The sequence below is a fragment of the Protopterus annectens genome, chromosome 3.part1, assembly GCF_019279795.1.
Source record: "Protopterus annectens isolate FY-2018-M chromosome 3.part1, PAN1.0, whole genome shotgun sequence".
Lineage (NCBI taxonomy): Eukaryota > Metazoa > Chordata > Ceratodontiformes > Protopteridae > Protopterus > Protopterus annectens.
In genome coordinates, this window is record NC_056732.1 from 1,386,718,738 (window position 1) to 1,386,790,826 (window position 72,089).

Below are 72,089 nucleotides of genomic sequence, written 5' to 3' on the forward strand. Positions count from 1 at the left end.
GTGCGCGCAGTAGTACGGCAAAATTCAAAATCTCTGGTGTGTGAGATTTTGAATTTCGCAGTTTTGAGTTTTCTATGTTTTAAAGATTTGACTTTATAGCTTCCAAATATTGAATTTCAACATTTCAGTATTTCAAAGATATAAAGTGAATCCACTTGTCTCACATGCCATCTGGTAAGTCAACCAGAAAGCTTCCTTCCTGTCATCTGCCAGGCAGTTCTCATGATTACTACACCTGGTACACATGATACCTTTGCCTTTATGATACAGTTCATGCAGGGTATATTTAAATAGGGTCATTAATTAGTAGGACCATACATTGCCAGGTATAAAAGCCAGAATTTATTGTTCCAATTCAAGCAGGCAGCAATGCATTTATGATGGTATTGACTGCTATGTGTAACAGGTGATGCCTAATATGCCTTGGAACAGTGGAAAATGACCTCACTCTGAACCTGCCAGAGCTGCAGCAGCACATGAGCAGTCAGGTGCAAAGTCATCATAGTAGCACCCCATGCAAGGCATATGACATTACCTTAACCCACACAGGCCAGAGGGTGGACAGGACACAGTCATCATTACTGGCACAGATGAAGTAGGGCACAGTGATAGGTGACAGCAACTTTGTCATATGGGTAAAGGCCAAGGAAGGTGGATGTGGTAACCACAGTAACTGGCTGGTGGAGTCGGGTACTACATCCTCCAGTGGTGGAGTGGAGCAGCCATGTAGTGAACATTGGTCAAATATACCATATAGCCATGCAATTTTAGGCCTGGATTGATTCTGTAGAGGGACAGCATAGCACTTTGGGAGCATGAACAGGAACCCCAATGTGATATCTCATGTTGAGCATCAATATATGAACAGTATCAACAGCCATAACAATAGCCATATCTTGGTATGGCACTCCTTCAGCTAACAGGGGAAAGGAACAATGTGAAGTATCTCAGGGTGTGGCAGCTACAATGGCCAGTGATAACAGTCTCTGGGATGGTGTATGCTGTCTGCATAAGCCCACTGTGTGACTGCCTACCTCATATCTGTACCCTTGTAGGGCTATGGCTGGTATAGTGTACAAACACACAACAGATGGCAATCACCACCTGCCTCATGTCTGCACCAACAGAAGCCATGTTGGCTGCCAAAGACTTAAGCATACAAGTATGTTCCAGGTCTCTATATGCCATGTCACTGTGCATGTGCTACTTCATGCAGGCCGTACTACATGCTCACCATAGTGTCTGTAGTGGCTGTTTATGTCTGGATCACTGACCTTTATGTCTGTAGATTGATGCCAAATGTGGTATCCAGGTCAGGAAAAGACCTGAAGTCAAGGTAGTGATAGCAACCACATTCCCACTTCCCTACAGTAGCTGCACACACATCAGAAGCAGGGCTGCTGATAGATGCCACATGTGGCAGCGATTTCTGTATAGCCCAGATGGAGCTCACACTGACAGAACATCCAGTGCTAAACAGAGATGATGCCAAAAGTTCATCCTGCTCCTCCACCATCAACTTATATGTGAGGAATGTGTGTGTGTGTGTGTGTGTGTGTGTGTGTGTGTGTGTGTGTGTGTGTGTGTGTGTGTGTGTGTGTGTGTGTGTGTGTGTGTGTGTGTGTACATGTCCCTGTTGAAATGTCTGGATTTTCAATGCTGAGTCCTGAAACAGTAACAAAACAGAAGGAGGGATTGGGATTTCTTTAAGTAGAGCATGTCCAACAGCTCTGGGTTTGACATAGCTTTGTGTGTTAGGCGATATGCGATGGAGTAAAGCTGGAGTTTTTTGAGACGGTCTGCGTAGGGCATCTGTTTGAGGCTGGTAATCCTCTTTGTGAGGTATTTCTGTGGCCTTTCCAGCTGTTGTAGATGTCTTGTGAGGTACATGCCAAAAGGGGTGTTGTACTCTATAATGGGTCTAATGAGTGATGAGTAGAGGGGAACAATGACCTCTTTTTTTCTGGATGAGAAACCTTTTGTGATGAGGTGTGCCATGTAGAAGGATTTCCTGACTACTGAGGCAATGTGATTATCAAAAGAGAAACTACTGTCCACCTGTGTCCCAAGGTCTCTTATCACACTTTTGGTGTTAAGTAGACTACCACCTATGTGGTAGCTCATGGATACAGAGTTTTTACTAAAGGGGATGACAATGCACTTTTTGGCATTGAGCTTGAGGCCATGGCTTTGACACCAGGCATCTGTCTCAGTGAGGCCTTTTTGTAGGATGTCCACATTGTTAGGAGTTTCAGTTATGGCTCCTAGTTTGCAGTCATCTGCAAACTTTGTTGGACAAAGACCTTCAGAAAAGTAGATACCAAACAGGAGAGGACCCAGGACTGAACCCTGTGGTCCTCCACTTGTCACTGGTCTGAAGTCGGATTTGGAGTCTGCTACTTTCACAGTGTGGGCTCTGTCAGTGAGCCAGTTGACAACCCATCTTGTGACATAGGGATTTATACCTAGTTTAGTGAGTTTATCTATACTTCCAGAGTTGGGGATGGTGTCAAAAGACTTGGTGAGATCTAGATAGGCAGTGTGAACCACCTTACCCTTGTCTATGGCTTTGGTGACTGCTTCAAAGAAGTCTATCAGGTTTAGGAGACATGATCTGCCTTTTACAAACCTGAACTGGGTGGAGTCCAGAATTTGGAGATTACCAATGTCTTTGTTTATAAGTTCCATGATGATACGTTCCATGGACTTGCAGATGAGGCTCATTAGGCTAATGGGGTGGTGGTTCCTGGGGTCCGTGGTGGCTCCCCCTTTGTGGAGTCGGATAACTATCGCTGTGCACCATTCAGTGGGCACAAAGCCTGAGGTGAGGCTATGATTGAACATGGTGCTTAGGTGGGGTGCCAGTTCATTCTGTAGTTCATGTAGAATGCAGCCTGGGATGTTGTCAGGTCCCATGGATGCTGTGTTCTTGGCTTTGGAGAGTGTGTTTTTTTACCTGTGCAGCCATGATTACGGGAACTTTGCATTCTTCAGGTATAGAGATGGGTCCTTCAGGGGGTGAGAGAGGGGTAAAGTTAGCACTGAACATATTTGCCAGGATGTTGGCAATATCAGTTGGATTTGTATATTTAGTGCCATTGTGCTGTAACGCAGAGCAGATCTGAGTGTTGCCATTGAGATTCTTGACATAGCTATAAAATGCTTTGTGGTTGTCTTTAGAATCAGTGGCGATTTTGTTTTAGTAACTAGCTTTGGAGGATTTTATGAGGGGTCTCAGCTTCTTACTACGGCTGACCAGGGAGTTCCTCCAATCATAGGATTTTACTCTTTTTTTGCAACAGTTTCTTTCTTCTGTTGTAGCTGTTGCAGAGTTTGTTTATGGCAGGGGACCACCAGATTGGCTTCCTTTTTTGGAGGATATCATCTTGGTTCTGTTAGGGATAGAATGATCCATGCACTTGTGTAAGTGCGTATAAAGTGCATTTGTGTAAGATTCAACAGTTGTACCTCTATTGTCCATCTGCATGGGTGTCGTGAAGTTTGCCACTTCTGTCTTAAGAAGCGTGAAGTTGGCTATGGAGAAATATTTTTACGGTGGTTTCCCTAATGGGGGGTGGGGGCGGGATGTGGATGTTTGGGGTGATTAGCTTGTGGTCGGATCTGGCCAACGAGGAATTGACCTCTGGTGTGGAAAACTGGTTGCCCATGTTGGTAATGACCATGTCAAGGATATTGCTGCCTCTGGTGGGTGTGTGGATAAGTTGATCCAAGGCATTGGAATGTATGAATTCCAGAAAACGTTGAGCAAAAGAGTTGGTACATGAGTAGTTTTCCCAGTTAATGGTGGGGTAGTTGAAATCACCCATTATGAGGGTGTTGGATTGTACCCTAATATTTTCCAGTGTATCAAGAAATGAGGAGTGGGAATCCTGGGGCATGGTGGGGGATCTGTAGCAAGTTACAATTTGGATTGCGGTCTTACCCTGAATTAATTACACTTGGATAATCTCAGATGCATTATGCTGAGCAACTAGCCTGGAGTTGTGGATATCCTTAATGAATATGGGCACGCCTCTGCCTTTAGTGTTTCAGTCCAGGTTAGGTGGTCGAAAGGTGTAGTATGAATTATAGCCTGGTAATGCAGGGGTGCTCTCTAGCCTTGAACCAGTTCTCTATCACTGCACAGATGTTGATGTTCTGCATTTTAAGGAGTGCATCGAGTGAATGCATTTTGAGGTTTAGACATCTAGCATTGAGTAGCATTACCCTCAGATTTTGCTTGCTTGTACCTGTTACGGTTTGCTTGTACCTGTTACGGTAGTGAATTTGTCATTTGAACCTTGCCTAAAAAAGGCACTATAGGGGTGGCAAGAGCCTTAGCCAGTATCTGCAATCCCAAGGGCGACAGGTGCAGGCCATCTCTACCTTTCCTCCCCATTTATATGATGAACTGAGCTGGCACCACTTTACTTTGCTGGCCCTTTGTGACCTGCTCACAATGCCCATGTGTATTTCATTGTGCATGTGAATGCACATAGCCTCGGGCATGCCATCTTGCTTTTCTTGTCACATTGGTCATATGACTTCTCATTGTTCAGCAATATGAAAGCTCCAGGTAATGCAGCTGCTATGATTTCCTATTTACTTTTCTTATAATACTGTCACTATGCTAAAATAACTTCATATCTAAGCACCATTAGGTGCTAGAAGTACATATCAGATCACCAGCCCTTTAGCCTCACAGCCTTCAGATTTAGGCATACCAGGATGCTGGCTTTCTGGGTGGCAGGAAGATGAGAGATTCCTTGGGTGTTTACAGCACCATTAAGAACTAGTGTTACTTGTGCCAAAACAGAGCTATGAGGATCTTACTGGGCTGCTTCCTGTGCAGTTTCTTTACCACCCAAGGAATGAGTGGAGTTTGGGAAAAGCATATGGAAAACAGGGTGGATAGTGAAAGGACAAGGCAGCTAGCCTCTAGGCCCAGCTAAAGGGACAGTAATCCAGGAGCTGATGGTTCTGTGGGAAGACAAATAAATCCACATTGGGAAGATTCCATTTGTTAATCAACTGATGGAAAACTCTCTTAGCTCAAACTCCATTTGTAGTCCCTCTAGTGTTTTGTTTTGCTAAAGTTATTTGCTGCACTGTTTCAGTATGACAGAATATACACTGCCCTGCATTTCAGATTGGACTGGACTGCTAACATCCACTCCTGTATTGTCAGTCTGTATATTAGATATGATTTTCTGCCTTCGTGTTTTATATAGTATTTGTATGCAGTGTCATGGTGCTATTTTGAGTAGATAGATAGATAGATAGATAGATAGATAGATAGATAGATAGATAGATAGATAGATAGATAGACAAACAGATTGATATGTAGATAGACAGAAAGACAGCTAAACATATTACCATGGTGCTGTGTTAAACAGATGGGAACATGGTTTCCACTAACAGGTTGGCTAATGTCTCCTTCAGGTTGATGTGCAAACCTGTTTGCAAGAGGAACTAAGGTCCCTGAACAGAGAAGGCTTTCATGTAGATGGCCCATGCAAAATCTGAAGCACCTGTCATTAGAGTTGGTGGGGTCCACAGGGAAAATGGTCTCCCTTGATCCCTACATACCTGATCTGTTCAGCATGTGAACTCCCTCTCTATGCAGGCCAACATAAAGAGCTCCATGTCCAGGGGTTGCAAGAGCTGAATATATGAAGCCTTCAGGAACCACTGGATTTTTCACATGAGCGATATGGCTTGTAAATTCACAAAAATGTTTGAAGTCATGTAGCCCAAAGCCTTCAAGAAGTTTATGGTAATCATGCAGTTTCTGCTAAACTGCAAGTGGGAGTAGGACAATATAGCAGCATATTTCTTCTTTAGGACATAGATCTTGTACTCTTACATGTCAGGATTACTCCTAGTAATGCCACGATCCTGGGGTGAGACTTAATCTGAGAAGGTTGAATGAAACCTCTGACATTACAGGGGTCAGTGGCAATACTGGGATTGTCCTGGACTTGGTGTTGTGATTGAGCTAGCAACAAACACTTACCTAAATACAGGTAGATATGAACCAATTTTAGTCAGAGAAAGGCTACCACTGCGGCCAAGTACATTTTGAATACATCGAGCCTAGTACAGAGTCCAAAGGGCAAAGAAGTAAATTGGTTATATTGGGGTCCAACCCGGAACCTTAAAAATTCCTTGTGACACCTGTAACTGGGTATGTGAAAATAAGCATATTACAGATCAAATGGTATCAGGAAGTTCCAAAGGAGGACCAACAGGAACAGTGATATGTTTAATTTGGTACCCATAAGAAGAGCCTGAACCTGCAGACATCTACAGTTGGTCCCCATGTCTATCTCTTCCGGGGACTAAATGAAAGCAGACATGGACACCTAAACTTCTTCCCACTCTGGCATCAGTTCCATTACCTACTAAGCTAGCAACTGTTGAATGAAGACAACACCAAGTGCAGCTGTTCATCTGATACTGTGAAAAAGTAGAATAGATTCAAACTCTATCCTGTACTTTTCATTTAATGGAAAACTCCACAAAGAAACTCAAAGATAGCATTTGTTTATAGTGTATCATTTTCTGAGCTATTTTAATGCATTATATTAACATTGCTGTTTGCCATGTAAAGTTTGTGTAGTATATTGGTTTATTATTTATCATGTGGAGCTTTTCTTTCAACGCCTCCTCCTCCGAAAAGGGGTTCTCATGGCCAGTTGGACAATCCCAGTTAAAAAATGCAAAATAAAATGCAAAAAAATAACTGTAGGGGCTTTTTGTAAAATTGTAATGTTTTTCCTCAAAATGACTATATGTTTTGCTATATTAATGTGATCTTGTTTTAGTGCTTTCTTTTGCCCTTCCCAGAATCCATTTCAAGTCCCATTGATACGAGTCATGCATATTAATAATAATTAATTTTGTTGTCCTCCAAGTCCACTGAGATACAATGACGGTGGTCCAACTAACAGGAACCTTACAAACCCTCTGTAGAAGGAGTATTTACATTTTATTCCTGAATGACCATCATATCCAGTTCTCTTGGAGCCTGTTTCAACCAATTCAGATCATTTGTACAACTGCAACTAAAGAAAGCAGTTAAATTACTGGCTTTTCTAAGGATTCTAATGTTGTAGTCCTATACTATGAGTAGTCACAGACCCACCCCTGCACTGTTCCTGTGGTGTCAAAGCTGTCACTTTCATCCAAGAGAATCAGCACTCCAAAGAATTTGTTCTGCTCTTTACTAGTGTCTGCATCAGCAGGATTTTATGTTGTTGTTTCCTGAATGTTGGAAAATGAGCTAATGTACTTGCTATTTTTGCTCAAAGGTATTTTATAAGCACTGTACAAAAAAAATAAAAAAATGCAAATATCTGCTCTTTAATTTGTGTTACTCCTTTTTTAAACTGAGGCACAGATTCCGTCTTACATTACATTTCTCCCCTGATGTTGCATTGTTACCCTTTGACTTGTTTTATTCTAGCATGCTAACACTTATAGGTTCTTAGGTAAGTACTAGGCTAGCTGCCCTTATGGGTCATTTTAAGCCTATCCAGTTTCCCTTTTTGTGCTCAGATTAACCTATACCACTTGGTTAGAGATAGGCCTTACCCATCCCATGGTCAATAATAATATATTATCCCTAATGAGAATAACTAGGATCATACCACAGATAATTTGAGGGGACTCATGTATGGTTTAAAACATTTAGGAGCTACCTCTGTCCATTAGTAGTTCAGGGGACAGTCCTGAGGTAAATTTCCAAGTTGTGCTTGAATATGGGCAGGGGTGAACTTTGATTTATGTGGATGGGGAGTTTATTCCACAGCACCAGTATCCTCTGCAAGATATACTTGCCCCTCCAAACATTTCTGTTGATGTTGCAAAAGAAGTTTAGATCCCTAGACCAAGTATTTCACTTGCTGATGTGCAGTAAATTCATCAGTACTGAGTCAGAGGATGCCATGTATGCCAGACACAGGTGACCTCTTAAAACCCTATAAGATACCAGAGACAGTGAGAGGGCATTGAGATGATCCATGTAGGACATTTTGTTTAGGTCTTGTCCCTTTTTGCTAAGGTATCTCTGTGGGCATTCCAGTTGTTGCATGTGTCTGAAGAGATACATGCCAAAGGGGACATTAGACTCAAGGACTGGCCTAATGAGGGCCGAATAAAGGGGGACAATGACATTCCTAGATCTGAATACAATCCTTTTGTTTATAAGCTGTGCATTACAGATGAACTTTCTTAAAATAATGGGACAAATGTTGGACAAAAGTCAGATCACTGTCCACGTAAGTTCCCAAATACCGAACTGTGTCAAATCTTAGGGGAGGATTGTCAATGTGGTAGTTTCTTGGGGTAGATGACTTTCAAAAGGATACAATAATGTATTTTTGGGCATTTAGTTTCAGTCCATGATTTTGGCACCAGTTATTTATTTTGGGACAAAGCTCCTGCAGAATGTCAGTCATTTTGGGGATTCAATGACTGCTCCTAGTCTAAAGTCATCTGCAAACTTGGTCAGCCAAAAACCAAAACCAAAAATCATACTGACTTGTTAAAACTTATTAATACGATGAGTTTTAAGTATAGTAGTTTGGTTAGTTTTGCAAGTAAATACCCATTCTTTTTTCTTAGAATTATTTCTATTGTATCTGATGTTATTCTATTGTATTTTATTTTGGTTATTGATTCAGTACCTTAATGTGTATTACCTATTCGAAGGTGTTAACCTCGTGGTTAACACGTTGTGGGTGTTTGATACCACTACTACCATTATTATTATTGTTTTTATTTTCACTGCTATATTTAAAAAATATGTTTATTAGCAGTTCGTAATTCCAATTTTAAACTTTTTTATAGTAAAATGTACATATATTTTTTATATGCATTATGTTTAGTGTAAGGTATTTAAACAGGTGGATGTTTGGTGATGTTGTTTCCGTTTTTTGTTTCTGAAGAAGTTGGTGGTATATTACACCGACGAAAAGCTGTGAAGAAGCTTAAACCTTGCATTTATTGATTAAAGCGCATTTTTTCTACTTGGAGGTTGTTATTATTCTACCTTAGAAGAGGAGCGAAGGAGTGTTTGTGTCCTGGTCTTGTTGGTACGGAGTCAGTGCACGTATCTAGTTTGTTGGTTCTTTTTGTGTTTTCTAGTATGGACTCAACTCTGCTGCCTCCTCTTGAGACTTTATCGGATGATGAACATCCTACCCTCACTCAACTCGTGGAGTTGTTAACCCAGAAGGTTAACACTTTAACGAACCGTGTAAATGGTATCACTTTATCGCAAAGCAAACCGGAAGTCACATTCACAGATAAGGGTACTTAAAACTATATAAGGTACACCCTACACTGATCGATTACTTTACAGCAGTCATGAAACAGTGGCAAACCACTTTGCAGTTAAGCCATGATAAAGGGCAAATTATTATTCCAAGGATAAAAATTCAAAGGGGGATATTCCAAGGTGACTGTCACTGCCCTTTTGTCTTGCCCTTAACCCATTAAGCTGTCTGCTTAACAGATTCCATCACAGCTACAATTTGGTTCCCAGAAAACAACAAAGTGTAAATACTTCTCATCTTCTTTTTGTAGATTATTTAAAACTATATAGTTCATCAGATGAGGAAGTGAAAGCACAACTGCAAGTGGTCAAAACTTTTTCAGATGATATAAGAATGTCATTTGCTCTTGATAAATGTGCAAAAGCAACCTTTAAAGCAAGAAAGCTGCAGCACCAAAAAAAAACATCAGTTTGGGACAGGAATGTGATATAAAACAAGTTGAGCAAGAAGAAATGTATGAATATTTGGGAACTGATGAAGATCAATAGTAAAACACAAAAACTTAGTAAGGAATATTGTAGAAGACTTAAATTAATACTGAAAACAGCACTGACATCTAGGAACAAAGTCCAAACTCTAAACCATTTTGCTTTTCCTTTCCTAACTTATAGTTTTGGACTGGTTGACTGGCCCCAAAAGGTGTTGGATAGGTTGGACAGGGAAACAAGAAGGTTTTTTCATGCTCATCAAATGATTTATAAAAAATAGTGCATAACAAGATTCTGGGCAGCAACATTTTGAACTGGGTATGCACCTCCTCAAAACTGATTACATGACTAGATCTGCAATCATGGGACTGCATACATATCTGCTGACCCCACAAGACCCAAATGTAGTGAAAGTTTTAAAACATGAGGAGAATACGTCTAAGATGACTTCCCTACTTAGTTTAGAAGAATACAGCTTCAAGCTGAATGGTAATCAAACCAGAAGTAGATAAAAATCAGGCAACAACTGAAAGTGCCAAAAAACTAAAGAAAGAATATAAGGTGAAGGATTAGATGAGAAGGCAAGAAATGTGGAAAATGCATAAATATAGTTGCAAGTACAGAAAACAACCTCATGTTGACCAGGATCGAACACAGGAATGGTTAAAGAGAGGTGAATTTAAACCAAAAGACAAAAGGTTAATATTGGGGGCCCAAGATAGTGGACTATGTACATGTCGGTTTACAAAGTCCATTGAACATGTGGGAGAAACAGACAAGTGTAGGTTGTGTAAACAGAATGGGGAAACAATTGCTGGTTGTGATATACTAATAGCAGAAGGACTGTAGACTGAAAGGCATAATAATGTGGCAAGCATGTTGCATTGGGGATTATACAAACATTATAATATTGAAGTAGCTGAAAACCAGTGGCATCATTCACCACAAAGCATTATAGAAAATTATGAAAGTTATATCAGATGGGATCACCCAGGACCAACAGTTCAAAAAATAGATGCGAGAAAACCACATATAGTGGTCCATGAAAAGTAGACAAAAGTAACACTGATCATTGAAATCGCTACACACAGTGACTACTGTGTCTTATATAGAGAGAGACACACAGTCATAAAATACCAAGATTTACAGCCAGAAACGAGGGCAGTGCGGAAGAAGACCCAGATAGTTCCAATAATAGTAGGAGCAATGGGTCTTATAAAAAATAATTTACAATCATAGGTTCATAGGCTCATAGCTTGGTACTAGGCTATCGGCCCTAGGGCCTATACAAGCACAGCCATAACAATTCACTGGATATTTCTTCCCACAATATTTACTTCCCTGGACCCCTGTCTAGCAGGGTGACCGTGATCCCTGAGGTGAATTTCCTATCTCCCATCCAATTGTCAAGGTTGCTTTTGAAGAGGGCCAAGGAGGTGCTCTGCTTGACATGTATGGGCAGTCTATTCCAGAGTCTGGGGAGTCTCTGGGTCAGGAACCTATCCCTCCAGGTTGTTTTATTCATTGTGATGACAAGGTTTAGATCCCTGGAGCATGTGGCTCTGAGGGATTGGGATTTCTTTAAGTGGAGCATGTCCAACAGCTCAGGGTTTGACATGGCCTTGTATGTTAAGCAGAGATCACCTCTGAGTAGACGATATGCCACAGAGTATAACTGGAATTTTTTTAGATGGTCAGCATAGAACATCTGCTTTAGGCTTGTGATTCTTTTAGTGAGGTATTTCTGTGGCCTTTCCAGCTGCACCATACTTAGGTATTTTACAGATACATGTAACTCAATATGAATTGCAGAAGGAGTCATTACTGGGCACTTCTGTCTAACATCAAAGATTGAAACAATATTGATTTCATGAACTTTAATCATACTTTGACTTAGAAATGGGTTCCATTTGCATCATGGTATTATAGGTTCATAGGTTCATAGATTAGTACTAAGCTAACTGCCCTTGTGAGCCATTTTAAGCCTAGCCAATAATCCCTTGTGAGACTCAAACCCTGCACCTTGTGCTTGTAAGGCAAACACCTTAACCATTAGGCCACCCTCCCAACCCAAAAGAAACCCAAAAGACCGGAGAAATTAAAAAAGAATGTTTGGTCAGGTTGCCTGTCTTACAGGCTTAACACCTTTGACTTTTGGACTCCCTGTGCTATGTGAAGAGTGGATTTTTTTTAAGGTGCTTAACATCCATCTATGTAAAGTTATCTTTACCCATGTCCCTTCAAATTATATCTCTCTCTCTACTTCCCAATCAGGCCAGTTGCATGGGATGGGGGAAAGGAATCGGGTGGAGGGAGAACCTAAGTAATAACTACTTGGATGAAATGACTGAAACATTTCCAGCCCATCCCTCAAGTTTGGTCTTCCTCTTCCCTGCCATGCTTGCTTTCCCCCTGATTTTCTTGTACTTGTCTGCTGATCCTTAGGCTGTTATCTGATGATAGGGCCTGAGACGACCGTGCCCTGGCCCAGAATCAAGGAGCCTCAATCCTCACCCACTAACACCAGGGAGGTCGTCTCATAGAAGAGAAGGAAGGATAACTAATACACACAATAAAGTACAATTTCCCTTAAGTGCACACAGAGATCACAGTCAATCTGGGGCTGGTTGCCCCCTTGCTCACCAGGTCCCCAATAAGACTCCCCACTGGCACAGCTATAGGGTTCAGATCTCAGCCTAACTGGGCAAGCTAAAACCACCAGCACCTTCTCTGTCCAACCAGTGCTTTGTGTCCCTGCCAAGTAGCTCACACAACACACACACACACACACACACACACACACACACACACACACACACACACACACACACACACACACACACACTTTGAGATAAGTATTTATACAACTTCACAGACACTCCTGGGAAAGGCTTACACAGATTCTCCAACTGTGCCTCTTTACCCAGACTATACAGTAGTAATTACTGCCACCACCCAGTTAATAATATCAGCTACTAAAAGACCCTTAAAAGGGTGTCCAAGTATTACTGTGCAATATTAATATCCAATGGTAGTATGACTAACAGTCAAGGCTTACTTTAGAGTGGACTATTGCAATAACCTCTATAAATATGCAATGTACTTAGAGCTTATCTCTAAGCTCTAGAGTACATTGCATATTTATAGAGGTTATTGCAATAGACCTTGGCTGGAGTACAGGGAGTACCTTCTGTGTGGAGTCTGCATGTCCTCCCCATGGTTGGTTGGGCATTCGAAAGACATGCGTAAATGGGTGTGCCCTTCGTTGAAGGTTGAACGTCGAGCTGGCACCTCGGTGTTCGTGAAAATCTACTGCCAATCATTAGCAGACCGGAGTTCCGCTGTGGCGACCCCTAACCGGGAAAAGCCGAAAGACAAACAACAACAACAACAACTCTAGAGCTTATCTCTATGCAAAGCAGCCACAGGTAGAAGGTTTTAAAAATATTTAATAATAAATAATTAAAATTCAAGACAAAACTACTACACCGCAGAGATATCTAAGAGTTCACAGGTCATACAGAAACTTAAAATAATACAGTAGGACAGGTCTGATTTCAAAGAAAAATACCTAATTAATCTTTACTAGCTTTAACTATTCATACAAGGAATCACAGTGCTAAAACTTACATGTGAGCATAAGGCAGAGTGCTGATAAGTCGGTTATCCAAAGTCAAAATACTTTAAGTCTCTTGTGAGAAATAGTATTTGAACATTACTAACAAACATGTTTGCTGGGTCCGTCCCTAAATTACATCATTTTTGACACTTAGGTTTTCCCAGGCAAACAAATTGCATTATTTAGCAATCTAACACCTGCACAGAAACATACAATAGAAGACATTTCACATGTATATGCTAGCAGAAACCAAAGCAATAAAGCACCTTCCACATCTAAATTCTAGTCATAAACTTTAGCCTTAAAACAATGAGCATGAAATCTTCATCCAGCTGCACTGGAACCGACTTGTAAAACATTAAAGAGATTCATAAGATCTTTTCAATTTCAAAAGGCACATTTGAAATGCTTGGCTTGGTTTTCCTTACAGCAGATGGCAATGTTGCAACAATCTTGAAGTTCACATTTTACAGTGTTTTTTTTTTCATTTAAAAACACAAGCCTGTATTTTACATTTATTTATACAGTTGATAGAAATATGTATCAGATTCTATTTGACTAGGCTGGCAGCCTTCGCCCATCTCTCCCCAATCATCACAGGGCCATACTTGGAAAAGCATTTTTTCCTGTACTATGAAATCTGGTGGAGAACAATGTGTTTCATGGTCTGTATGATATATCTTTTTTCATGCAAAGAGATGCAGCTTATGACACTCTTTCTGAATTTCTGCTCATCTAAATGTTTTTGCTATTAGCAGCAGTTCAGGGGATATGAGTTCTGAGCAGTTGGGAATAATTGTACGTGATTATATTATGCAAAAAGGCAGACTAGCAGATTAGGCTATAGTGATGGAAGAAGACAGCAATCTACAGACTGATGGAAGGGAAACAAATAGTAGAAACAGAACTGAACCAGCTGTAGATTAAATGTCATTGATCATATTTTGATCAATGTTTTTCGATTCTGTAAACTAGTAAATGTGCTGAGGTGTATGAAATACAAATTCTTACACTAGATTATTCCTTAATTATAACTCTACTAGAGTTTACTTATTACTATTTTACTTATTATTTTAACTAAGCATTTAAGTGTAATAGCTTTGAACTGCTTCCAGACTCCCATTTGAATCTCCTTTAATACCTCTGGTAAGACGGTACTGCAAAGCCTTCTGGATAAATGTTTTGTTGTGACTGCACATATGTGACGTATGTGAGGTATGTTAGTATTGTTTCACTAATGATGACAATCTGAACATTTGAGGGGATATGTTTATTTGCTACAACTACATTAATGCTCATTACTCTTACAATATTATAGGAAGACTGGTCCAATTAGCCCATAGTGCTTACAGAAACACATAACTTCTGCAGTTGTCCATTGTACTAGACTTACAATGACCATGTGACATGTTTTGTTTGATAGGATTACAGGACTTTTGAACTATATTTTACATGCAATGTAATGTAATCAGGTTTCTTATTGCTACACTATCACCAGTAATCTGTGACCAAAATAAATCTGCAATACATTTTGCTTAGCAGTCTCCAATTCCCTATGCTGTAGGTATTTTACATTTCTTTTTACTGAACAGTTAAGACCATAAATAACTACAATTGCAAAGCAGCCTCATATGCTGTAAAACCTTAATTAATCAAGAAATACTGAAATGGCTTTGGTAACTATATTTTTGTAGAGTATGAGGGATTAAAGTTTTTTCAGCTGCATTTCACAAATCATCTCAAAGATTTTTTTCCCATTGGGTCAGTCACTAGTTACCTCATGCTTACAACCTACTAACCAGACCCTTTTCATGCAGTAAAGTGGAAGGCAGAGGTAACAGCACATTAAATGCAGACAAACACTTCTTTTGTTTTAAAGTAATTTATTTATCAAAAATACCACATTTGTAGTGGAAGAAAAAAACGAAACTTTGTTTCTCATAGTCCACAGGAACTGTACAAGCTACACTTATTACACATTTACAAAGCATATTACATTCTATGGATGAATTGTTCTTACAAGTATCCAATCCATCAGTGCAAATGTAAAAGTAGATTGATTTTTTTTTTTGGATGCAAAACCTCATCACAAACTGTAACAGCAGCCATGTCTGAAATATCATTTGCTTTATATGATTTTTAAATGTAAATACCACTATATTACAGAGGAACAGTTTTACAATTTACAAAAATTCAGGCTACCAGGTATTCCAAAACACACTTCTGTCATGCCAGATTTTGCTTGGTGGCAGTGGACTTCTTCTGTCATATGCTAAATAAACATAGTTCTCACATGAACAGATAACTGCCATTCATAAAAATGAACAAATAACCATCCTACTCTCAACTGTAAATCTACGTGGCATTTTGGCATTTCTGTCTTCTCATTAATATGAGTGTTATTTCACGCAGAGGTCTCCCACATAGACAAACATACAGCCACACTGACACATCCATAAGTGTGTATGTGTGTATGAACACAAATTAACGCACACACACTTGTGCACACTTATAATTTGGATACCACCAATTGTCAATAAGTTTTACATAAGATAATTTACTTATCCGCCTGTTTAATACACTCAATCAAAGGCAGAAGTTGTAAAACAAAATGAAAATGCCGATCATCTCCACCTGAGTGTTTCAAGTCCTTCAGTGGATTATTGTACTTGTATCAAGTTCTACTTCAAATAATTTTGAAAAAACTGCATTAGAACTGGCTGATAAACATGCATCAAGACTAATGAAGATCTCTCACAAAGACAATCAGCTTACACAATGAAACTTGTATAACAAGAATGCAGAATCAATGCCGTTTTAAAAGACAGATGCAATTAACCACCCTTTCCTCCTACAGAAAATAGTTTATCTTGTACATAAAGCAAGTTTGCCCTTCTACAGGGAAATAGATCACACACTATGCTTTGCACTAGACCAGAAGTACAAAAAAGCACCAGTTTTACACCTTAATATCATGAATTTTAAATAAGTATAGAAGACACAATTTGGAGAGGAAACTACCTTATATATCTGACCTATATGGAAAAGATAAAATGTTGACAAAAATATTTTTTAAGGGTATATGTCACTAACTCTAAACTAGTGTAGCAGCTGTTCTACATACACAAATGAACTCTGACCTGTCAAAGATTTAGCACTCCCTTTTTTATAAAAGTAACAGAGCATTGATCACATTTTCTCTTTACTATATTTATGTATTGTAATCAGAATTTATGTAACCAGACAAACTGACACTTTTTAAAACCTTTTAATAATGAAGAAAACACTGAATTTTTTATATGTGCATGCTAAAGATGCAGTAGATCCTTTGATACGAGACTAACCTAGATCTTATTCCTTGGCCAATAACACAAAGGGGTGTTAAAGAATAATAAACCACGAAGGAATGGTTTTGCACAGAATTTCTTACATTTCCAGCTTTATGTACACCCCAATTAATATAGTACATTTATTAATTCCAGGCTTAAGTTTTCTTTATATTAATGTTAAAAGCAGACTCTTAAGACATCAGCCAGAACTTGAGAGGTAATATACGCAAATGTATGTACTTCATAAAAATAATGAAACAATACTTTATGACCTGCAAAAAGTATTTGTTCTAAGATGATCTTCACACAGATTAAAACTACTAAAAGATGCATGTCATGGAGAAATAGAACAAGGCTGTATAACAGTTTTTAGTAGTGCCTTCACAAATTATTGCACAATAATTTCTCTTACCCCAAGAAATATAAAATAATAACAATAAAAATAAAATAACACATCAAAATCAAACTCTGGTAATAACATCAGTACAGTATGGGATATCAGTGCAGTAATTATTACAGGAAATGAAGAGTACAGGCAGCTGCACAGCATCCAAGAGTAACAGAAAATACAGTCTATCATACAGGAAGTGACATCAGTGCAGGTAACAGTGTAAAGTAAGAAAGGTGGAGGCTATCATATAGGAAGTGATATCAGTGCAGGCAGCAATATGAAGAAAGAGGAAGTCAAACTTAAAGTATTTTGGAAACCCATTTCTGGGCCACTCTTCAAAATCCATGAGTCTCTTTTAACTGCAGCATGCTTAGCGGTCCTTTTTCTGTCTCTCAGTTTCTGTCTTTCTCTCTCTCTCTCACACTCTCCTAAAGCCTCAGAGTCCCCGCAAGCTGCAGCCAACACATCCCTTTAGCACAGTATTCTCAGAATGGGTTGAAACTGGAGGCCAGGGCTCCACTTCTGGGCACAGCCTGCAGGGGCTTAGGTGTAGAATTGGACGAGTTACTTTGACAAGAAGCTAGGGCATCAAACACACTTTTATTGGGAGGTACAACCTGTAGCATGCTGTCCAGGTCCATGATCAGCTGTGGACGGTGACATGGTGGGAGAGGAGCAGAAGGACCTGGCAGGAACTGCCAGTAAGAAGGGCTGACAAAGGAAGGGGCCCTGTAGCTGTAGTATGGTAGACTGCTGAACTGGAAGAAAGGCCCACCAGGAAACCTGTGACTGGGAGGAGCTACAACATTGGGTGGAGTGTACTTTGTGTAGGAAGTGGGCAACTCCCAAGGTAGTGGTGCTTTCTTAGTATACTGTTCAGCACTGTGGTTGCTTTCAGCATCAGAGTCAGAGCTGGAACTGTCATCATCATCATCATCTTCAGGGCATGCTCTTTTTGTTCCCTGCCTGTATACTGGCTTTTGCCTGCTAATATCACCTGTATCAGATCCAGAAGAAGAGGTAGCTGGACTGGCTGATGAACTACTGGAAGCCACCTGGTAAGGCAGAGCATGGCTCCCTGCACTATTGCTTCCCATGTATGGATAGGGAATCACCAGATTAGGTTTGTAGAAAGGCTCCGACATTCCATGGTGATAAAATGGTCCTATGTTGCCATGATGCTCAAATTGCCTCATAGGAAGAGGCTCTGGATTTGGAGGTAAGGCATCTTGAGGTGCTGACTTTTTCTGAGCATCCTCTGTGCTCTGTAAGTTCTGTAGCAATGCATCAATGGCAAATGACGTCTCCAGTTTACCTCCACTGGTACCTATGTCTTTATCTTCATTGTCAGAAGTGGACCTTGAAGACACGGCACCAGACAGTTCTTGTGTGCCAGTTGCTGGAGGAGGCACCTCCTGTGGCGCTCTGACAGAGTTTCTGTCATTCAAGATGTAGGGAGTCAGGTCTTGAGCAAAGTCACACTTTTGCCTGGAAACAGCTGTATTCTGAAGTCTCAGTGCCTCCTGTGGAATGCGGCTTACATCTACTGTCCAGTAATTGCCTTTTGCTTGTGGCTTTCCTGGATCTTTCAGGACCTAGGATTAAAAAGATCTATGTTAGTATATGTAGAGCTAAAAAGATTCACAGTACTATTATAAAGGGATGCAGTCTAAGACAATGCACACAAATATAAAAGCTTTAATAAAGTAATGCTAACCATATTTTAAATAATAATCTTGAAGCCCAACAAGGTGGCTATCAGATATAAACTATACACAGTACTAGGCAATAAAGTTGCATACTCTAAGAACAGAAGCAGAAGAGGGGAAGGTGAAGGGGGTGGATTAATACAGTATCATGACACAGTTCTTGGAAGAAGGTTTACATTTGGCAGTGGTAAACAGCATAGCCATTTCTTGCTTATTAAGTCTGAAAAGGAGCTCAGCACAAAGTGTGCAGCTGCTTCATCAGTTTCATTGTGCAATATATTAATTTGTATGTTTTGAGACATTTATATCCATCCCCATGGCCCAGAGGAATGAACCGGCTCTCTCTACAGGCTCACCCAGGTTTGATTAGTGGCACAGGCACTGCAGCGGACAGGATGAGGAGGATGGGAGGGTGCAGGTGTTGCCAGGTCCCCATCCAGGAAAGGCGGGTAAGTGTGTGTGTGCATGCACACATGTAAGTTTGCATGTATATTTATATACTTACATAGCACATCACTGTTCCAGTTGACATTATTTGCTCTATCATCTATAAAGTTGTTCTAACACTTTATATGGCCCTACAAAACGTATGACCTGCCTGATTCATCCCTCTCATTCTATATTCCCCGTTTTCTCAGTTTCTGGGGAAGGGATGCATTCCTAGAGTGAGGCTTAAAATCATTTGACTCTGGATTTCTCTAATTTTTGTTAAGTTATTTTCCTCTTAAAATAACCCATGTTCCACCTGCAATGTGCATACCTGCCTTACCAGCCTACCTGGTGCATACAATGCTTCCTGTTACTCTTCATCATTTTTATGTTTAAGTTTTCCATGACAAAAACTCTATATTTTATTCTTACATCACTGGAATCATCAACATAATAGCTTATTTTACACAATAATAGCATGTCAAATGCTGTTTATATTTCCATTACAATTTCCACTGCAGCTAATATTTTGCAACACTCATACCATGCTTTCTTGTCTTCTTTATTCTCTTTTACGATGCTTATTTTGTTTATTCTTGTTTTTCTGTTTTGTGGACTAATTATTTTAGTTACATATTTTTTTGTTTGTAACTAGCTCTTTGATGCAACACTTTCATTGTTCTCTTTGGAATGGAAGGGATGGACTGCTGTCAAGTTTGAAGTTGTACAGTCTACACAGACCTTAACAGTTGCAACAAAAATTGGTCACACAAAATGCCAGAATGAAATAAAAGTGAAAATCATCATTTTTGTGACGTAAAACAAAATAAACCAAGCAAATAAAAAAAACACACACACACATTACAAGAAGTTAAAGATGCGGGAAGAAATTGTATTTCCATCAAGTGATTCTAGCCATTCATTTTCTAAACAACTTGCCCTAGTTAGGGTTGTGATTTTAACAAGTGAAACAGGAAAGGTGAGACTTCTCTATCCTGAGAAACACTTTGTTGCTCATCCTGTGGGATGCCATGGTATTCCCAGCAAGCTGAGAGATATGCCCCAGCTCTGACGGTTGTCCTTGATGGCAATGAGTGGTGCAACTTACATAGGTTCATAGGTTCATAGATTCATACTAGGCTATCTGCCCTAGGGCATTTATAAGCCTAGCCAGAGTATGTTTGGCTTTTGCCACCCATTTTAAATTAATTTTGCTATGCCCTTTTTCGAGGTTAGTATACTGTGCCTCTGTCTAACAGTGACACAGAAGTGATACCCGGGGTAAACCTATGATCTCCCATCCACTCATCAAGATTCCTCTTGAAGAGAGTCAATGAGGGACTCTGCCTAACCTGGACTGGGATTTTATTCCATAGTGAAGGGAGCCTCTGGGTTATGAATCTGTCCCTCCAGCATGTCCTATTTATTTCAGTGCTGAGGTTCAAGTCTCTCGAGCGTGTAGCTCGATGGGATTTGGATTTTTTGAGGTGCAGCATGTCCCTTAATTCCGGGTTGGACATGGCCTTATACGTCAGGCACAGGTCACCTCTGAGCAGGCGGTATGCCACTGAGTAGAGCTGGAGTTTCTTTAACCGGGCAGCATATGGCATCTGTTTGAGCCCTATGATCCTCTTGGTGAGGTACTTTTGGGGTCTTTCCAGTTGCTGCAGGTGTTTGGTAAGGTACATCCCAAAAGGGGCATTGTACTCGATTATGGGCCTGATAAGGGATGAGTAAAGAGGCACGATGACCTCCCCTAATCTAGATGTGAATCCCTTCATGATTAGGTGGGCTATATAAAATGTTTTTCTAACCACTTTGGCCACGTGGTTGTCAAATGAGAGATTGCTATCAACTTGGGTCCCCAGGTCCCTAATGACTTCTTCTGTACTTAATGGATTACCACCTATGTGGTAATTTGTGGGCACTTTGTTTTTGCCAAAGGGGATGACTATACACTTTTTGGCATTTAGCTTGAGGCCATGGCTCTGGCACCAGTTGTCTGTTTCTATGAGGCCCTTTTGGAGGATGCTTGTGTCAGCTGGAGAGTTGATTATGGCGCCCAGTTTGCAGTCATCTGCGAACTTGGTCAGCCACAGTCCTTCCGTGTTGGCTTGTACCTCCGAGAAATATATACCAAACAAGAGAGGTCCCAGGACTGAGCCTTGTGGGACGCCACTTGTAACTGATTTGGAGTCTGACATGGCTCCAGCAATTTGTGGGTTCTGTCCTTGAGCCAGTTTGCAACCCATCTAGTGACATAGGGGTTTATATTTAAGCTGGTGAGCTTATCTATAATGCCTGAGTGGGGTATTGTATCGAAGGCTTTTGCGAGGTCCAGATAGGCTGTGTGGACCACCTTCCCTTCGTCAATGGCCTTGGTGACTGTTTCAAAGAAGTCAACCAGGTTTAAGAGGCAGGATCTGCCCTTAACAAAGCCAAACTGGGTAGGATCCAGTGTCTGTAGGTTCCCAATATCTTTATTTATGAGGTCCATGATGATCCTTTCCATAGCTTTGCAGACCAAGCTAGTCAGGCTTATGGGGCGACAGTTTCCAGGGTCCGTTGAGGCACCACCTTTGTGGAGAGGGACCACTGTTGCTGTACGCCACTCTTTGGGTACATATCCTGTAGTAAGGCTGAGATTGAACAGTAGTTTTATGTTTGGGTTTAGCTCTTCTTGGAGTTCATGTAGGACGCAGCCTGGGACACCGTCTGGTCCCATTGATGCTGTGTTTTTCGCTTTGGAGAGGGCAGCTCCCACCTGAGCATCTGAGATGTCGGGGGGGCAGCACTCTGCTGGGATACATATTTGCCCTTTTGGTGGGGAGGGGGAGAGAAGTTTGCGCTGAACCTGTCAGCTAGGATGTTGGCAATGTCTGTGGGATCAGTGTATTTTTTGTCATTTTGGACTAATTCTGAGCATATCTGGGAATTCCCACCCAGGTTCCTAACATAACTAAAGAAAGCCTTGTGATTATCTTTAGTGTCCTGTGCAATTTTTCTCTCGAAGCTGGCCTTTGACGATTTTATGAGTGCCCTTAGTTTTTTGCTAATACTGATCAGAGATGCCTTCCCTTTTTGGGATTTTGCTCTATCATGTAGTAGCTTCCTCCTTCTATTGTATAGTTTGTTTATGGCTGGGGTCCACCAGACAGGTCGTCTGCCTTTGGAGGATTGGGTCTTGGTTTTATTTGGGATTGCATGATCCATGCATTCCTGAAGGTGTTCATAGAATGCATTTATAAAGGATTCTGTGGTCTGGGCCATATTTTCCACAGGCCCGGGGGTTTTGAAGGATTCCACCTCGGTTTTGAGGAGTGTGAAATTTGCTTTAGAGAAGTTTTTCACTGTGGTTTTCTGGGCAGGGGTTGGGGTCGGGATGTGAATATCCAGTGAGATCAGTTTATGGTCTGATCTTACCAGTGAGGGATACACTTCTGGTCTGGAGCATAGAGTCCCCATGTTGGTGATAATCAGGTCCAGTATGTTTTCCCCTCTTGTGGGAGTGGTAACAAGTTGTTCCATAGCATTTGAGTTTATGAATTCTAGGAACCTTTGGGCAAGGGTGTTGGAGCTAGAGTAATGCTCCCAATCTATGTTTGGGTAGTTGAAGTCGCCCAATATAATGGTGTTCAGAGAGACCTTCATATTTTCCAGTGTTCTCAGGAAGGCCGAGTGGGGTTCCTGGGTTTGGGAGGGTGGTCTGTAGCAGGCTATAAACTGGAAGGCAGTTTTACCCACTGTTAGTTGCACATGGATAGTCTCTGATGCTTCGTGCTTTGCCACCAACCTGGAGGTGTGGGTATCTTTGATGAATATCGATACTCCCCCTCCTTTTGTGGTTCGGTCCAAGTTTTGGGGCCAAAAAGCATGGTATGAGGTATAACCTGGTAGTGCTGGGGTGCTCTTGGGAGTCCTGAACCAGGTTTTTGTTACTGCACAGATATCGATGTTCTCCATGCTAAGGAGAGTTTCGAGTGCATGCATCTTGAGGTTTAGACTTCTAGCGTTGAGTAGCATTACTCTTAGTTTCTTATCCCTTGTGATACCTATGGAGGTGGGTTTGTCTTTTGAGCCTTGCCTAAAAAGGCACTATGGGGGTAGCAAGAGCCTTTGCCAATATCCGAAAGCCCAGGGTGACAGGTGCAAGCTGTCCCTAGCAAAGCATCGTGGCTTGTCGTGCATATCATCCCAAGCTGACAGGCATTGGATCCCCTTTGAATGACACCAATACTTAAGCCAATTGTTGAAATTGATCATCTTGTCTTCATATTGTGGCATCATTCTTGGTGAGGGTAAGATGCTACTCAAGGTCAGGGTCATACCAGCCTGGGCTACATGCTCAGAGAGCTCCTCTATGTCTCTTTTCATGTAGTCCAGGGAGGTACGTCTCAGGTCATTCACACCAGCATGGACAATGACTGAGTCATATTTGTACTTGCCTTGGAGTGACCTGAGTGCTTGTGTTATGTGGCGGATCCTAGCGCCAGACAGGCTGCTCACCGTGACCTTCTCCTTGTTCAGCCTGGTGAGCGGGACGTCAGTGTGCCTGACGATAGAGTCACCTATTACAAGTGTATCAGGTGTGTTGTTTAGCCTTAAGGGCTGTGACTGTTCGGCACACTGGCTTTGTGAGATATGTGTTGCACGTGTTTTGTTTTGGGGTAGCGGTTGCTTGGGTGTCTGCTTTGGAGGTCTCTGCTGCTTAGGCAGATCTTTATTTTAGAGCCTCCAAGTATGTTTTTGTGTGATTATGTGTTTGGTTTGCTGTCGTGGTAGGTCTATGTGAGACTGGAATTGTAGTGAGTGTGGTTTCCTTCTCCTCCTGGCTGGTTATGCCAGTACTGAGTTGAGAGAGCGTAGCCTCCAGTTTGGCTATATGGTTGCATCTCTCACATGTGTTGGAATTTGTTGGGAGGAGGAGAGGGTTGTCTGTGTACATGAGGCAGTTGTAACATTGCCTCAAGATTCCCATATTCATCAGCTGGACCGGAGAGGAGATTGACAACTGACCTTTGGACATGCTAGAATAATATTGGGAATTCCTTTATAATTGAAAACAAGGGCCAATGGGGAGCGAGGGTGTAGTGCTTTTAATTTTTAGTGCTGACTTATAATTGCTTTAGTGAGCAAGTGCCAGGTAACAAGTGCAATGTGTTACAGGTAACTTAAATGCAAAAACGACAAACAGTAACTTTCTTTCAAGCGAAGCAAGGAAATAAGTACAGTAAGCAATGCAGCTATCACTAGGGATCCACAGAAGCGCTGAGAAGCCGCGTTTAGGTGGAATTAGCGTTCCAGGGAAATAACAAGCATACAAACAAAGCTAGATTCAGCAGGCCTGGATCTAGTCTATGCTACAGCAAACAAGGTGTACCAATTTCAGTAAGATACAGTTCAAATATTCAGGCACTATAAACCTCTAACCAGAAATTCCCAGCTCAGAAGGGCAGAGTCCAGCCTCTCCTCCCACAAGAGTGCAGACCACGAACCTTCTTAACGTAAAATAACTGGCCTGAAGCCCAAGTGCTTAAACCAGAGCTAATACACTTTAAGAATAACAGACACTGATCTCTCAATCAGCAGTTCCCAACTTAGAAGGATGAACGCTACCTGTCCTGCCACCACAGTGCATGCCACAAACCTTCCTAATGTAGAACAACTGGTCTGAAGCCCAAGTGCTTAATCCAAAAGACTTAGAATGATAGCTACACTTTAACCAAGTTACTACCAAGCAGTAATAAATACAACTGAATACTTTAAATAATGCCTGGATTAGTGCTCAAGTTATACAAACAAAGCTAGATTCAGCAGGCCTGGATCTAGTCTATGCTACAGCAAACAAGGTGTACCAATTTCAGTAAGAAGAAATTCAGATATGCATGCACTATAAGCCTTCAACCAGAAATTCCCAGCTCATAAGGGCAGAGTCCAGCCTCTCCTCCCACAAGAGTGCAGACCACGAAACCCTCTTAATGTAAAATAACTGGCCTGAAAGCCCAAGTGCTTAAACCAGAATTAATATACTTTTAGAATAACAGACACTGAGCCCTCAATCAGCAGTTCCCAACTTAGAGGGATGTAAGCTACCTGTTCTGCCACTACAGTGCAGACCACAAACCCTCTCAATGTAAAACAACTGGTCTGAAGCCCAAGTGTTTAAACTAAAAGGCTTAGAATGAGTTACACCAAGCAGTAATAAATACAATTGAGAACGTTTAAGATGACGCAAAAGCAAAATAAAGTAGGAAGAAACACAAGTACAGTAAAAGCAGAAGATTTTTTTTTTTTTTTTTATCCAAACTGATTTCAGTTGTACTTCCTCATGGATTCCTAAGTTCTTAACTATCATGGAGAACAAACATGGCTGCTTTGTGAAAGGAGCAGAATTCCTGTCACTTAAATCTGCAAACTCATAATCTTAGTCACTACCCAATGCTCATGGTCAGGTATGGATGGGGGCATACAGACATACACTGACAGACAGACAGACTCATCCAGTGACTCTCCAAGTAAATGGGAAGGTCAGATCAATGCAACTGCAAGCTGCAGGAAGGTCTATTGTTTGCATGTTTGTACATGTAATGTACCTCTTATTCAGTGGATCATTTTGATTTTGGTACACATTTTAATGTTTTTTTCACTGCTCCAATTTACTCTTTGGTAACTCTGATCTGTGCTCTTTCATTGTCTCTGTTGTACAGCCAATGAGAGATGAGATTAATGTCAAAATGGAGTGAGCTGACTCACTTCAGGTCTGGTCCACTGAACAGACCGGTAGAACAGTGCAGTTATATAAGATCAGGCTTCTTTTAAATGTAGTTTGTTAGACAAACATACAGTACTCTCTTTGCATTTTACATAAGTCTTGAAATGCAGCCATAGGTTTTCATGTTTTGCATGTAGTTTCAATGAATGCACTTTCAAACAGTGAAAATAACCTTCAGTCAAGAATACTGATAAGAATAAAATGTGCTAACAGACTGTGAAGTACACTGAAACAAACAGATCGTGTTTAAACGGTACCAGGCTTTGGAACCAAGGTTAAAGATACATGTAGAAATTTACAGGGTTTTGGTATTAGTTAGTTAGTTAGTTACTTCATTTGGACTGATATGCAAAAAGTCTTTGCAGTGTAGTCCTCATAAGTTCGGTACAGACACCCGGGACTGATTACAGAAGTCAGATCAAACATCCAGCAGTCCAGAATATTATTTATATTACTCAGGAGGAAAGGGATATGAGTACAGAAGCTGCAGACATAATAATTCAGTCTACTTCTGTTTATCAGCACTGTTATTGCAGACCGTAAGATTTGATTTGGATACTATTGACACCTACTTCCACTGTACATGATAAAACATTCTTAACTGAACTACAGTGTATGCAGACTTTTATTCTGAAAGGTACAAAAAGATTTGGCACATAAAGGAGAGACTGGCAGCTATTCAGCACAGTTCTGGGTAATTAAAATATAAAGACATTCATTCCAGCCTCATCCCAGATTATTCCAGTTATTTCCAGTTCATTCCAGTATTCTACAAAAAAAAAAAAAAAACAATAGTATACTGGGCTTCTAGGTACCTGTGCTATTGCCCCATTTTTCTAGCTGCACAATTCTATTGGTCTGTTCAGTGCAGCTAGAAAAATGGGGCAATAGCACTGCAGATGTAAATTTGGTCCATTTCCTAGCTTCATTTCCCTGGCTGCGCTGTTATTGTTCCATTCAGCACACTGCAGCAAGAAGCCCTAAACTCTGGCACTGTAAGCCATTTGTGACTCATAGGACTATAGCTGCTTGCTACAAGTGCTATAGCCACAGTCCTATAGTCCTTTAAGTTCAGAAGACTTTGTTGTGTCTTGTATGAGAAGATGCTCCTCTTTTCAGTTATCTACTATAATTTTTTTAAGGCCAGTGCTAAATTTTTTAACATTCAGAAGATAAGAGGTATGTTTGTGCATATAAACCTAACAGCTGTTCAGAGAACTCAGCCTTACAGACTGAGTACAGCATTAGCAGGGTACCCCCTACAAATGCTGTAGTTTGACTGGGAGACATCATATATGCCTGAACAGAACAATGCTCACAAGTTTACTTTGTATCAGATCACATGTATATTTGATACTAGATCGCTTTGGGTCAAAAGTCAATAAACAGCTATTCAGTTTTGGCTGCAGAATTGAAATTGTGCCCTATAAGAGATATCTGCACCATTGTGCTCAAAACTCATCTAGAAGCTGATGATTTCCAGGAACTTATTACCAAGAAGGTGAATAGTTTATGAACAGTACAGTGAGCTAGTTATTGCATCCACTTGACTGTTTAGAGGTACAATATAGTCAGATATATTGCCTGCCTTAACCATAGCATTGTAGAGATATACAGGTAATTAAAATATTACAGATATATACAGAGTAAAAAGAAGTCTAGTGAGTGTTGAATATGTTATTTTATTTATTGTATTTGACTGGGTTGGTCCAACTGAGCTAGAAGCCTAGTTTCAGTGGAGACCTGAGGAGAAAAGATCCAGGAAATTACAGAGAATAAAAAATAACATAGCACACTTTATATCCTTTATAAACGCATTCTATGAACACCTTCAGGAATGCATGGATCATGCAATCCCAAATAAAACCAAGACCCAATCTTCCAAAGGCAGAAGTCCTGTCTGGTGGACCCCAGCCATAAACAAACTATACAATAGAAGGAGGAAGCTACTACATGAGAGAGCAAAATCCCAAAAAGGGAAGGCATCTCTGATCAGTATTAGCAAAAAACTACGGGCACTCATAAAATCGTCTAAGGCCAGCTTCGAGAGAAAAATTGCACAGGACACTAAGTATAATCACAAGGCTTTCTTTAGTTGTTAGGAACCTGGGTGGGAATTCCCAGATATGCTCAGAATTAGTCCAAAATGACAAAAAATACACCGAACCCACAGACATTGCCAACATCCTAGCTGACAGGTTCAGCGCAAACTTCTCACCCCCCTCCCCACCAAAAGGGCAAATATCTATCCCAGCAGAGTGCTGCCCCCTGACATCTCAGATGCTCAGGTAAGAGCCGCCCTCTCCAAAGCAAAAAAACACAGCATCAATGGGACCAGACGGTGTCCCGGGCTGCGTCCTACATGAACTCCAAGAAGAGCTAAACCCAAACATAAAACTACTGTTCAATCTCAGCCTTACCCAAAGAGTGGCGTACAGCAACAGTGGTCCCTCTCCACAAAGGTGGTGCCTCAACGGATCCTGGAAACTATCGCCCCATAAGCCTGACTAGCTTGGTCTGCAAAGCTATGGAAAGGATCATCATGAACCTCATAAATAAAGATATTGGGGACTTACAGACACTGGATCCTACCCAGTTCAGCTTTCTTAAGGGCAAATCCTGCCTCTTAAACCTGGTCGATTTCTTTGAAACAGTCACCAAGGCCATTGACGAGGGGAAGGTGGTCCACACAGCCTACCTGGACCTCGCAAAAGCCTTCGATACAACACCCCACTCGGGCATTATAGATAAGGTCACCAGCTTAAATATAAACCCCTATGTCACTAGATGGGTTGCAAACTGGCTCAAGGACAGAACCCACATGGTTAGAATTGCTTGAGCCATGTAGACTCCAAACCAGTTACAAATGGTGTCCTACAAGGCTCAGTCCTGGGACCTCTCTTGTTCGGTATATATTTCTCGGAGGTACAGGCCAACATGGAAGGACTGTGGCTGACCAAGTTCGCAGATGACTGCAAACTGGGCACCATAATCGACTCTCCAGCCGGCACAAGCATCCTCCAAAAGGGCCTCATAGAAACAGACAACTGGTGCCAGAGCCATGGTCTCAAGCTAAATGGCAAAAAGTGTATAGTCATCCCCTTTGGCAAAAACAAAGTGCCCACAAATTACCACATAGGTGGTAATCCATTAAGTACAGAAGATGTAATTAGGGACATGGGGACCCAAGTTGATAGCAATCTCTCATTTGACAACCACGTGGCCAAAGTGGTTAGAAAAACATTTTGTATAGCCCACCTAATCATGAAGGGATTCACATCTAGATCAGGGGAGGTCATCGTGCCTCTTTACTCATCCCTCATCAGGCCCATAATTGAGTACAATGCCCCTTTTGGGATGTACCTTACCAGACACCTGCAGCAACTGGAAAGACCCCAAAAGTACCTCACCAAGAGGATCATAGGGCTCAAACAGATGCCATATGCTGCCCGGTTAAAGAAACTCCAGCTCTACTCAGTGGCATACCGCCTGCTCAGAAGCGATCTGTGCCTGACGTATAAAGCCATGTCCAACCCAGAATTAATGGACATGTTGCACCTCAGAAAATCCAAATCCCATCGAGCTACGCACTTGAGAGACTTGAACCTCAGCACTGAAAGAAATAGGACATGCTGGAGGGACAGATTCATAACCCAGAGGCTCCCTTCATTCTGGAATAAAATCTCAGTCCAGGTTAGGCAGAGTCCCTCATTGACTCTCTTCAAGAGGAATCTTGATGAGTGGATGGGAGATTGTAGATTTACTCCTGGTATCACTTCTGTGTCACTGTTAGACAGAGGCACAGTATACTAACCTCGAAAAAGGGCATAGCAAAATTAATTTAAAATGGGTGGCGAAAGCCAAACATACTCTGGCTAGGCTTATAAATGCCCTAGGGCAGATAGCCTAGTATGAACCTATGAACACAGAAAAACACACTTTAAGTTATACAAAGTAGTTAAAAATATAATAACAATAACAAGTAAACCAAGGAATATGCACAAAAAGTTAAGCAAAAACAGTTACAATAAACAAATAGAATGAGATCAATTTGACAGAATCTGGCACTTTCAAACATGCACAATATGTATTTTTTAGTTGTAGTGGATACATAGTAGTCACAGTACTACATAAGTATATCCACTTAGCGTTGTGAGAAAGGCAGAGTCATAAGAAAGGTAGCCATAAAGTTATTAGAGAGGAAGAGAAATAAGTTAAAGGAAGAAAGAAATGGACAGAGAGATGGGACAGTTCATGCAGGCTGCTATTTTCATGAATTGGGAAGATAAAAATAACACTGAATAAATATGAGGTAAGAGAAGAGTAAATTGGGTGCAGTTTTAGGGAAATGTGAGTCTGAAGTATTACTGGAAAGGTAGGAATAGAAAGGAAATTATGAAATTAGAAGAATGTGGGCGAAAGCAGTTGGTAGAGACAGAAAAGGTATAAATGTCTGCATTCCATTTAAGTCTAGTCTCATGATTCTGTTTGTCTGATCTTTAAGTGCCAGACATATCCCCCCTACATTGCACCCATTTACCTTAGTATCTTATTTGCTAAAATTTGTAACAGAGACTGACCTTGCACATTTATTTTAAATGATTGATCTATTGGTTATAGTGTGGTGTGTGTGTGTGTGTGTGTGTGTGTGTGTGTGTGTGTGTGTGTGTGTGTGTGTGTGTGTGTGTGTGTGTGTGTGTGTGTGTGTGTGTGTGTGTGTGTGTGTGTGTGTGTGCGTGTGTGTGCGTGTGTGTGTGTCTGTGTGTGTGTATGTATGCACACATATATACAGGTCTACTTCTAAAATTTGAAGTTTCAAAACTTCAAATTTCTTATGGGCGAGACCATAAGATCGAAGTTTTCAAACTTTGAACACTTTAAATGGAGATCGATGTACAGCACATAATGCTATACTTACCATTTTCCTCGCTGTAGTGTGATCTAAGAGTTGGTATATTTAATTAGCAGTGGGTGTGAGGGCTGCAGGGGAGCAAGCCCCCTGCAAAAATGGAAAAAATGATTTCCTTGATTGTATTTTTTTATTTAAATTTCGCAGTTTCCAAACTGTGTGTGTTTATGTGTGTGTGTGTGTGTGTGTGTGTGTGTGTGTGTACAGATATATATATATATATATATATATATATATATATATATATATATATATATATGTGTGTGTGTGTCTTATGACTTTTTCCTGCTCTGTATCAATTTTTCAGAATGTTCTGGTTAGTACATATAGCAACATTTGGAAATTTGGCCATATACCTGGGAATATGTGCAACTGTTCTGGTAAGAGAGTTGTATAAACTTGATATCTACCCGAACTAGCACCAACCAGGCAGACCTGATGTCAACTGAGCAAAAAACAAAAAACACACTCCCAAAACGTCCCCCACAAAAAAGTACTGCAATTAAATCCTAAAAACCTATTAAGTACTGCTAAAAATGACAGAGAAGTTAGTGACTAATACATTCTGCACACTATCCTCATAACCAGCAACTTAAGTTGCTTAATTATTTGAATGACTTAAGAAAAACATGTAGTTTCCAGATTGGTTATTTGTCCCGTGACTAGTCAAAGCTCACAGTGGCACTGACATCTACAATTGTCATGGGATACAGATTGGGTTAGAGATTAGCAAAGGGACAATGCTATCAATTAGAGCAGAAAATGGTTCATTCACATTTAGACAGACATCCCGGAAACAAGTAAAATCTTCAGAATACAAAGTAGACAATTACTTTGACCCGCAGTGTTAGTAATTATTTAACAGTAAACCCTTTTATTGATGTATTCAGCTACAAGACAATATTAAAAACACTACAGTTTAAACAAAGTTGTTTTTTTCTTTTTGTTTTGTTTATTTTAGCTTCAAAAATGTGCCTTACCTTTATGAAGCAGTCATTTGATGAGAGATTGTGCCTCACGGAGTCCTTCCAACCCTGATAGTTTCCACTGAAGAATGGGAATAAGGTACTAATCTCTTTTAAGATCTGAAAAAAAGCAATTAAATACTGTTTAATTATTTAATAATAACCGTGTTATAGGCAGCATTATACAAATTGTTCAAATGAAAACTGACACCAAGACTTTCTGAAACACCAATAGAAAAAAAACAAATATGTGTACATGGAAGCCCAATGCATGTAATAATGGCATAATAGGTTCATAGGTTGGTACTAGGCTATCAGTCCTAAGTCCTAAACAAGCCTAGCCATAACAATTCCCTGGCTATTTCTTCCCACAGTATTTACTTCCCTATCTCCCATCCAATCATCAAGGTTCCTTTTGAAGAGGGCCAAATAGGCGCTCAGCTTGACATGTTTGGGCAGTCTATTCCAGAGTCTGGGGAGTCCCTGGGTCAGGAACCTATAACTCCACCATATTTTGTTCATTGTGATGACAAGGTTTAGATCCCTGGAGTGTGTGTCTGTGGGATTGGGATTTCTTTAAGTGTAGCATGTCCAACAACTCTTGGTTTGACATGGCCTTGTTATAATAATAATTCATGTTTAACATAGCACTTGGCCGCTTGTTTACTCATCTACTTCCTAATTTTCTTAATTGTACCAGTGCGATCATACTATTTGGCAGCTGGGTGGGTGGACTGACAACCAATGCTCATTAGCAGCAGTACAAAGAACTGCCTGCTCACACCCTTGTTCTCCCCTCCCCCTTCCCTGTTTATTACCTTAAGACAATCCCAAAGTTAATAAATATTACCTGTGGCAGGCACCATTTTTAAAACTACAACCACCCTTGTCACTATCATATGTTCATTTATCAGTTAACTCTGTTAACTGATAGTTTCCAGCCCCCTCATACGAGCAACTAACAGGGTCTCTACCCGCTTCGCTCCCCACCCTGCCCCCTATTCCCTCCTGCCCCCAGTGGTCCCACCTTTATTGCACTCAAAGCCCTCCCATCTTTCCAATAGCTAACCACAGCGCTAACCCAACACTACCTCCTCCATCTTCCCACTACTATCACACCTCCTCAACTAACATGTACAAGCATACCTTACCTATGCTGACTGCATGCACTCTCCTTGCATATCTTACATCCTACCAAAGCTCCATCATTCCCCCACTCAACCACTACCACTGTACTACTACTCGCACCACCACTCATGTCTCACCCACACTCAGCTCCCCTCCCACCAGCTCAAGAACCATCCCTATGCACCCTCCGCATATTCTACCAACTATATTACTCAAGCATAAAGCATCCCTACAACTTAACATAGTAACCCTCCCACCATACCTATTATCGAGCACAATCATAAAGTTTCCCTTATAAACAAACACATTCAAAAACTGAGAAAACTAATAATCTCATGCATATCAAAACTAGCCCTAAGTAGAGACATCCACCCCAAACCTGGCCCTACCATATCCAACCCCAATCCTCATCAGACTAGAAACCACATCTCCCATATTACAGCCAATAGAAAGCCAAGTGACTTCCTTCTACTAAGCCTAAATATTAGAAGTATATCCAACAAAGTCCATGAACTCCATGCCACCATAGACTTGTACTCCCCAGATATAGTCATCCTGACAGAAACCTGGCTAAAACCTCACATTACCAGTGAGCAAATACTCCCTACAGGTTACAGCATACTAAGAGTAGACTGGCTAAACAAAAAAGGAGGTGGTGTAGCTATAATATTTAAACAGGATCCAGATCTTAAAATCATCAGCTCCACAAATAGGCAATGAAGAAATAATATATACCAACCTCAAAATAAACCAAAATAAAACCATCAACATAATTGGATGCTACTTCCCACCTGGCCAAAATATCCCTCCACTAGAAAACCTCCTCAGCTGGTCTACCCACCATCTCCCCCAAGAAACTATCATTTTAGGTGATTTCAATATTGACTGGCAATCCTGTTCTGGCAACAATCCAACCCATCATGTACACCTTCATGGCTTCACCCAACTAGTCCAGTCGCCAACCAGGATAAATAAAAACTCCAGCAAGCGCACTACCCTAGATTGGATACTAGTCAGTAAGAGCACCCAGTCATATATAACAGGCTGCTTATCAGATAGCCTCAGTGATCACTCCCCAACATTCCTACTCAAAAAATACCTATACCAAGCTAAACCTGTCATCTACCGTCAAATACATAAAAAACTAAACTTTAACCCACTCACATTCATCTCATCCCTCAAAGAATGTAACTGGCATCCTCTAAAGTACCTTAGTCTAGATGACGCAGTTGAATTTTTTAATACTACTTTCCTAAACATCCTTAATTACCATGCCCCCATAAGATTTTCCAGAACCAAAGCACAACCCTCCCCATGGCTACAGAAAACCACTAAGTCAGAAATGAAAAACAGGGATAAAGCCTGGGAGCACTGGCGCAAAACCAAAACCCCCTCAACTAGACAGAAATTCCTAGAACTATGCAACAGAGTCAAAAAAACGAATAAAACAGGACAAATTCCAATACTACCAGTCTGCCCTAGACTCCTCACAACACAGCCCCAAACAATTCTGGTCCTCCATAAACTCCATCCTCCACCTAGGTAAAGTCAGTACCCCTCCTCTTAACATCCCTCACTCCTCAGAAAATATTGCTACCTCATTCAACACACACTTCACCCAAACCATACTATCACTAGCTAAACAACACAACCCCCCTTCCCCTCCAACCCACACCTTCAACTAGTAATCTCCCCACTGCCTTCTCTTTTTCTCCTGTACCTACCTCCAACATAAAAACACTCTTAACTAAACTTAAACCCACCAAATTAGCAGCAGACAACCTCCCAAGTGAATACCTACAAATCGCAGCTGATGCTCTGGCCTACCCAGTATCCATCTTGACTAACCGATCTCTGTCAGAAAGTTACATTCCCACACTGTGGAAGGTATCACATATAATTCCCCTCCACAACAGCGGACCCTCCGCAGAACTAACCAATTACCACCCCATACCTATTCTCTCTCCACTCTCCAAAATACTAGAAAGATGCATACACTCTCAGGTCTCAGACTACCTCCTTACTAACAACCTCCTTTCCAGCATGGTTTCCGACCAAACCATAGCACCACCACTGCCTTACTCTCCTTTACTAACACTATCCTTCAGCATAAAAACAATGAATATCTCTCCACTGCTACTTTCCTAGACATATCTAATGCATTTGACATGGTCCCACACAAACAACTTATCTCTGTCCTCAATAACCTATCCGTCTCACAATCAGTCACCAACTGGTTTCAGAGTTAGCTGTCTGACTGCCAACAATCCTTTGTATGGCAGAATGACATATCTCCCCAACTACCTGTCTCCATAGGGGTTCCCCCAAGGATCCATCCTTGGACCCCTACTCTTCTCTGTTTACACCAATAATCTAGCCTCTGTCACCAAACATGGCACACTCATACAATACGCAGATGACTCAACCATCATCTGCTCAGCCCAGTCCCTACCAAAACTTCAAAAATGTCACACAGGAAGCCTTTTCCTCTGTTGAAACATGGTTATCCGAAGCCCAATTAATACTCAACCCAAACAAAACTAAACTACTCATCTTCCAACCCACCAAACATACTCAAAACAACTCTCACTTTAACATCACAGCAAAAGACAACACCACTATATACCCAACTGAACACACCAAATTGCTAGGAGTGGAAATAGACAATAAACTAAAATTTGACATTCACATATCCATGACCATAAAAAAGTCTACAAAAAACTAGGAGCGTTATACAGAAATAAGCAATTTTTCACCAAGGCAGCAAAGATTTCAATAGCAAATTCCCACCTTATCTCCACCCTACTTTATGCCTCTAAAATATATACCAACCTAAGGCAATGCTATCTAAACAAGCTAGAGACCTGCTACAACAAAATCGCCAAATTCACCACAGGGGCATCCTACCATAGTCACCACTGTCTCTCACTTGCTGAACTGAGCTGGCTTGAACTCCCTCACATCATTCAGTGGTATCAATTCTCACTCGCACACAAATTAGTAAACCATCCACAAAATGTCCCATCCCCCCAGAATCTACACCAACCCTATCACACCATCAGACCACTAAGATCCAGCAACAAAAATCACTTGCAGATCACTAAAGCCAATAACTCTGCTGGTGAAGCACTATTCTCTTGCGCCATAGCCAAATTATGGAACTCACTCCCACCCACAATTACCTCTGTACCATCATGCATCCACTTCAAAACTTTACTAAAAGCGCACCTAAAAACATGCTGGCTATGCCCTTGCAACTCCCACTCTAATATCATCCACCCCATCCAACCACTACCTTTCTTTCCACTCCACTAACTGCCTTGATTATAGCAAGCTCAGATGCTCATAAGCCTAGTACCCATTATACAGCAAGAACTTCTCATTGTAACATTTGTTAATGTCTGTTATGTACTTCATAGATAATGATTCTAGTTATCTACTGATGTACTATGTTCTTCATCTGTAAATATGCTGTAAGTAATTGCTATGTTAAATTGTTAATCACTATGTAATCCAATGTAACTACTGTCTGTTTATTTTAACTGTGGAGCTTTTCTCCCCTGGGCGTCCGCTGAAAATGGACCTACATCCAGTCGGACACTCCCGGTCAACAAATTTAAATAAATAAATAAAAATAAATACATTTTATTTTTTCCCTCAGACATTGTTGAAGACTATACCTAAACGTTCACTTAAAGTGCCCCCACAGCTATATTCACCTTTTCTATAACTCTTTAAAACAATTCTGTGCTACATTCAGAATCAGCATTTATACTGTTGCAAAATGCCCACACTCAAAAGAGTTTAACCAGTACGAAACTGTAGTATTGTATTTGGCTCGCAGCTTTTTCTTGTGTATTAACATTATTACATGTGCTGATTGCCTGCAATCGGATTGATGCAGGAGACATCCACATACTAGGAAAATGTTTACAACAAAAATATGGAATTTTTCTTCCTGGAATGTACTGTTGCCTTCCACTGTCTGGATTTTCACTCCAAAGGCACACATATCCAGGAGTGGATTATGTGGTTTATAAGGATTACAAAACAGCTCCCACCAGATCTGAAGATGTGTGTGTGTGTGTGTGTGTGTGTGTGTGTGTGTGTGTGTGTGTGTGTGTGTGTGTGTGTGTGTGTGTGTGTGTGTGTGTGTGTGTGTGTGTGTGTCTCTGGTTCTGAGGTGAAGATACTATCTCCCATGGTTAATAAAACAACAAAATAAATAAATAACTTACAGGATATTGGGTAATCTACAAGTGTAGTACCTCGCAGGATGCGCTGTAGCAAATCCCACCCCAAACATGCCTCCAGCCATGCGGAGGCAGCATCAGTATGAATATTCATTCAGTCATTCCAGCACCAATGTAGCAATGTAATATAATATAAGAAATTACATTCAAGACAATACATTGTCAGACCCGCAAGTAAAAAATATTGAGTATTTGACAAAGTCGAAACTATGTTTATTTACTGAGAAGCAGCATTTCAGTTTATTGACACAATTGGTGACAACGATTCAGTTTATTCTTGCATGTTGATTGTGTGGTAGTAGTGCTCTTTACAGTTATTCAGATGAATGAATCTTAGCATCTTGCTCTCTGTTGTTTGTAACAGGTGAGTGCTACTGTAAGAAGATTGTGTAATTATAGGCAGAGCATATTCTAATCTAAGTATTAGTATGTTAAGAGTAATTGCTCTACTACCCTCTGCATTGAGTAAATGGAAGGTTTTGTATTTGGCTTTAATATGGGACAGTACCTCACATGCATGGATTCAGTAATAACCAAGAGTAAAGTTCAGACTGGAGTCTATGGTAAATCCCATACAATTCTGAGAAGTAGTAGTTGGCAGTGCAATACTACATGGGTCAGTAATGGTAACATTGGACGCATTTCTGAGACGCTGTAGTGTACCAAATACCTTCTTACATTTCGGGTGATTAGAAGAACACTCCTGGCAGACATCAAAGACGGAAGTAATACTAATTTCACAGTCTTTAAAAACAGTCTGACTTGAATGGAGCCCATTTCTGTCATGGTATTAGACATCCTAAACATCTAGTAAATTTAAAAAAGAGGTGCTCTCTACCCAACTTGACGGTTTCAGACAAAGTGTTTGAAATGCTACAGTAGTTACGTGACCTAGTGTTTGGACAACTATCTTGATATGAGAAGCAAAACACCCATTTCCTTTTGAAAGTAATTTTTACTTTTTTATTCCAGTAATTTTATTTTTTATTTATTTTACATTTGTTGACCGGGCTAGTCTGGCTGGATACATGTCCATTTTCAGCAGAGGCCCGAGGAGAAAAGCTCCACTAATAAACTAAGTGACTAACAAATAACAAGTAAATAGTAATACAAAGGCAATTTAAACAAGAAATAAACAGCAGTACGGAATCATTATAACTTAAAATATTTACTATAGAAAGACTGCTAAAAAAGAATGAAGAAGGGAGAAAAATAGGAACAGGTGGGGAGTTTGTAAAAATTTAGAGATATTAGCCAGTTAGTAGCAGACATATTGTGATGAGTACTACTTTTAGGATAGAGATTTGCACGCAGGAAGTCAGGAACTAGGTAAGATACAAGGAGAGAAGACAGGTTACAGAGATAGAGGAGCGTAACATAAAAAGAGGAAGATAGGAGTAATAAACAGGCTGGTGGGTTGCTAGGTCTACTTCTTGGAGGGATAGAAGTAGTTAAATAGGGTAGGTAGAAGAGCAATGTAGGGTGTGGGAGAGAGTGATTGTTTCTTAAGCTCATGGGGAATTGTGAGTAAACACGCATCCTGTACAACAGAGAATTTCTAATCACCGGTAAAGTATCCATGATGTGACATGGAAATTAGCATGCCTGTCACTCTTCCTCGATATCGCCTGTCAATCATTAAGGGGATGCCCAAAGCTGCGCACAACTAACTGCGGGTACTACACTGGTAGATTACTGAATACTGAAGGCCTGTACAAACCTTCAGACTGTACAGGTCATCATGGGAAAAAATGACATTGCAGAGTACGTTGTTCTTCTAAAAAGGCTTGATAAGGCAGACAGTACAAACAGAAGCTGTACATCTTATTTATTTACCACAAAGGGTTACTTTCTATTGAAAAAAGCTAACATACTGGAACAAAAAGTGAACACTGGTGGTCTAAAATAATACTCTGTCTACCCCAACATAATTCTTTGGGTTATTCACATGTTCACTGATATGTCAATAAAAAAATTATAAACAGAGCTGGTATCCTCACACAATTAAACACCAGCAGAACTGTTGCTGACACTTAACTGTTAAGGAATAATAGAAAAAGTAGAAAATTATAAGTAGCTATAATGGCACCACATAACTTCTACTGTAACATGTAACATGATATATCAGCTGCACTCACATACTTGTGAATTTTGATACATAGGTGCCATACCTTACACATGACAAACTGATACAACTGATAACCTTACTTACCAATTACTGGCACTTACCTGTTAAAAAATTAAATTGCAACTAGTAAAATAAATATGCAGCAAAGAACACCATTAATGTGTCCAGTTTATGACTATGGCTAAGTATACAGAGAAATAAGGAAGCAAAGTGCATTGCAATCACTTATGGGTCAACTAAATATGCTGGTACAATACTGCTGATTAATTTATCTCCATTTATACCTGTCTTATTGAATTCATCTGGCAACCAACTAAATTCCTGCTTTTATGTACATATTCTGTATATATTACTGTAATCAAACCAACTAGATTCCTGCCTTTATGTATATATTCTATATAAATTACTGTAATCAAACCACCTAGATTCATGCTTTTACACACACACACACACATATCTCTCTCTCTCTCTCTCTCTCTCTCTATATATATATATATATATATATATATACTGTACATATTACTGTGATCAAACCAACTAAGTTCCTGCTTTGATGTATATATTCTGTAGACATTACTGTAATCGCTATGTGTAACACTGTTTCTACTTCTGTACCAATTAATGACTAATTTTACTCTGTATCCACATTCTTGTCTGAGCTTTTCTCTCCGGGCTCCCACTGAAAATAAGTTCTTTTAGGCCGAGTGGACTTTCCCCGGTATAAACAAATGCAATAAAATAAAGTAAATAAATAATCAGTCCAGAACATAACTTTATGACATTTATAGAGCGGTAGAGAAATGGGGCCTCCATTTCACAAAAATTATGAACAAAACATTTATATTTCTCATTGTAGCAAAGTTAGTACTTTGTCCTACTAATTTTAGCATAGTCACCTGTGGCAAGAACATGATGTAACCAAATAAGAATCATCATAACTATAGCCAAAAGTTTAGAAAAAAAATCAGTGTGGAGATGAAGCAGTTATGCCTTACCAAACCATTTCTTGAGGAACAAAAGCAACATACCACTAATGAACTGAAGTCAAAGACTGATTAACACTGGCCTTTACTATAACTCACTGATACTGTGGCCACATATACTTGACATACAGTATCAATGTATTTACTCTATTCTCTGCTGCAGAGTCTGTTATAAAAAGATTGAAATCTTCAAAAAGGCATAAAAACGAAGATGCTTCATACCTTATTGTATAAAACATAAATGAAAGCAATAAAATGCTACTGAATATACTTTAATGAAGGAATAAACAAATGTCAGTAAGAACTTTGGTCCAAGGTGGACTTCAGACAGTATTTATTGATTTTAAAAAAAGTCCTATTTTTAAATGTGCAGTTGAAATGGAGCCCAAATATCCAATAAATCTTCATGGTCTTGCTACATTTGCAGCAAGATGACCCAGTAAGTCGCTCTTTAACAGCTGAACACCCCTTTGTCCAGGAGCAATTACAGTCAGAGGGTCATCCATGCCATGGGTAATCTAAATAAACAAACAGGCATGCTGTTACTTTAAGCTCTGTCAGTTGGGAAAATGATAGCCAGGTTGGAATTTACAGTACTAGTGTTTAATTACACTTTCTCAAGTGACTTACTTTACACCTCACATTTGTGTTTGTGTATGGGGGGGTCATAATTCCTTACACCTTAGTGCATGCATTAAATGCAACTTCTGTACTCTGACAATAAGCACTGTTCAACCAGTAAAAAGTTCTGTGTTTGCATCTAAAACCATTTAGTCACACGTCTCAGCTTTCTGTCTGACACTTTGGAGACAAGAGTTGGAAAATGCAGGGACAAATGACAGAAAGCAGGGACAAAGATTACAAAACAGATCAGCTCAGGGCTCCTGCTGTTTTTGGATTTTTAAGAAGTTACAGGAGTCAGCAGATGACAGTTCTTGAAGTTAACAGATCTTTGTTTATTTGCCTGACAGAATGTAAAGTATTAGGTCTCTCTCTCTCACACACACAGACACACTGTGTGTGTGTGTGTGTGTGTGTGTGTGTGTGTGTGTGTGTGTGTGTGTGTGTGTGTGTGTGTGTGTGTGTGTGTGTGTGTGTGTAAACCCAATCACCACACACACATAAAAAAACAAACATACAAATATGCAGACAAGCACAGTTCAGCTCATCCCCAGGTCTACCAATGAAAACAAATGATCAGACTGACACTCCTGTTTAAGAATAAATACAATAATTGCAACACAGACAAAGGGATGAAGAAGGCACTGCCCTGCTTGGCAAATGTTTCCAGATTTGTCATTAATAACCCAGTAAGGTTTTTCTAGAAACTAAATATTTATGTTGCATTTTTACCTATACTGTTCTGGTACAGAATCTTTCCTGAAACAGCCCAAGCTGACTATTGCCTGCACAGCTGAACTAGCCCAGCTGACTATTGCCTGCACAATTCCACTTTACCCTCTAAACAAGTTGATTCCATATCTGACAAAACAGTGGGGGAAAAAATCTTCCCACATAGACATATATTTTTCACACAAATAAATATGTCAGTAATTTCATGAATTAGTTTCAAAGACCACAAAGTAATTCAGATATGAGCATTTATCAAACAGGGGTCACAAGTTAAAGATAACCCTTCAAAATAAACTAACCTAAAAATGTATTTATTTTTATTTATTTATTTATTTGCAGTTTGTTTGCCAGGATGGTCCATTGGGCCACCAGCAGCCCGTTTTCAATGGAGTCCTGGGGAGAAAAGCTCCAAAAATTAAAATGTTACAAGTTACAAGATTAAAAAATATGTAAGAATCACAAAATATGAGAGAATTTAAAAATACAAAGTTGAAAAAGTTGGCATTTGGAGGAGCAAAAATTAATACAATATAGTAAAAAAATTATTTACACCAAAATTAGGCTTTTTTTAGTTCCTGCAGTTTCTTACTGAGACTATGGGGGGCTATAAAATAAGTTCCAGACTGAATAAGTATAAACATTTGTAATGATGACAATAAAAAATAATTCTTATTGCACAAAGGTTTGGAGAGTTGTGTATCATAGTTTAAGAAAAAATACAAATTAAATAACTGTGAACATTTTATTTACCATACTTCCAGGTAGATGGATAAATCCAAGGCAGTAGAGATAATCACTAGTAAATGGTTTACTAGGTACCTGAACCATGTGTCCTTAGTATAAAGAAGAGAAAGTTGTACAGCCAAATCCATTAAATATCCTACATAAAAAGCTACAATAATGTTAAAAAATAAAATCCATTTTAAATGCTACCACCACATTGTGACATTGCAGAACCAATAATCGTACAAGTGTTCTTACCTGGGACAGTTTGAGTTTCTTCTCTGCACTGTTCTGAATCACCATAGCTATCATGGCGAGGTAGGAGTATGGAGGTTTGGGGTGTCTCTTATAGTTCTTTTTCTTGCCTGGCTTTCCTTCCTTCCCAAGCTCCCTGTCCCATTTTGGAGACCCACCGTTTTCTAGGCCTGGATGGCTGCTCTGCATACTGGTTACTGTTGGTTCTAAGGAAGTCCTTGCTGCCCTTTCATCCATCTGGCTTGCAGGCTGTAACTGCTTTGGGCTCATTTTTCCTCCTCCTCCTCCTGCTGTGTAGTCCACTGAAGACCTGTCCTGGGCTGCAGCATGTAGGTGTCCTACCCTTGCTTCCTCTGTCCCTCTGCAATCCTTTGGCAAGCTTCCCAGATATGGTTTCTCAAGGTGAAGGTTGGTCATGTCCTGAAAGGCTGGGAGGTAGCCCTGGTGATCCCCCTGCCTACTGATGGCCCATGGCTTTATCATGGTGATAGGCACTTGTTGTGCAGTCTTCCCTAACACACAAGACTGAATTCTCCTGAGAACTGACAGACAGGAGGCACCAGCAACCTGGGGTGCTATTTGTATAGGCAACAATTAACAGTTTCATGTTAATCCCAGAGTGTAATCAGGTTAAGTACAGAAAGAGTTGATCTCTTCTAACTTTTCTGTGAATGGGGTGAGATTCACAAGCGGGGGAGGGGCTGTGAGAGCTAGAAATATCAAAAGGGAGGCACAGATGGACAAGTCAAGAGTTAACAGCAAAGAACAAATGCCATCCCCCACACTCATTGTCTTTAAGAAAGATTACAACAACACAAGTCAGATAATGAAGTGTAAATTGCAAAGATATCTACAGCCTGCCCAGTGCATGACTGGAACTACCATTGTGATGTGTAGTAGCCTGGTGACTTAAAATAAGTAAATAAATAAAAATAAAGCAGTTCTCTAGCATACATTGTGGGCTAGTTTCTATTTTTTTATTTATTTTTAGCATTACTGATATGAGGTCATACTGATTATTACAGTTAGACTAGGGAAATAAATTACAACTATTTTCTGATTATATATGTTCCAAGTAGTGGTTGAAAATAGTCTTTTGTGGCTCAGTCCATACTTTGGTCATCAAACATTAACTATATAATAAAGAACACATCTACTACACTGATGTATTTTTACAAAAAAAATAACCCATGTCTGGTTATGACAGGAATGCCACACATTATTTTAATGTTTTTAGTTATTATTTTTCTTATTGTGCACAGTATTTAAGCTGCACATACAATAACGATCCTAGCTTTCACCTGATGAATACAATTATACAAACCAGCTACAATCATGGCCTCAGTCTCTGCAGTTTTATAACAGAAAATGGAAAAATATGATCAATAAATAATGCCAGACATTACAGCGGTAGAAGTTTTTTTCTCCACAAATGCATGCTAATACAAAATACTTTAATCTGCAAGGATATTATCAATTTTCAAAAACGTGTTCCTGGGCCTTTGGCCAGTTTATCAAAGTATGATGCCGAACATTATAGTAAGTACTAAAGGCTTTTATACATGGCTTACCAACCATGATTTCCTTGTAACTATTGTGATGGGACGTAATACTCAGTACTTTCTGTCTTTCTGATCTTTTTCAGAAATGGACAGTCATGTGCTCATGTATTAATCCAGTTGCGTATTATTATTATTATTATTATTATTATTATTATTATTATTATTATTATTATTATTAATTATTACATACTTACAAATCATGCCATTTTAATCTGTAGCAGTGACATACAATAAAGTGCCACTGTTTCACCTGTTATGGGTATGTTGCAATGTGATGGTTCTGTAGAATTGTGTTCATTTCTTTCTTATGATGTGGGCAAGAGCTTCTAAAAACCTGTGCCTTGTTCTCACAGGCATGTAACAAACATTGTCTGGTGAAATAATTTGATCACGCAACATGTAAATATGAATCAAAACTAGGTCTGCAAAGAATAACTTATATGTAACTACATACCTTTCATATCAAGCTGCATGCAAACAACATATAAAGACAAGTTCTTGTCAACAAGTCACATACTAAATGTAACCGAGTAAAATGTGTAAACAGAGAAGAGATGCCCTTCCACCTCCATCTGTTTTATACCATACCATCTTACAGAGAACCGATCACCTCCTTTGTGAAATCAATAGCCATCTGTGACACACAGCTTGCTTCCTTCCAGATTTAAGTTTTGGAATGGGCTGAGCACAATTCTACAGCATTTCAGTCCCTATGTCTAATCTGCCAGTCATGGCAGAAATTAAAAGTTTCTGGCTGCAGTGGTCAGTTCATTTTCAGCAATCCCACTTACCTGGGTCAAGGCAATGCTACAATAACATAGCAAACTGTGCTGCTAAAACTCCATACAGAACACACCACTACTTTGCACTAAAACAACTTCTGTCGATTGAACTGCAACATACCCTAACCTTATTTCAGCTAGTCCTGACGCACAGCCTGATCTACATATCAGATAAATGTCTCAGCATCAGCAGCAATATAATTCATCACCACTCTGCCAATAGAGCACTCTGTTCCACAGACCAACACCTATTATTTGTCAAAAAAATCTAATAAACTGCAGGTGCCTCTCTTTATTCCTGTTATGTGTCCAAAATCTGGAATTCCATCCCACTAGCCCTAAAATAAACCCATAACCTCAAAACATTTAAGAAACATCTTAAACAACACCTGTTGGAAACATGTTCATGTCATTTACCAGGGCAATACCTCATCTCCTAAAAACCCACTAATCCTCATCTTCTGAATACCATAAATATCCAACCGCACTTACCAGTTCATACAGATATTCTCTAACTGAATACCATAAATATCCAACCGCGCTTACCAATTCATACAGACATTCTTTAATCCACCCTCTGCTGGCTACCTGATCATTTGCTGTGAATCCTCTCCAGACACCCTCCTCCCATACCTCTTCTCTTACCTCCTCTATTAAACTTTCTTTCTCACACACCTCATCAAACCTACTGCACTCTGTTCTTTTATCTTTCAGCACAGTATACCTATATCTGTTAACTGCCATTCTACCGTCCTTCACAATCTGCTCTTCTAAACTACAGTCCAGTAACCCACCATCTACTTCATGACATCCCTCTGCATCTTATAAACTACTCCTTGCCTCTCTCTAGCCCACCTATGGCAGCTAAGTCATTCATCTATAAATGCTTTATATAAGCCTGAATCTGGCAACTAATGCTAATAATGGCTACTGTACTGTAGTTGTTCTGTTTATTTGTTGTTGATTGCTCACATATATCTAACTCTCTTCTCTCTTGTTCCTCATTATGTAAGGCCTTTAGCCATGACCGTGTGACATGTGCAATGCAAATATATTTCTGTACTGCAATATCTCTACTAAGCTGTTCTTAATGTTGAGGACATTCTATTTCTTTTCTCGTAGCAGTTAAGACTACCTACTCATTGCTGTAACTTGCCCTTTTTGTCTTCTAACCGTAATTTACAGCTGTTTGTGATGTTTTTATAAGACTTACTTCAGTTTCTTACTGTAACCTGTTGCAACCTTAATGTATATACTTTGTGTGAAGTTTTTCCTCCCCAGGCCTCTGCTGAAAAGGAGCTTTGTGTCACATCACACTATTCCAGTCAATAAATCCTAATAAATAAGGATGCAAACAAACAGTGGCTATGGAGGATAGCCTGACAAACTGTGTTTGCTGCTTATGCCTTTGTGTTTTTTTTTTGCTTTTTTTTTTTTGAAAGTGTAAGTAGATTCTGTGCTGCAGGGGTGATTCAGTCAGTCCCTCTACAATTAAAAATGGTGGGGATATCCTTTGTATATTCATGTAATCTTCACTGCCCCCAGGCAAACTGTTAGTGACTCTTGTAGATTATTTGAAGTGCAGCTACACACACACACACACACACACACACACACACACACACACACACACACACACACACACACACACACACACCAAGCACTCTGAGACTACCAGTTTGTCTCTACGTAAGGCTGTTCCCTGCCTGAGGGTGTCTCTCTCATGCATGCAGGTTACATAATGTAAACCATGGCATACAAATTTATTTTTACAAGGCAGCACTTTGCTCTGCATGGTTGCATAGTGACACCAAATAGCCCAGCTTCAAAGAAATAATGTAAATTAAAAGAGTACAAGTGATCTGCTAAAAAGAGCAGTGCCAGTAAAACACATTTGTTATAATACTGTGTTTTTGTTAACTTGGTAAACCCACTGGGCACAAGTACCCCTTTTTAAGGGCTCTGTACCTTGACTACAATATGTATCTCATTAATAGCTCAAAGCCTTAATAATCAATGTTTTTAATTTAATGACTTTAGTATATATGCTATGTAATTAATTCTGCATTAGGATATATATCTAAATAGATACATAGATATTTAATGTAGTTGTACAAGAGTGGGGCAAGGTAGCAACAGAGGAGTTGGTGTACAAAATCAGAAATTTCTGTCTCCCCCTCACAGACATTCTTTGATCTACCCTCTACCCTCTACTGGCTCCCTGAAAAAAAATAAGCTTGCATATCAACAGTACCTTCATATACAGGACTTTTCTTCATTTTAAGCCTTAAAAATTTCATGTTCCACAGTGAAAAGGTCTGTCACACATTTGTTGTTGAGTTATTTAAAAAAATATCCATGATAACTATTAATGAATCATAATAATTCATTCATAGGTTAGTACTAGGCTAACTGCCCTTTTGGGCCATTTGAAGCCTAGCCAGTTACCCCATGTGAGAATCAAACCCTGCACCTTGTGTCTTTAAGGTAAATACCTTAACCATTATGCCATCCTCCCACCCATCAAATAACTTTTTGTAAATACAAAGAAACAGTTAATAACCATGCTGTGAGCTTCTTAGTTGAAGCTATTAGTAATGTTTCCACATTTTTCCCGTTTATTTCACATTCAGAGTGGTAGCATTCTGTATTTTGGAGATGGAAAGTTGAAATCGAAGGCCCTTTTCAAAACAGGTTACTAAGGAACCTCAGCCCTAGAGTGGTACAAAAGAACATATTCTAGCAATCCCTGTGCAGAGCCTTAGATACTATAACAGGCAGCAAGGTGAAAAAGTGCTGTCATCTCTGGGAGCTATAAAGAGAGGACATAAACCTTCTACTGCCATGTATATTGAATCTCAGCAAATCCTATCCTGACAGACATATTACTCATTCACAAGTCCAGTAACATGCAACATAAATAAAACATGTCAGAGAGACAGATATGTATCACAGAGAATACCTCTTCCATGGAACTGTCTTCCACTCCACACATAAAGGAAAGTATTTCTGTTATTTTAGTCAAGTATAGTTTGGATGAATGGGTAGGAAAATGCAAACTCTGTCTCAGTTTAGGGCTCCTGTCCTTTATGGATAGGGATAACAAGTAAATGTCACAACATATCCTTGCTTTGCCTGCTTCTGTCATTCATGCACAAAATATAAGGGCTAAAACTACCACTGAAATTTAAAGCTAGACTTCTTAAGATCCTCACAGATCAATAGCTAAGTAAATACTTATGAACATATGAACCTGTAAATAAGCTATCTCTGGAAAATATGATATTAAATAAGCTGAAGATGAATGACAAAGTTCCCATTGTTCTCAGATTAAAACTAATGTTTTTCAACACAAAGCAGTCCCCCCCTCATCAATAAGCAGCAAAGTTTAATTTGTAATAATCAGCCTACGTGGCCTACAGTTTTTTTTTTTTTGTCAGGAACAATGCACACACTGAACCAGAGTTTGGATCCAAGTATTTCTTACATGGAAAAAAAAACATAAAATGGCTTACAGTAAAGCAGCAGTAGCTGAGAGACCCCAAGTCATCATCATCATCATCATACCCTAAATACTGCCACACATCAGCTACCTGTTGCACAAGTAACCTCATAACCTAAAAGGGTCTGAGGTAAAAATCAGGTACAACTTCCAAACACATCTTTTCCACAAAAGAAGGATACAACTGCTCAAAATCATCAAAATTTAATAAATCATAAAGCTTTCAAGCAAAACTACTCTTCTTCATGGAAGAGCGGTTTTGCTTGAAAGCTTTGTGATTTATTAAATGTACACCTATTTATTTCTGATCAGTATCAGCAAGAAACTACGATCCCTGATAAAATCATCCAAGGCGAGTTTTAAAAGAAAAGTTGCTAAGGACTCCAAAGATAACCACAAGGCATTCTTTAGCTATGTCAAGAATCTAAGTGGCAATGCTCAGATCTGCTCGGAGTTAGTGCAGAATGGCACAAAATACACTGAACCGACCGATATCGCCAACATCCCGGCAGACAGGTTCAGTGCAAACTTCATCCCCCTCTCACACCAAAAGGGCCCATAACCATACCAGAAGACTGTAGAGTCCCTGAAATCACAGACACTCAGGTTAAAACAGCCCTCTCCAAAGCCAAAAACACAGCATCAATGGGACCGGATGGTGTCCCAAGCTGCATCCTACACGAGCTCAAAGATGAACTATCCCCTCACCTAAACACACTGTTCAAACTCAGCCTCTCCGCAGGCTACTATCACCCATAGAGTGGTGCACAGCAACAGTTATTCTGCTCCACAAAGATGGAGCCACAACAGACCCTGGGAACTATCGCCCTATAAGCCTGACTAGGTTGGTCTGCAAGGCTATGAAGCGCATCATCGTGGAACTTATTAACAGAGACATTGGGAACCTCCAAACACTGGACCCTTCCCAGTTCGGCTTTGTTAAGGGCAGATCATGCTTCCTAAACCTGGTGGACCTCTTTGAGACACTTACCAAGGCTATAGATGAGGGAAAGATGGTACACACAGCCTACCTAGACCTCGCTAAGGCCTTCAACACCATTCCCCATTCTAGTATTATAGACAAGCTCACCAGTCTGAACATAACCCCTACATCACAAGATGGGTTACCAGCTGGCTCATGGACAGAACTCACATGGTGAGAGTTGTGGGAGCTAGGTCCGATTCTAAACCGGTTACAAGTGGCATTCCCTAGGGCTCAGTCCTGGGACCCCTCCTGTTCGGCATATACTTCTCAGAGGTACAGGCAAACACAGAAGGACTATGGCTGACCAAGTTCACAGATGACTGCAAACTAGGGGCTATAATTGACTTTCTGGCTGACACAGACATCCTCCAAAAGGGTCTCGCTGAGATGGATACCTGGTGTCAAAATCATGGCCTCAAGCTAAATGACAAATAGTGCATAGTCATCCCCTTTGTAAAATACAAAGTACCCACAAACTACCACATAGGTGGTAGTCTCCTAAATACGGAAGACATAATAAGGGATCTGGGGACCCAAGTAGATAGTAATCTCACCTTTGATAATCACATTGCCAAAGTGGTTAGAAAATCCTTCTACGTGGCCCCCCTAATCACAAAAGGGTTCGCTTCCAGATCAAAAGAGGTCATTGTGCCCTTCTACTCATCACTCATCAGACCCATCATAGAGTACAACCCCCCATTTGGGATGTACCTTACAAGACACCTGCAACAGCTGGAAAGACCACAGAAGTACCTCACCAAGAAGATCACTGGCCTCAAACAGATGCCCTATGCAGCTCGACTGAAGAAACTCCAGCTGTACTTGGTTGCATACCGCCTACTCAGAGGTGATCTCTGCCTGACATACAAGGCCATGTCCAACCCAGAATTGATGGACATGCTCCAATTAAAGAAAACCTTATCCCCTCGAGCCACACACTCTAGGGTTCTAAACCTCACCACAACAATAAATAGGACGTGCTGGAGGGATAGATCCCTGTCCCAGAGACTTCCCATGCTTTGGAACAAGATTCCAATCAACATTAGGCAGAGCTCCTCACTAATACTCTTCAAAAGAAACCTTGACGAGTGGATGGCAAACAGAAAGTTTACCCCGGGCATCACTTCAGTGGCTCTGCCGAACAGAAGTGTAGGGAACTAATCTAAGGTGGTGGCGAAAGCCAACACATTCTGGCTAGGCTTATAAATGCCTTTGGGCAGATAGCCTAGTACCTACCTATGAACCTATGAACAAGTTTGAAAGGTCATGTCCTTCCTTTGATTTCCTTGAAACTCAAAATGGTCCATAGAATGTCGTCCACCTACCCAGTAAACAATAAATAAATAAATAAATAAATGTGTACTACTGTATGTGTGTGGGGGGGAATCAACTTACTATTTATTTATGTTTCCACTGATTATTAAAATCTGTTTAGTGTTGCCATGATAATTAAATTGCATAGTCTTACAATAACATTCTTTGATGTATACAGCAATGTATCAATGCATTAGTTTCTTGTTATAATGTGTTCACAATACTTTTGGAGATGTAACTCTGCAAATTACTTCTGTTGTTTTGCAACACTCACTGCATACTAATTTCTGTTCTAATGTAAATGTTCAAATGTAAATTCCTACTGCTATACATTAATTTAATTTCATTTAAACATTCTTGACCAGGAAAGATGCACCAATTTACTGGACCGCTGATCCATTTGGATACATCTGAACATTTTTGTGCACTGGCATCATGTCTCCCCTCATGTCTTGGGTTACCAAATAAGAAGAGATCTAGCTCATTTAGCCCCTGGTATTATTCCTTCACCAGATCTCATGAATCATTCTTGTAGCTTCCCTCTGAATTTCTTCCAGCAACCTGACATCTTTTTCCTTATATGGTCTCCAGAAATGACTACAGTAGTCAAGATGTGGTCTGACCAGAGTCCTGTAGAGGGCAAGCATTCCTTTTTGCTTCTGAAACCTATCCTACTAAAGATAAACTCCAGCATTCAGTTTGTTGCTACCACTGACCTCTCAGCGTGTTCCTGCTGGCCCATTTCAGATGTGCTCAGCTACCTCAGCTACCTCAGATCCTTTCCCTCTTCTCTTGACATCAGTTGCACCTCCCCACCTGATACGTTCCACCAAAATTGTTGTGTTTGCATTACTTATCAACTTTCACCTAATTTGTTGATCATATCCAAATCCTTTGCTAGACTTTTTCCCCATCTTCCTTTGCTGCACCTTTCTTTATGTCTTTAGGAAAGAGATAGGTCCCATTCTGCATTCCCCCAAATATGTCTGAAGTGAACACCCTGAGAGAATACTGGACCCAGGCCTGACCCATGTTATACTCGTCTCATCACTTCTCTAATTCCTAACATTGCCCCTCTCACCACAGCCTTCTCCATCCTACCATTGAACTATGCCAGTATCCAGTTCCTCGGTCCTGGTCCAGCTCCCAGTTCCTCCAGTTTGCTTATCATTCTGCTCTGTGGAACAGACATGTCCAACTATTACCAGGAAGAACTGACTGACAGCTCATTTTGGTCATCAGCCCATGTTGACTGCTGTTCTGAGAATTGCTTTCCTCTAGAAATAGTACTAGTCTTCACCTCAGGATTCTTTCCATGTCTTTCCTTGACACTGTTGTTATTTTAACAGGCCTGTGGTTTCTTGGACTTTTTCTGCTCTCCCCTCACCTTATGTAAGGATACCACAATGGCTGTCCTCTACTCCTCCTCTGGCACTTCCACACTGACCAGTGATCTGCTGAAGACCTCTTTTCAGAAGATCTGTCAATACATTAGTCAGATTTATGAGGATTCTGGGATTTAGTCCATCTTACACTTTGTTTATCCTCCCTAATAGCAGCCATATCCCTTTATTCAAGTGGCTGTACAACATTCTTTCCATTTTGCACTGCCTCCTCCTAACACTCCCCCAACTCACTTTCATCTGTAAAGACTGGAGCATTGTACTCCTTATAAGCTTTTTTCCCCCTCATTCTTCTGTAGTGTCCCTCTCTTATTTCCACAGCTGGATCAGTTATGTCCCTCCCTCCCTTCCTTCCTCCCTTCCTTCCTCCCTTCCTTCCTCCCTTCCTTCCTTCCTTCCTTCCTTCCTTCCTTCCTCCCTTCCTTCCTTCCTTCCTTCCTCCCTTCCTTCCTTCCTTCCTCCCTTCCTTCCTTCCTTCCTTCCTTCCTTCCTTCCTTCCTTCCTTCCTTCCTTCCTCCCTCCCTCCCTTCCTTCCTTCCTCCCTCCCTCCCTTCCTTCCTCCCTTCCTTCCTTCCTTCCTTCCTCCCTCCCTCCCTCCCTTCCTTCCTTCCTTCCTTCCTTCCTTCCTTCCTTCCTCCCTCCCTCCCTTCCTTCCTTCCTTCCTTCCTCCCTTCCTTCCTTCCTCCCTTCCTCCCTCCCTTCCTTCCTTCCTCCCTCCCTTCCTTCCTTCCTCCCTCCCTCCCTCCCTCCCTTCCTTCCTTCCTTCCTTCCTTCCTTCCTCCCTCCCTCCCTTCCTTCCTTCATTCCTTCCTTTCTTTCATATGTAGCTAAAAACAGTCCTTGCATCCCTTCTTGATCCTTTCTGCTGTCACCTGTTCAGCTTTGGCCATTGTTGCCTTTACCATCTTTATTGCCTTTTTGCTAGCCTCCTTGTACTATGGCTCCTCCATCTCCCCATCCCTTTTTTCCATGTCTTGTAGTCCATGAATTTTGCCCTAATTGCTAGCTTTATATTCCCAGGGCTGGCATTTGGTCAGTTGGTGCCATAGGCAAAAGAACTCCACAGCCACCCCCCACACACACATCACATCAACCGGTTCCCCCATCCATGCTTTTCTACAGCATCCAAATTACTTTTTTCTTCCTTTTTCTCACAGTTTGTATTACTCTTTAGTGTTTCCTATATTCATTCAACATATTGTAAAGAAATCATTGCTTTGCTACAAAAAAATAAACAAATAAATACTGGAATAACACCCCTGCTACAGCGGTGCACTAGGCGACCACCCAGTTGGCCTATGCCTAAGGCCAGCTATGCACATTCCCATATAGCCACATTGTCCTTCTTCAGTTGTGGAACTTGACCTGGACTCAGTTGTAGAATGTGATCCTCCACTTCCCTGCCAAGTCACTGACAACCAGAGCTAGTTCCCAAACCTACATTCCTTAGTGCACCACAGACTGTTTCTCTATCTCTGGTCCACTAGGCAAGCTTTTATAGCTATGTTTGTACTACAGACTGGTCACTCAGGTTACTGCACTGAGGATAGTTGACTGGATTTATAAAGAGTTACAGCATTCATTTTTTACCTCAGCTGAGTCCTATGTAATGAATGCAGATGCAAACTAAGACCTACTTTAGCACACTCTGCATTCACTGACATCTGGATGCCTGATGCCTCCTTCACTTAGTAAGATGCATTATTTCTAAAGGTGACACTGAGACTAAGCTATGATATGGGGCTAATACAGCAGTGGTCCCAGAAATGTGTCAGGGAATTTCAAAACACAGCTTATGTCACAAAAGAAGAAGAATTTGAAAGAGTAGTTATGCAATAACTAGAGGTTACTGGAAGAATAAATTTGTAATAACCAGGATTCATAAGAACAATTGTGTGTCTTCATTCTCCTCTTCCCCCATAAAGTAGCAGATCCCTGCTAATGACAGTCTGACTGTGATCACAAGCACGGTAGAAAATCCCCCTACTCTCAACAACACCATCCCTCATGTGCCAAAAGGTCAGCTGCACCTCCACAGGCTTGCAAATATACGGAAAAGGAGTGTGGTTTTGTGTAACACACTTTTGTTAAGATAAACTATAACTTAAATTATCAGAGTCCCTGGAATGGATGGGGATAAAACATGGAGACAGAATGTTAGTAACGCAGTGACATACTAAACAAAAAGGAAAACACTAAGCAGAGTGTCATATTATTTATTTAATTCTTGCTGGTTTGTTTGCCTTTGTTAACCAAATAAATCCACAAAGTCCATGTAATCTTTCAGTTGCTGCTTAGGTAAATGAAGAACAGTATGCAAACATATGCTTTTCAACTTTGCTTTTTGTGCTTATGCCTGAAGCATATCCAAATTAAAATAAGACAGAAATTGAAAACTTATGCTTTATGATAGGCCAAATTTTCCGAATGCCTAAATGACCCTGTAACTGATGGTTGTACTTAATTAACTGTTTAGCCAATGATTTTGGTATGTAGGTCAGAAAAGCCCCTTGCTCTGTTTTGTACATATGCAACTTTACTCCAAGAAATGGACTAGCAGCCTCACATTGTCCTAGTTCATCAGCATCTCCCTTGATTTCCTGGATCTTCACCAAATCTGCTTCTACTGTTGAGCTCCCTTGGCTCACCTCTGCGGTACCTCCTACTTTGTTCTCCTCCTACTGCTCTGGATATAGCTGAACTCCCTCTTTGGCAGCCATTTCTGCAGCTGTATCAGCTATGGAATTGCCAAAAAAATGAAGATTACTATCTTCTACTTGATTCCCTGGCTGCATCTTATATGAGCTACAAAACGAACTGTCACCACATCTGTGTGCCCTGCTCAATCACAGCCTTACCCCAGGCTATGTCCCTAACGAATGGCGCACTGCTACAGTCATCCCGCTTCATAAAGGGGGAACAGCTACAGACCCTGGGAACTATCATCCCATTAGCCTGATGAGTCTAGTGTGCAAAGCTATGGAGCGCATCATCGTGGACCTGCTTAACAAAGATATAGATATAGGCAATCTCCAAACTCATGATCTCACACAGTTTGGCTTTATCAAGGGGGGATCCTGCCTGCTGAACCTGGTTGACTTCTTCGAGGCAGTCACCAGGGCTGTGGATGAGGGTAAGGCAGTGCATACAGCCTACCTTGACCTGGCCAAGGCCTTTGATACATTTCCCCACTCAGATATCAATGATAAACTCACCAAACTAGGCATCAATCTTTACATCACTAGGTGAGTTGCAAATTGGCTCACAGACAGGACCCTCAGAGTGAAAGTTGCAGATTTCAAGTCAGACTGTCAATCAGTCATGAGTGGAGCTCCACAGGGCTCGGTCATGGGCCCTGTCCTGTTTGGCATCTACTTCTCAGAAGTCCATGCCAACACAGAAGGACTCTGGCTGACCAGGTTCGCTGACGACTGCAAGCTAGGAGTCATTATCAACTCCCCAAGTGATGCACACATCCTAGAAAAGGGCCTCTCTGAGACCAATGACTGGTGTCGAAACCATGGTCTGAAGCTTAACGCCAAAATATGCGTTATCATCCTCTTTGGAAAAAACTCAGTTCTGATGAATTACCACTGAACACTGAAGGAGCCATAACAGATCTGGGCACCCAGACTGACAGCCACCTCACCGCCGACCACCACATTGCCACTGTGGTCAGAAAGTCCTTCTACGTGGCACATCTTATAACCAAAGGTTTCTCATCCAGGAAGAAAGAGGTCATCATCCCTCCGTACTCATTCCTCATTAGACCAATCATTGAATATAATGCCCCATTTGGCATGTACCTGACCAGACACCTACAATAGCTGGAGAGGCAACAAAAGCACCTCACAAAAAGGATCCTAGGCCTTAAACACATCGTACATGGACAGACTCAAGAAACTTCCAGCTGTTCTCAGTCTCTTATCGTCTACTTAGAGGTGATCTCTGCTTGACTTACAAAGCCATGTCCAACCCAGCCCTACTTGAAATGCTACACCTAAAGAAATCCCAATCCCCACACGCCACATGCTCAAGAGATTACAACCTCATTACCACAATTAATAGAACATGGTGGAGGGACAGGTTCATCTCCCAAAGACTGCCCATACTCTGGAATAAGCTTCCCATTCATGTCAAGCAGAGCATCTCACTGGCCCTTTTCAAGAGATACCTTGACGAGTGGATGGGTAACAGAAAGTTCACCCCAGAGATCACTCCAGTTGCCCTACTGGATAGGGGCACTGTGAACTAACATCGGGTGGCACAGTACCTGGGCAATTTTTTGGGGCTAGGCTTGTAAAAGCTCCAGGGCTATTAGCCTAGTGCACACCTATGAACTTATGAACACCTATGTACCTTTACCTTGCAAATGCTCCATTTATTTCTGTTTTTCCATCCTAAATCATATAATTCCTTCAGAACTGCTGCATGGTGCACAGGTTTACCTTTACTGTCTACAAATCCCCTCCTGGCCAAATTTCCAAGTATATGGTGAGGGCTGTTACCACATAAGAACTGTCACTAATGATGTTTAACTGACTGTCTCCATACTGTGTTATAGCATATAAAACAGATTCCAGCTCTGCTCGTTGGTCATTGCACTTACTGGTATTATTGATATCTGAATAACATTGACACTGCTGTGTTAATTATTGGATCATTGATGCAACACAAAATTATATATGCCTAGTAAAGCTTTAGCAATAATCTGAAATTTAACAGTGTGTTTGGAGAATTGCTATGGATGAGGGCAAAACAGTGCACACTACCTATCTTGGCCTGGCTAAATATTTGACACTATTCCCCATTCAGGCATTGTTGGCAAACTTACAAAACTAAGAATAAGCCCTTATGTCAACCATTGGATAGCCAACTGTCTCACCGATAGGACGTAGGAAGTCAGGATAGGGGACTCTACCTCCACAAAAAGGTCAGTCACTTGCAGAGTCCTTCAGAGCCCAGTGTTTGGCCACTCTTTTTGGTATCTACTTTTCAGAAGTCAAAGCTAATGCAGAAGGCCTCTGGTTGATCATGGTTATGGATGACTACAAGCTTGGCACAATTATAGACTCCCTCAAGGACACTAACATCTTGTAAGAAAGCTTGTTGCAAACTAATAATTGGTGCCAAAGCCATGGTTTAAAACTGAATGTCAAAAAATATATATAATAGCATCCTTTGGAAAGTTAGCTACCCTGTGGAAGTACACACAGTCAATACACCTGTAAGAGTAGACCCAATGTTTAGGGACTTTGAAACATACGGAGACAGTGCTTTACCCTTTGACCATCATGTGTCTCCTACTGTAAGTTTTGTTTGTCTTTTCGGCTTTTCCCGGTTAGGGGTCACCACTGCAGAACTCTGGTCTGCTAATGATTGGCAGTCACTTTTTATGGTGCCGAGTTGCCAGCCCGACACCCAACCTTCAGCAAAGGCACGCCCATTCATGCATGTCTTTCGGAGGCCACTCAACTGCGGGGGTGACATGTAGACTCCACACAGAAGGCAATCCAGCTGAGAATCAAACAGGAGAACCTCTTGCTGTGATGCAACAATGCTACCCCTGTACCACCGCGACTACTCATGCTATATTGACCAACTTATGAGCAATGGTATGGCATCCACATCCAAGGATGTCATTATCCTGCTGTTCTCAGCCTTCATTAGGCCAATCATTGATTATAATGCTTCCTTATTTATGTACTCAAACAGGCATATACAAAAAATGGAATGTCCACCGAGGTTCCTCACAAAAAGAATACAAGGTGTTAACCACATGGAATACACAGACCACCTCAAAGGCTTATCTTTATACTTAGTCTTTTATAGATTACTGACAGATGATCTGTGCCTGGATTACAAGGGATCATCTGATCTAGTACTGATGGACTTGTTGCACATCTGCAAATCTAGCAGCATTAGAAATACCCAATCAATGGACCTAAACCTCATTTGCAGTATAAATAGACCATGCTGGAGGGACAGGTATGTGTCTCATTGACTAACCCTATTCTGGAACAGGCTTCCATTCATGTGAAGAAGAGTTCATTCCCTGACTAATCAAATGCAACTTGGACCAATGGACAGAGGCAGCTTGTAAATTCTCTGCCACCTAAACTCAACTAGATGCCTCCTGACATTTACAAATGGGAATTCATGGATAGGCTAAAAAAGCATCCCAGGGCCTTTAATCAGTAATCAGCTCTGAATTTTTACTTGTTTTATATCATGCTGAACCACGGGTCTATTCTTTTTGCCTTGTCACTTTTGCTGGAAGAATATTTCAGAAATGTCATAAAGAAATACTTTCTCATATCTCTGCCATAAAACTGCCCTACTGCAAACCTCTTTAACAGCCCTTTTCTCCCTTAGTATATTTTTATATACATGAAGATAATTCCTTTTCAGGTACTCATGTATGTATGTATATATGTATGTAGTTAGGTATGTATGTACATATGTATGCAGGTATGTACTGGTATGTATGTATGTAGGTATACATGCAGGTATGTAGGTATGTATGTATGTATGCATGTATTTATTTATTTTCAGTTTGCTAGACAGTCAGGTAGGATGGTCAGCAGACCCTTTTCAACCACAACCTAGGCATTTTGGCATAAAAGTATTCAGTCATACAGTGGTACCTACAAGTCAAATATGTAGCAAACATAGGGACAGAGGTACATTAACCAAAAACAACTTACAAAACAATGTATTAAATAACGATGTAAAAAAACTAAACATGCCACGCAGAATGCCACCAAGCTGTATTTTAATCAAGTTTAAGTGCTTTTGTTCTAAAACATACAGAACTTCTTCAGAAACAATTGTAAAGCTGGTTTACTCCATTTAAAAGGGACAGAGATACATATGAGAAAATTAGAGTAACAATACATTGAGCATAGCTAAAATGCAACATAGTCAAGATAGTTATTTACAATAAGTGAATTGCACTTATTCATGATAGTTGAAAAACTTTTTTTCATTTGAATATTGTAAATATTATTAATTTTATCATGTTACATATGTAGAGTCTATCTTTTGATTTTTTTTTTTTCATTTTTATTCACACCTTGTAAATCATATTAATTTTGTTATCATATTACACTTAGGTTCACAAGTGAATAGTAGTCCATTTTAAGCCAGCCCGATGTCAGAATCAAACTTTGTGTATTGTGTTTATGAGTTGAAGACCTTAACCATTATGGCATGCCCACACATGTAAATGGCTTCTATCTTTTGACTAATTTTGTATGGTTGTGCTATCTGTTTTTACTGTAGTAATGCTTCTGAGTTGTTGTTTTTCATCTTGATTCAGTTATACATTCATCTGTGTCATGCTTAACAAAGGGTCTATGGACCAGCCCACCTACCTGGTTAACAAATGTAATACAATAAATTAATAAAATAATGAAGTTTTAAAGGGCTTGGTTATATCTTCTAGCTTCTGCTCACCTAATTAAATGACATGTTATATAATTTTGGACCAGTTCCATTTTATCTGGTATATGGTCTTAAAAACATAACTCCATATTCTTGCTAAATTAGTACACATTAGAAAGGCATTCAGAAGCACCCTGCTGAGGTGTACAAAAATAAATCAAACCTTCCTTCCTGTTCACAGTCTGGTAAAAACAGTGATAAAACTGAAAATCTAAACAAGAAACATATCTTAATCACAGAGATAAATTACGAAGTCCTTGTTTCAGAGCTGTTCCTCATCCAGTGAGATGTTATTTTGTTAGGACCACCACCACATACTCGTCTGCTGACCCTCTCACCCAGCCTGTACAGCTGATCAAGTTGTTTCCTTTGCTTTGTTTTTCTAACTTCCATCTAGAATACCTTCTCTAGTGTTGTGCTAAATTTCTCACCTTTGCTGAATCAGTGTGCTTCAGATTAGCTTTTCTCAATTCCTGTACCTACAGCTGTTCTACCAGCAGTAGTATGTGGTGTGAATAACAAGCAAAACACATTTTTTTCTGCAATGACAGTAGTCATAAAGCATATTGATGTGCCTCGTACAAATTCCAGAAAACTCTTACTCCAGGAGGTGCAAAGAAGGAAAACAATAACCATTCACTATTATCTGCCTCTAAATGCTACTGTTCTTCCTCACAAATTAACTGCAACTCTCCAAGTGCATTGCATTCATATTTCCTGATTCCTTATTCACAGTGTACAGTAAATTTACAAATAACAAAGGCCAGTACTTCAGTGATAATGGCTAAGTTCATCTGTACTCAAACAGTTCAAGTATATGAACTATATAGCAGGCTTTCATTTTTATTAGTTGTCTGTTTATTTTATATGTAATTTACTAAACGATCTGTTATATTTGTTATTTTATAAAATTATGTTGCATTTGTTACCAAAAATTTTGGGTAGCTGCATATGGCATTCTTACATGTATGTTACCTCTGTCATATATGCTGTTGTAACAGCTTTATAAAATGCTACTCATTTCTACTTTGTATATTTGTTTGGGGTGGCCACGATGGTGCAGTGGTTAGCATTGTTGCCTCACAGCAAGAGGTTCTCTGGTTCTATCCTCAGTTTGGGTGCCTTCTGTGTGGAGTCTGCATGTCTTCCCTGTGGTCGTGTGGGTTTCCTCTAGGTGCTCCGGTTTCCTCCCACATCCCAAAGACATGCTGCAGGTGGATTGGACACTCTAATTTGGCCCTAGGTGTGAGTGCATGTGTGTGTGTGTCTTCTGTGGAAGGTTGGGTGCCAGGCTGGTAACTTGACATTGTAAAACTCCACTGCCAATCATGAGCGGACAGGTGATCTGCTGTGGCAACCCCTAACTGGGAAAAGCCAAAATATGAAGAAGATATTTGTTCAGTTGTGTCTGTTGTTTTTCTTAGGTCATGACCAAAAAAGGTCTCATGAGCAGGCAAGTTAAATAGTTAGTAATTAACAACAAATGAATGATAAATAAATAAAACTCTTAACATTTCCAAGGTGGAATAGTCAATGAACTGTCTAGCTCAGCTTCTGTGTGCACTTCTCAGACCTGCAGTACGTTAAGTTAACTGGAATGCCAGAAATATCTTACTGAAAGGATACAAGGACTAAACAACATGTCTTACATGGACTTACTCAAAGCCCTGTCACTGTACTCAGTATCCTACAGATTGCTAATTAGTGACCTGTATCTGGCATACAAGACATTCTCTGACCCAGTACTAATGGATTTAATGCACATCAGCAAGTCAAATGGCATCAGAAATACTAGGGATCTAAACGTCTTCTGCAATATCAACAGAATGGTTTGGAGGGACACGTATATCTTCCAGAGGATACCGCTGCCCAGGAACAGGCTCCCCATCCGCATAAAACAAAGTTCAGCCTTGGCCATATTCAGGCACAACTTAGATCTATGGATGGGAAACAGAATATTTACCCTAAGATTGCCCCCTGCACTACTAATAGACAGAGGCAGCTCCTAAATGCTTTATTCCTAGATCCCCTCAAACTATCGGTGGTATGATCCCACTTATTTTCATTGGGGTAATATATAATTATTGACAGTGGGATGGGTAAGGCCAATCTATAACAAAATGGGATAGGGTAATTCGAACACAAGAAGGGAAATTGGCCAGGCTTAAAATGGCCTGCAAGGGCAGCTAACCTAATACTTACCTATGAACCTATAAGTGTAAGTTGCAGCTTATTTACTTATTTATTTGTTGATTGATTGATTGCTTTTGTTTACCAGGAAATTCAGAATGGGCACAGGTCCCACCTTTTGCAGAGGTCCCAGGAAAATGTTTTATTTTAAAGAATGAATAGAAGGCAGGTACAGAAAATTTATATGATAAATGGACATATATATAGAATGATATAGCTATGACAGTTAATCAAAACAAGAATACAGTAAAATATTAGTTAATATCAAACTTATATGAGTATCCATCTTCCTGGTGTAGGGATAGAACCCGCAGTCTTCTGTATCAAAGGCAAACATGCTTCCTGTTGTGGCACTGCCATCTTGAGACCCCTCCTCCAAATAAGGGCACCAAAGTGACTGACATGATGCCATTTGACCTGTTTCAGCTAAAGACCAGCATCATGCCAATGGCTCTGCTAAAAACACGGTAGCCTGTTAATTACCCTGCTTATTACCCAGTCTAGTTCCTTTTTGTGCCTTGTTCTGCCCCAGTCTAGTTCCTTTTTGTGCCTTGTTCTGCCCCAGTCTGCATAACTCTAGTCTAGTCTACCATGCAGAATTTCTTACAGTGACTAGTCCAGAGTCTTTGATTGAATTTGGAAATGCACCATGTACTAGAAGCATGAATACATATTTTGTGTTTATGTTATTGTCTTATGTCTTGCCTTATAAGCACTAACATTTGTAATAATAAGACAAAATATAAACAAGAGTCAGGTTAAAAATGAACAATCTTATTGCTTTACACAATGATATGGTATGTTACATACAATTAGTGATTTTATATATATATATATATATATATATATATATATATATATATATATATATATATATATATGTAGATCCAGAAAAGAAATGACTTTACCACAAACATTATAAGTAAACAAAAGTAAATGTATGTAGATGTATATGTATTATGTCTACATAATGTATCTTTCTGCCTTGGTTTACATACCACGTGCAAGTGTTAAGCTATAGTATACTCTGTACCTTAATATTATAAGTCATTATTTATGTCATGAGGGTTTCACAAGAAGAAAATGTACATTTGCTCATTATGCCACAGTCTAATTACTGCTAGCTATTGTAACAAGCAGCTTTATTTTATCTAAACCCATAAATGCATTGAAATAATAAAAAAAAGGAAATAAACAAACATAAAATACATCAATCCATGAATGTATAAAACATACAGAGATATGCACAAATGAGTATGTTTTTAAACAAACATAAAATATATCAATCCATGAATGTATAAAACATACAGAGATATGCACAAATGAGTATGCTTTTAAACAAACATAAAATATATCAATCCATGAATGTATAAAACATGCATAGATATGCACAAATTAGTATGCTTTTAAGATGTTAAAAAGAAATCACACCTTCCTTCCCCCATTGACTTTTTAAGGGCAGGTTAAGTAGGTGAGACAAGAGTTAGTCCAAAGAAACCCATTCATATGCTGAAAGTGAAGGGATTATGTAAAACAATAAAAGAGTTGTTAATGGCCTTGTAAATGTTGTTGCCTTTTTACAGGTCTCAGCCTCGAAGTGGTTTGTGGGGGTGGGAGAAGTGTGAGGTACTCATGGTTTGATAATTCTCTCAACACTGATAGAAATGTTATTTAGAAAGCAAAATGTTTACTGGAGTAGTGCATATTTGAAAACTCAGTGTGTATTTCACTATTTCCAATTTGTTATTTGTGATAATAGAGTGAGTTCATTAGTTAAAATGTATATAATTCTATGTCATCACACCATTATCAGCAGCTACATTGAGTTCATTGCAGATTTACACTAAACAGAGTATTTGTAAACATACATTTAATTGGCTAGAAATACATATCTGCTAATTTTAACAAATAGGCATGGATTGTTCAGCCTGCTTGCAGCAAACAAAAAATAATAAATGAATGCACACTAACCAGTGCATGTTATCAACTGATTGAATAGGTAAGCCCACAAATGCATATGTGTATCAGTAGCAGTTCCTTTCCCTATATAAACAAAGAACTTCATCAACAATATTAATATAAACATACAATATTTAAAAGCTAGAATTAACAGCTAAGGATAGATATAATGTTATGCTGTAAAGAATTAGGGTATGCTTCCAATTTATGGCAAAACAAGGTAATACGGTGTGCCATGTATAGACAGAAACACCCACAAAGTGAATTTTATCTGTAAAGCTTCCCTTAAAATGAATATCTGTAACTTAGTGTGGCTAAAATAAAATCATTACTCAGAGACACAAAGAGAGCAGCTAGTTTGTACATTAAACAGTACTATTATCAAATCTTAGCACAGTCTAACCTAGTCTAGTGTCAAACCCCAGAGACCATCCAAGACATCTATATAAATCAGTCTACAACCTACAATAGCCCACCCAAATACAGGTATGGACAACATGGATATAAAAGGAATGACTTTCAGATTCTCCTGTTAGGGGTCACTACAGTGGATCACCAGTCCGCAGATTGATTAGCAGTGGAGTTTTTCTGGTGTTGAGTTGCCAGCCCGGTGCCCAACCTTCACAAAAGGCACACACACACGCACATACACACACACACACACACACACACACACACACACACACACACACACACACACACACACACACACACACACACACACCTATCTGCAAGTCTTTAAAACTCATTCGACCACATGGAGGACATGCAGACTTCACACAGAAGAAGCTGGGGCCGAGAATCAAACCAGAAAACCTCTTGCTGTGAGGTGACAATGCTAACTGCTGCACCACTGTAGCCATCTCTGAACAACATGGATATGCAATTTTCAAATGTCTTTGTAGCCAGGTTTGATGATATGGGCATCCTGGACCTACTTGACTCCATCACGGTACCCCCTAACACCCTGATCCTTGGTGACTTCAACTACCCCATCATAGACTGGGTGAACTATTCCTGCACTAATGCACTCACTCAACAATTCCTAGACTTCATCAATTCTAACACACTAGACCAGCTCATCTCATCCTCCACAAGGGGGGATAACATTCTATTTGGTTCTCACTAACATCGGAGACCGCTGCACCACTCCGATAGTATGTTCTTCCCTGGTGAGATCAGATCATCGGTCTGTCTCATTCAAAGTTTCTATCCCACCCAACCCCCCTCCCCCAGTCATAACCAGGCTAAAAAGCTTCTCAAAAGCTGACTACAACCTCCTAAGAGAGGGTATCAGTAGCTTCACACTATCACCCATCTCAGAGGATGCAGACAACTATGCTGAACAGTATGCCAATGCAGTATACAAGCACTTGTACAACTGCATGAATTCAGCCATACTCAACAGAACTAAAACCCGCTCCTCAAGGAAACCAAAACTTGTCTGGTGGACATCCTCTATCAGCAGGCTTTACAACAAAAAGGAAGAAACTGTTGTCCAAGGGTAAAAAAAAAACAAATTCCAAATTGGAAAAACTTCCTCCTCAGCCTTAGCAAGCAAATTAGATCACTAGTGAAAACCTCCATAGCCAATTATGAATTGAAACTAGCCTCCGAAACAAAGTAAAACCACAAAGCCTTCTTCAGTTATGTCAGGAACCTCCATGGTAAAACCCAGGTTTGGTCCAAATTAGTACTTAATGGTACCACTTACACTGATTCTCTTGACTTAGCCAACCTGCTAGCATTAAAGTTCAGTGCAAAATTCACTCCCCTATCCCCGATACATGCCCCACACCTCATATCTCCATAGAGCAAGTGTTAAAGGCCCTATCTAAGGCAAAGAACACAGCTTCCATGGAACCTGATAGTATCCCAGGCTGTATTCTGCACCATCTCCAGCAAGAACTAGCTTTGTCATTGAGTACCCAATTCAACCACAGCCTAAGTACAGGCTTCAGTCCAGCAGAGTGGAGAACTGCCATTGTCACCCCCTTGCACAAAGGTAGTGCTACTACTGACTCTGGAAACTATCATCCCATTAGTTTGACAAGTCTGATCTGTAAAGCCATGAAGCGTATTACTATGGATCTCATAAACAAGGACACAGGCAATCTCCAAGCACTTGACCCCACCCAGTTCGGATTCGTCAACGGCAAGTCTTGCCTGTTGAACCTGGTTGACTTCTTTGAGACTGTCACCAAGGCCCTGGATGAGGGAAAGTCAGTACATACAGCTTAAGTTGACTTGGCCAAGGCCTTTGATGCAATCTTCCATTCATTGAAAAGCGAATACAACTTGGCATAAATCCCTATCTCATCAGGTGGGTAGCCAACTGGCTCACCAATAGGACCCACAAGGTCAAAATAGGTGCATCCACCTCCAACAGCAGACCTGTCACTAGTGGTGTTCCCCAGGGATCTGTTCTGGGACCTCGGCTGTTTGGCATCTACTTCTCAGAGGTCCAGGCAAAGACAAAAGGACTGTGGCTGAGCAAGTTTGTGGATGACTGCAAGTTAGGTGCTGTTATTGACTCCCCAAATGATGTTAACATACTGCAAGAGGGTCTCACAGCAACAAATGACTGGTGCCAAAGTCATGGCTTAAGTTAAATGCAAACAAAGGTATTATCATACCATTCAGAAAAAACATGGCTCCTACTGGTTACCACATCAACAGCAACCCCCTAAGCACACAACCTGTGGTCAGAGACCTGGGTACTCAGGTTGACAACAATCTCATATTCGACCATAATGTAGCGGCAGTGGTCAGAAAAGCCTTTTACTTGATTCATCTCATAAGTAAAGGGATTGCATTCAGAAAAAAGGGCATTATTACCTCTCTGTACTCCTCCCTCATTAGGCCAATAATTGCGTATAACATCCCATTTGGTATGTACCTCTCCAAACACCTGCACCAACTAGCGAGGTCACAGAAATAGCTCACAAAGAGAATCCATGGCCTCCAACATCTGTCCTATGCAGACAGGCTCAAATTACTATCACTTTACTCGGTATCATACTGATTGCTTAGAGGTGATTTGTGTCTCACCTAGATGGCAATATCGGACACTGCCCTACTAGAGGTGCTCCATATCCATAAGTCTATCTGCTCGTGAATTACCCACCTGAAAGACCTAAATCTAATATGCAACATCAACAAAACCTGCTGGAGAGACAGGTTTGTCTCCCAGAGGCTGCCCTGTCTCTGGAATAGACTTCCCATACATGTCAAACAGAGTACCTTGCTGACCCTCTTCAAGTTTGATGAGTGGATGGGAAACCATGAATTTGTCCCAGGGGTTTCACCTGTGTCCCTCATTAGCAAGGGTGACACGTGCTGACTGAGTTTTTTTGGGGGGGGGGTAAATTCTTTGTTAGGCTTGTAAGGGCCACAGGGCCATTAGTCTAGTAACCTCCTATGATCCTATGATCTTATGAAACACAGTATACATGAGTTGCACATACATAATTTCACTGGAGGCAAAAATCTCATGTAGAAACAAGACTGTCAAGAACACACACACTACATCCAACACACATAATGTCCAACACACACATAGACTAATCTATGCTGAGGCACTAAAAAGCAATCTTCCCAAACCTCAAAGACCTCCTAAGCATAAAAATAGCAACCTGTCCTCAATAATCTGTAAAGCACTCACCACAAACAACAGCAAACACCACACATAAATCTACAACCAGTGCAGCCCCAAGGGAGAGTCCATAAGACAAGCCAACACATTGTCCAGGACTTTTGTCATAGGGGACTCCATTGTTTGTAAAGTTTGATCACACTGAAAAAGGAGAAGATAACAGTTAGATGCTTATCTGGAGCTATGATCCATCAGGTTAAGCACCCATTCAAGTCACCACACCACAGGTACCAGTATGAGTCTATCATAGTCCATGTGGACATTAAGACCTGAAAAGTGCATCACTGAACTGTATAAGAGAGCAATTACTGATCTCGCTGGATATCTGTCTCAGAGGGTCTATATTATGTCCACAAAACCCCCTTTCAGTGAATGACTGTTCGCCGAATGATAATCAGCAAAAGCTAACTCCCTCGAATGGTCATTCCAGCAAAATTTTTTCCTAGGGGAAAAAAAACACTTGGCCAACCTAAAACTTGACAAAATTTAAAACACTTCAAGGTGGGGGGCTGTGCTCCCTCCTCACCCCCTAACTAAATATACCAACTCTGAGATAGCATCACATTGGGGAAAAGGGTAAATTCCAAATGATGGCCAAGCATTTCTTTCCCCTAGGGAAAAAATTTACTGAAATGGCTATTTGTGGGAGTTAGATTTTGCTGGTTATCATTTGGGAAGAGCCATTCACTGAAAGGAATTTTTGTGGATGTAATATAGACCTGTCTCTGGCAGGTGTGTGTCTTGCATTCAGCAGCATGGTACCTTCACCAAGGATGATGCCACAATATGAACAAAAGATGATTGACTTCAATAATTGGCTTAGTTTCTGGTGTCTTTCCAGGGGGATTCAATAATTGTCAACATGGGAGGACATGGTTAACAGTCCACATTGCTTTGCAAAGGATGGTCTGCACCTGCCTCCCCAAGGCTTCCAAATACTGGCTAAAATTTTATCCACCCCCTTAGAGCCTTTTTTAGACAATGCCTACAAACCTACCTGCAGCAAATAAAACCCAAAGAAACATAAAGGTGTTACTGATCAATGCTAGGAGCCTAAACAAGAAGGTCCACACCCGACAAGCTCTCTTCACTCTGAAGAATATAGACATCTGTGCCATTACTGAGACATGGTTTAAATCTGCAGAAAATACTCTGGCAGTGCAAGGCTTCAGTGTCTTACATACATTTAGATCATCAGCTGCACAGACAGGGATAAAAGATGATGCCCTGGAATTTATCCATGTGCTAATCACCATATACATATACCATATCCTAGCAAGCTATATGTCACCCTCTATGTCCCTAGAATCTGATAACCTGTACCTAGACCTACTGGAGACACTCACCATTAAACCAAATATCCTATTCATGACTGGCTTTAACTACCCTTCTATAGACTGGGAAACACACACTGCCTCATGCTCACTGACACAATGATTCTTGGACTTTATTAATATAAATACCCTTGGCCAGATAGTGCACACACTTACCAGAGTTTCAAACATACTGGATCTGATACTCACCAATATGGGAGAGAACTACAGCACCCCCTCACCTCACCCCACCCCATGTCACATCCTCACTGTTGAAGTCAGATCACAAAGCTGTCTCCTTCAAAATGAAAATCAACTTAGTAACCCCAACATATCCTGCAACAGTTAGGAACTCTTCCAAAGCAAACTACATCCTATTAAGTGGCAGTTTTTCAAAATACAGTGCCCCTACCAACCTGTGTTCACAGCAACCTATGCGGAATTGTTCACAGAGACCCCGTACAACCATGTGAATGACTGTATGGAGGCTGCTGTACCTACTAGAAATAAGTCCAAAACAAACTAGAAATAAACCACACTGGTGGAATCCTAAACTTATCAGGGTGTATAACAAAAGGAAAAATGTCATGGCTAAAATCAGGAAGAGCAGTTCTCATAATGATAGGAACTCTCTAATTAAACTAAACAGGAAACTAAAACAATTAACTAAGTCCAACAGGGCCAATTATGAGGTCAAGATAGTGTCAAAGAATGAAGACCATGGCCGGATTTTAGTGTTTGTAGACCCTAGGCACTTTCAATTCAAGCTGTGCTAAAACAGGAATAAATGCCCTCTGAATTATGCTGACTGATATGACGTTCTTATTACCCATGTTTCTTCCCAAACATCATAATCGCTTGCTCCCACCACCAAATTTTCCCCTTTTTCTTTGCTCGGCAAATCAGGATAATTAGTCTGTCACGTGACCAATTAAGTAGAAAGTGATCATGATCACTGAAAACAAGGCAAAGAATCACAATTATTAAAATGCACATGCAAGGATCACATCGCATGAAAAATCAAAACTCATTGCAGCTACAATACCACAATGCCAAAAGTGTTTACATATTGATAGAGAACTGCAAATGGAAAAGCAAAGATTAAGTAATTACTGGAATGAGGGTTTAAGAAGGGTAGTTGCGGTGGTTAAATTCCTGGCAGAACAGGTTTGGGTTTTCGTGGTGATAACGAACTACATAACAATATTAACAATGGCAACTTCCCCAGGTGCATTGATCTTTTTTCAGAGTTTGATACTTTTCTCAAAGAACACATAAAAATATATGGAAATCCAGGCAGCGGAAATATTTCATGTTTATCTTTGACCACATGTGAAGAATTTATAAATTTATTAGGACTGAAAGGGTTGATGCAGATCACATCTGAAATTAATGAAGCAAAATATTTTGGACTGAGTATAGATTCATCCCCAGATATATGTCACACAGTTCAATTGTCAATCGTTATTCGTTATGTATGAAAATATGGTGAAGTACATGAGCACTTCTTAATGTTTGTTCCCATTTAAAAACAGAGTGCTAAATATCTTTTTGACACAGTAGCATCAACATTTGACAAACATGGAATAGACAGCAAATTGCAGACCTCAGTCGTATGACAATGCCAGTAATATTTGTGGGATATATTCTGGACTCCAAGCCAGAATCAAAGAAGTCAACAAACTGGCAGTATGGGTTCTCTGTGCTGCTCATAGCCTAACTTTAGTAGGGATCACGTCTGCAGAAAGCTGTTTGGCCGCTATTAATTTTTTCAGCTTTTTGCAGCCTCACCACAAATATCATCTAAACTAAATATGATAGGAAATGCAATTTCAATTAAAAATCTATTACATACAAGATGGTCATCTCAATATTATGCCGTCAGATCACTGAAGATAAATTACAATCAAATCTATGCAACACTACTTGATATCTCAGAATGTCAAAAACAAAACCCCACAGTGGTTCATGAGGCAAAAGCTTTGATAAACAAGCTAAATAGCTTAGAAATACCATTAATGACAGTAATTTGGGCAGATATTCTGAAATATATTGATAGAATAAATAAAGCACATCAGAAACCTGGAACTGAGTTGTGCACAATTGCAAAATTATATACTGGACTTCTGGATTATTTAGTTGAGGTTCGAGTCAAGGATAAATTTGATGACTTTGAAAAAATGTCTAAAAACCTTGCTCAAAACTCTGATTACAAACAATGCAAAGACCAAAACTGAAAAGAAAGAGACCATTTGAAGAAACACCAGAGGAACTGGTACAAGAATTGACTGCAAATGATGCATTTCGAATTAACATTTTTTTATCTATCATATTCTAGATGTACTAGTTACAGAAATGACAAAATGGCATGCAGCATACAATATGTTGCATGATACCTTTAGTCTCCTTTCCGACAGATCTCTAACAAAAGATGAAGTTAAATTGAAAGCCAGAGACTTAGTTAATATCTATTCATCAGACTTGGAAGACGACTTTGTTGATGAATTTCTAATGTTTTCGTCATTGTACAAGGATAAGAAGTCAGTAGTTGAAGTGACTCAACTGATAACATCCCAAATAAAAGATAAGCTTGTTACAAGTTTTCTAAACATACATATTGTGTTGAGGATTTATTTATCAATAACTGGAACAGATGCAGAATGAGAAAGATCATTTTCTAAATTTTGCAAATTAAGAATTATATGCACTCAACTATGAGCCAGGATCGCCTATCGTATTTGACTCTTTTGTGTACTGAAAGTGACATTACCTGTGATATGGACTTTGAGAATATTATTGAAGACTTTGCTGAAAGAAAAGTTGAAGAAAAAATATTTCTTAGGAAATACCTAATAATTTTGAATTGTTGGTTCTGTAATGTAATTTTGAATTTTAGATAAATTAGATTTCTGCCTCACACTCTTTTTTTATTATTAATTTATTTTTCTCAATTTGTTTGCCTCCTTTGTAAGTCCTAAGCACTGTTTCTACAGTGTCTAATGGGAAATCCGGCCCTACTGAAGACAACAATAAGGCCTTCGACTGCTATATCCAAAGCCTCAAGGGCAGCACACATCAGGTGGCCAATGGTGTCACCTTCACTGAGTAAAATGACACAGCAGATTTGTTGTCTGACACATTCTGCTCAGACTTTACATAGCTATCATAAATTCCCTCATGATACAAACAGCTTGCAAGAAATTCTAACACAGACAAATGACTAGTGACAAAGTTACAGACTAAAATTCAATGTCAAAAATGCA

General features: G+C 40.1%; 1 protein-coding gene across 1 annotated transcript; it reads right to left on the minus strand.

Annotated features, from left to right (window-relative positions):
* Positions 1–17,593: 17,593 nt before the first annotated feature.
* On the minus strand, positions 17,594–43,198 carry FOXH1 (forkhead box H1). The gene is made up of 3 exons (XM_044066306.1): positions 42,719–43,198; positions 31,908–32,012; positions 17,594–18,703 (listed from the first exon to the last, which is right to left on the minus strand). The coding sequence occupies exons 1-3, from the start codon at positions 43,196–43,198 to the stop codon at positions 17,594–17,596; spliced, it is 1,695 nt and encodes a 564-aa protein (XP_043922241.1).
* Positions 43,199–72,089: the final 28,891 nt, after the last annotated feature.

Coding starts and splice junctions, on each gene's coding strand:
- FOXH1 (XM_044066306.1), bottom strand. CDS start 43,198: ATGATAAAGCCATGGGCCATCAGTAGGCAGGGGGATCACCAGGGCTAC. Junction 32,013..42,718: donor AGAAACTCAAACTGTCCCAG/GTAAGAACACTT, acceptor GCTTTTTTTCAG/ATCTTAAAAGAGATTAGTAC. Junction 18,704..31,907: donor CAAATGACTGCTTCATAAAG/GTAAGGCACATT, acceptor TTTTAATCCTAG/GTCCTGAAAGATCCAGGAAA.